Below are 70,436 nucleotides of genomic sequence, written 5' to 3' on the forward strand. Positions count from 1 at the left end.
TGCAGCCATGCTACCTGTGGCCTTCATGACTAGACTCCCCCACCCAGCTCTGCCCCAGGAGGAAGGCACCAGCTGTGGCTCTCATGGGGCCTTTTACTTTTTAAGAACCCCTCTACATGATTCACCTTACATGTTGGAGAGGATTCTCTGTCCACACTAAGTGCTTATCAGAGAATAATCAAAGAGACTTCTCTTGTGTTGAGCAAGGGGATCCTGGGGTTAGAAATGCCCCCTACATCTCACTTCAGCCACAGAGGAAGCCCTATCTCACATATCAGGAAACTGAGCTGCACATCAGTTAGTGACTAGTCCAGAAAGGGTCCTGCTGGTTCACGACAGAGATGAGTGTCCCAGCCAGGTCTTCTGATGCCAGGTTCCTTGCTCTTCCCACTTGCAATCAGCTTCTGTATCTGTTGGGAATGCTTTCAGCTGCAACTAACATAATCCCCAGGTAACAGTGGCCGAAACCCACCAAGGTGCATTTTTCTCATTCATGGTCATGTATTTTCTTAGAAGTCTGGAGGTAAGATGTTTTAGGACTAGGTCAGTGGTTCACTGATTATCAGGGCACAGGCGGCCTTTGCAATTCTCTGACCTTTATCTCAGGATCACAAGATTGCAGTCACAGTTCAGGGATAGTATTCTCCCTATGGCCATGTTAAAGCCAGCACATAGGGGCTTACAAGATGCAGATTTTCCCCTGACTTGTTTCTCTCTTATGAAGGAGGAAGCTCCCTCTCCCAGCTGATTTCCCCTTACACCCATTAGCCAGAACTAGACAGGCAGGGAAGTTCTGCTATCAAAGAGAAAAGATGGTGATAGCTTTGGGGCAAGCAACCAAGACGGTGTACCACAGCATCCTCCTGAAATAAGTGTCCCACAGGATTCTGGAAGCTTCTGGATGGCCAACACATTCAAGCCTATTGGACTGTAAAACCGCTGATCTGTGTCCTAGTCTTCTTTCTGTTCTCAGTGTCTGACACACTAAATCTGTGCATTCAACACACATCAATTCATTCCCATGTGCCTGCTACGTATCAAACACTGCAGCAGGCATTGGACCAGGATGGCATAGTAGAAAGGGCATGAGCTTTAGAATCAGACCGGATTATCTTCAAATCTCACCATTTTCAAGCTGTGTGACCTCAGGCAAGCCGCTTCACCTCTCTGTGCCTCACTTTTGTCATTGCAGAGTGGTCATGAAGACTTAACACACATCAGGCACGGGACACATAGTCATTCAATGGATGAGAGCTGATGATAATGACCTAAGAAGGGGTGGCACATGGCACACTGGCCACACCCTCAATTAACACACTGCCAAGTCTCAGGACTCACAACCCAGCAAAAGAGATAGACAACAAAACACAAAATCACAGCGTAATGGGACAGGAGTGGAGATGGCACTAAAACAACACAGAGAAGGGGGTGGCCAATGCATCTACGCACTTACAACAGCTTTCCCACACAGCACCTTAGCAAGCGGGTCTGATCTATCTCACCACTGGGCGGGGGGGGGGGGGGGGGTGGTGGGGGCAAAGGGATGAGTCACCATCATGCAGAGCTTCAGTTCCTTTGGAAAGCCACCATGAAAAACATGGAATGAGGCCAGGTGTGGTGGCTCATGCCTGTAATCCCAGGACTTTGGGAGGCCTGGGCGGGAGGATTGCTTGAGGCCAGGAATTTCAGACCAATGTGGGCAACATTGTGAGACCTCCTCTTTATAAAAAATAAAATAAAATAAGCTGGGCATGGTGGTGTGGACCTGTAGTCCCAGCTACTTGGGAGGTTGAGGCAGGAGGATCACTTGGGTCTGGGACGTTGAGGATGCAGTGAGCATGATCATGCCACTGCATGCCATCGTGAGTGACAGACCAAGACCCTGTCTCAAAAATAAAAAATCTAGGAGATAGGCATGATGATTAACTCCATTATCAGTTGAAGAAACAGAGGCACAGGGAGGTAATACATTTGAACCCCAGGCCCCAACTCTGGAGCCTGTGTTCTCACCATTACGTTACACTGCCTCCCTGAGATGGGTTACAAGGCATCTTCCCTGCTCAAGGACTCTGTTTGGCAGATGCCATTTGCTTACCTGGGGGATATCCAGGTGAGGCTGGATTTGAATGTATTCCCACCATGAAGAGCGGCTGGCAAGGCCTCATCACACCTCAACTCCCTGCCTAGTCCAGATAGGAGGGGGATTCTGTACTCCATTCTGTACTTCCAAGGGGATGTGGGCAGAATGGCACAGGCCCAAGTGATGCCAGTGGTACCTCAGCTCTTGGCAGTATTTCTTCTTCATTGTCGTTGAAGTCCTGAATTCCCAGGCCATGCTGCAGGATCCTCCATCCCTTTCCTGGCCCCTCATCTACACCAGCTTCTAGGCTGGGCACCAGATACAGGCAGAGATGTTGTACCAGATTCAACCTCAGCCCCTGAAGGGCTCAAGATCTAGGAAAGAACACAAAAGACCAATGTTTGCAAGGCTGCCTGCAGAAGCTTAGAGGAAGACATCTCACCCAGCCTTGGAGAAATGATGGTTAGGGGAGTCTACAGTGAGATACTGCAAGATACCGCACACTGGCTCATGAACAGAGCCCAGCCAGGTGAAGCATTTGGGAGAGGTGATAATAATAACAGCAAACACTTACTGTGGCAGGCGCCTGTCTAAACACTCCACTGAAGTTAATTCACCAGGATTCAGAAACAACCCAGTAAGGTAGGTGATAGGATTTGGCTGCGTCCCCACCCAAATCTCATCTTGAATTGTAGCTCCCATAATTCCAACGTGCTGGGGGAGAAACCCAGTGGGAGACAATTGAACCTTGGGGGCAGTTCCCCCATACTGTTCTCACGGCAGTGACTAACTCTCACAAGATCTGACAGTTTTGTAAGGGGAAACCCCTTTCACTTGTCTCTCATTCTCTCTCTTACCTGCTGCCATGTAAGACATGTCTTTCTCCTTCCACCATGATTGTGAGTCCTCCCCAGCCACACGGAACTGTAAGTCCGTTAAACTTCTTTTTCTTTATAAATTACCCAGTCTTGGGTATGTCTTTATCAGCAGTGTGAAAATGGACTAATATAGTAGGTATGCCTATCATCTCCATTTTAGAGATAGGAAACTGAGGCACAGAAAGGTTAAAGAGCTTGTCCAATATCATTGAAATAGTAGACAGTGAAGCCAGCATCTGGTTCTGGCCTCTGGGCTCTCAACCTCCACACCATGCTGGAGAGTGTTCCCTGCTGAACAGCAGCTCCTGCAAAGGCCTGGGCACCTGGCAGCAAGGTCCACCCAGGGCAGCCAACAGTGGTGAGGCTGGAGAGACCAGCAGTCAGCTTTTGTTCACTGACACAGCTATGGAGCGGGCTGACAGCAGTCCAACCATGCACCATGCGGGAAAGCCGGTCAGTTCTCTCCACTCCCCTGGCTGATTGACAGCAGACCCATAGACTCAATCCCCAAAGACCTAACCCTGATTCCAGCCCCAGCCTGAACCCAGCCTCGGTTTCTGCAAAACCTTCCCCAGTTAATTAGATACATGGAGATCATCCAACCCACCAGGCAGTTTTCCACACTCCCTCCTCACTGTCTGCTCTCACCCCTGCCTGGTCTGGTATCCATAATGCATTTTCACAACTTATGTATGCCCTTTATGGGATCTTTTAATATCTCTCCTCAAACCACACCTGGCTAATTTGCTAAGCACTGAACCAAAATCCAGAACCACCCAGCAGATAAATTAAGGAACAACTGTTTCCCTTTCAGGAAGATGGACCAAAAAAGTCACCAAACAGCAAACTCTTTTTCAATGCCAGTGCATTATAGAAGGATTCTATTTTTAAATCAATCCACAAATGTTTGTCCTATTGATTTTGTTGATTTGTTTATATATACCCTGTCTCATTCCACTAAAAAAAAGGCTTGTGCAAGTTTCAAAATACATGTAACAATTACAATAAATAGATGTAGAGTCAGGACAAAGAAAAGCAAAGGTAGGAAATAAAATAATGCAAGGAGTTTTATTCAGCTTCAAAATATCCTGTACAGTTTGCTTTGGTTGGGTAGCTTGCTGAGTTTGAGCTTCCTGGTGGCCAAGGCAAGGACAAGTGTATTCATTAAACAGATTCCTAGGGCTCCACCATCAGTGGGGGGGCCTGCCATTCACCCACCCCTGATGGCACAGTTGCTTATCTTTGAACACAGATGGGCAATGGTCCCCAAGGCCCAGACAAGCCACCTTCTCGACCAGCGATGTCCCTTCCCCTGGGCTCCTAGAAGTTCTTACTCTTAAGATAAGAAGGGGTGGGCTACCCTCTTTTGAAGCCTCCTAGGTTCCAGGCATTGTGCCAAGTACTCTATGTGTCTTAACTTACCTAATCCCACATCTATGAGGTTCAAATTTCCAGCTCCAACATCTACTTGGAACCCAGGTTCTTCCAGAAATTACTGGTTACTTAGATGTCTCAAAGTCACACCGAACTCACTGTGTCTAAGTTGACCCCTCATAATCTCCCCATCCACTCATCCAGTCTCTTTCCTGTGCTTTGGGGCTTAGCGAATGTCGCCACCATCCGGTGGCTCAGGCCAGACCTGATGAATCATCCTTATCTCTGTCATGCCCATAAAACACCTACTATCAAGTGCTGCCAGCCTTACCTCCTAAACAGTTCCTGAAGCCCTCACTTCTCTTTACTGCATCTGCACCTCCCTCCCTTGACTGGCCACCTCCTCTTGTGTGAGCCCCTCCAAGAACTTCTCACCCTGGTTCCTCACATCAACTCTGGTTCCTCTAACACACCCTTCACTCTGAAGCCAGAATAATCTTGTCAAGACATAAAACACATCTGACTTCAGCAATCCTGATTAAAACCCCTCACTGGCTTCCCCTTATTCTTAAGATGGAGACCACAGCCCTCAGAGTGGAGAACAAATTGGCTCCTGTCCACCTCTCCGATTGCACTGCAAATCACAGCCCTATTGGCTCTTCTCCAGCCTCACTGGCCACCTCCTCCTTCACTGTGCCTAGGACGCTCCTTCATGCCATTCTGCTCATCCATCAGCTTTTCCTAGCCATCACCTCCTCTGGGGAGCCTTCTCTGACCCCCGTCACTAGTCAAATCCTGCTTAAGCTTTCCTAGTGCCCCACACCTCCCCTTTGAGGCCCTCATCCCAGCTGGGAGGATGGGAGCCCCTCAGGCTGGCCTCACTGTCTGCACTTACACCCTTTCCATAACAAGCAGTTGATTAGCCCTTGATAATATTTGTTGAATGTTGTTGAATGAATAGATTAGAGGCTTGTCACAGACCAAATGATGGCTGCTAAAGATATCAGGTCCTAATCCCTGGAACCTGTAAATATTACTGTACTTGGAAAAGGGTCTTAGCAGACGTGATTAGGTGAAGGATCTTGAGATGGGCAGATTATCCTGGATTATTCGGTGGACCTTAAAAGCCATCAAATGTATCCTTATAAGAGGGAGGCAGAGGGAGACTTGAGACACAGAGGAGAAGGTGATGTGAAGACAGGGCAGAGAGAGATTGGAAGACACTGGCCTTGCAGACTGGAGTGACAAAGCCACAAGACAAGAAGTGCCACAGCCACCTGAAGCCAGAAGATGCAAGAAGCAAATTCTCCCCTCGAGCTTCTGGAAGGAGCACAGCCCTGCACACACCTTGATTTCAGCCCATTGGTAGCCGATTTGGACTTCCGGCCTCCAGAACTTTGGAAGAATAAATGTGCGTTGTTTTAAGTCACTAAGTTTGCAGTAATGTGTTACAGCAGCCAAAAAGACCTAAGGTGAGGCTCACAGATGATGAAACCCAAGCTCAGAGAAGCTAAGTTATTTGCCCAAAGTCACATGGCTAGTCCAGCCCTGCCCTCCCCTCAATCTTCTCCAGGAAGCTATTTAGAGAAAGTTGACTTTTCCAAAATGAAAACCCAAGTGGGGCTGAGGTTACTGGGGAGCAATGAGAGCTCACAGTCCCCAGACCAGGTGAGGGGAATTGGGCCCCTCTCAGCATGCACGGAGCCAGCTCGGGTCCTGGCCTCTTCTCCGTCTCTTGTTCTGAGGATCCAGATCCCAGCTAATCCCCTCACCTCGAACTCCAGGAGAGGACCCTTCTCAGGACTTGATTATTCCCAGCAGAGTCCCTCAAGAAACTGGGCAATGACAGCCAGGAATTATCCAAAAGCTCTGGCTTGATCACTCCTGAGCCACGAAGCCTTCTTGCTAATGTCTCCCTTCAGAAAGTTCCAGGCCCCTGCCTCTTTGTTTCCTCCTTCCCTTGCTCCTTTCCTTCTTGCCACTCCTGGCATCATGCAGAGAGTGAAGCCAGTATGGATATCACCTTGACAGCCGTCTTGCTAGGGGAAGCTAAGACAAGAACAGTGCTACGATGAACTGAGCGCAACATGCCCCAGGCACATGCTAGGTACTCTCACATGGCACACCTCAACAGGCTGAACAGCCAGGCAAGATAAGTGGTACCCATCTTGCTGTTGGGGAAACTGTGGCTTAAAGAGACCAAGAGCTCAGTTACCCAGCTAGGAAGTGGCCAAGTTGGGATTCAACCAGGTTTGCCTGACTGCAGATCTAGTGCTTTTCCCACCCACCCCATGATCTCCAGTCCCAGCCCAGGAGAAACTGCTTCTCCCTTAATAGAGAAGACACCCAGGGGTCCTGCTTTCTCAGCCTGTCTCCACCAAGTCTTCTGCCCTGAGTTTCCATTTATCCATCCAAAAAATGAAGCAACCACCCAACCTAGCCCAAGCCCACTCAAGGCAAACTCATGCAAATCAAATGCAATAATAGACGAGGAGCTGTTTTGAAAGTAAAAGTTTCGTGCCTGGGATTATTATTGTAAATACTGTATACTCAACTCTTGATTTCCCACACTAATGGGAGGGAGCAGTGGCGCAGATAATTAAAAATGTGTTTATATTTGGCTCTGGAATGTGTTTTTGTTGTCATATTTGGAGATGGGTGGGTCTGATGTTCTGGGAATTCAGTGTGACTTCATAATCCTTCTGAAAAAAAAAAAGAAAAAAAGAATAACAAATGCTTGTCTTGAGAGCAACCAGAAAGTCACTCCATGCTGAGTCTCAGCTGGTATCCCTGTCTCTGCTAAGAATGGCAGTGTCACCTCCAAGGTAGATGCAAACGCACCCAGCCTGGCAGAGCTTTGAAATAAATGACTATTGTTGCTTTAAACCACTGGATTTTCAGATGGTGTGTTATGCAGCAGTAGTTAACTAATACACCCCCAATTCCACATTCCTAGGAGGTCTGTGTCCTCTCCAAGATTTCTATGAATTCCTGGTCACGTTGGAGTCCAACTTCTTTTAATCCTTCCATCTGTCCCCCCGCCCCTCCTTTCCTCCCACATTGTTCCTTTCCCAGACCCTAAACCCATCTCTTACCCCTGATATTTCCCAAATAACTTACAAGGTTTTGGTGAGTGTAACAGACTACTGAGAATCTGGAGGCGATGGAGGAGTTTTCCTATCACAGAATCTCAGACGACTTACAGCTGGATGCTAAAAATCTCTGTTCTTAAAAAATATTTGGCTGGGCACGGTGGCTCATGTCTGTAATCCCAGCACTTTGGGAGGCCGAGGCGGGCGGATCACGAGGTCAGGAGATCGAGACCATCCTGGCTAACACAGTGAAACCCTGTGTCTACTAAAAATACAAAAAATTAGCCAGGCGTGGTGGCGGGCACCTGTAGTCCCAGCTACTCGTGAGGCCGAGGCAGGAGAATGGCGTGAACCCAGGAGGTGGAGCTGGCAGTGAGCCAAGATCGCACCACTGCACTCTAGCCTGGGCGACAGAGCGAGACTCTGCCTCAAAAAAAAAAAAAAAAAAAAAAAGATATATAAATATATAGCTATATATTTGGTCCCCTCCCCCACCAACTTTCTTCCTTAGCTTTGGTCTCCTGCCAGTTTGCCTCCTCTCTCCCTCTATTTGTTTCTCTTCTCTTTTCTGTTCTTCCACACCTCCAATTTCCCATGCATATCATCGGCTAGCAGTTTAGCTATCTGCCATTTCCAGACACTTCATGCTCTCTGAGTCTTATCTTTCACTCCCAGAAGATTGTCAAAGTATTTTCCAAAACAAAGATAGTTTCCCCTAAGGGGATTCTGATGCCAGATATTCAACTAATAGTTGCAGTTTTTAATCCTGCTGCATAAGTGAGGGAGGATACTTCCAGTTGTCCATTGAATATTCATTCTTTTCTTCCTTCTTATCTTTGGTTTGCTCCTTTTATTCAGGGGAGTTAATTTTCCCGCCTCCTTTGCAGACCAGAGTGAACATGAGACATGGTTATGGTCCTTGAGGTGTAAAGAGAAGTCTGCTGGGGATTGATGAGAATGTTCAACTTTCCCTGAGACAGGTGCCACCCCGTACTCTTGCTTCTTTCTGACTAGGACACAGACCCAATGTCTGGCAGTGCAGCAGCCATCTTGCCACCATGAAGACAAAAGCCACATGGCCAGGATGGCAGAGCAAAAAGACAGAACGGGTCTGTACTCTTGACTTCCTTCAGCTGCACCTGGACTGCTTAATTCTGGACTCCACGTTGAGGGCAAAAATAAACTCCAGTTTGTTGGGATTTCGTCTCTTGCATCTGAATGCAATCCTATGCGATCCTCCCTGATTCAGTAAGTGATTATATTGTGATTTCAAAAACCCTTTCACTGCTGCTGCTTCAGGTAAATGGATGATGCTGTCAACCACTGACTATACGTTAAACAAAGTTGCTAATGATGTCAATTAACAGTGTTCAAGTAATATCACCTGCAACGATTGAGTGTTGTCTCTAAGTGGAAAAGAACAGCTGGGAAGCCCACGCTCATCTCAGAATAGCGCTAGCCTGAGCCCTCCTGAGGGCAGAGATGGCGCCCTTGTTTGTTCAGTCTCCCTGTGACATGCCAGGCACCAAGGGGACTCAGAGCTTATGAGTGGAAGGGGAGTGAGCCACAGAGAGGACTCGGAGCTTCCTGAGCATCTTTTTGGTTTGGGGTGGCCCTGAGGAGGTGGATTTCTTTGGATGCTTGGCAGACAGGCAAAACCCATGGGAAGCAGCTTGGCAGGACTTTAGACCTCACACCTGGCTATTATCCCAGCTTAGCCATCTGAGTAGGCAAATAACCTTGGGTGGGGACAATATTTACTCTACAAGCCTCAGCCTTCTCGACTGTAAACTGACGACATTAATCACACCGTCTTACACAGTCATGAACATTACCTGAGATGACCCGTGCAGAGCGTTTACTACCTGCTCACAGTAAGTGCTCAGTAAATGCCCGCGTTACTACCATTACCTGCAAGGAGGTCATTTCAGTGCTGGATTCGGTAAGGAGACATAGACTAAATGGGTGACAGTCACTCAGCAGAGGAGGCCCCATCTGGGCTCTGCAGGGAAGTCAGCAAGCAGCAGGCGTAGGGCTGGGTGGCTCCCTACTTGCAGCAAGAGCAACTTGCTGGCTCTCAGGTGCTCCTGTCCCCTGCTCAGACCCTCCTCATCACCCCGATGTGCCAGGATTCATCTATCTGTCCACCTTTCTCACCAGCCTGGGAGTCACTCTCTGTACCTGCAGGGTCCAGCACATAGTAGGTGACAATGAATGTTTATTGAAGGAGGAAGGTACAGCCAGCCAGAGGTGCTGGATCTGGAAGTGACTTGGGCCAATCTGAGCTGCCTTCAGGCTCCCTAAAAAGAGGACCTAATTCTAGGGGACTCTGCAAGCTGCTGAGGTCTTCTGCGAGAGGGGAAAGGGATCATAGCAGTGGGGGACAGAGGCAGAGAGACTCAGGATGGGACAGCAACCAGCCCCAGCCATGTAGCTGGGTTCTCAGCCAGAGAAGACTGAGATCAACAGCAGGACAGGCTCCGAACAGGAAAGTGAGCATCTGATTCTCCCCAGGAGTAGGGAGAGAGCATGAGATTTGGTGCCTGGAAACTGGGCCTGCCTCTGGCATCCCCTTGCTGTGGAGTTGGGGCAGCACAGTCCCTCTCCAGGCCTCAGTTTCTCTGTCTATAGAATGAACAATTAAGTGGGGTGACCTATGAAGTGGTCATCCAGCTCTGACCCCCTGGGATCTAGGAATGGGCTGCTCTTCAGGGGCTGAACAGAGGCTCTTGCCAGAGTTCTTAGCCCCAGGCCCATCACATGCTGCACCGAGGGCCCCTAAGGGCCACTCTGACCTTATTAGGCACCTGCTCACCAACCCCCCCAGGACTCCATCCCAAGAAGATATCAGAAATGAAGGGAGAAAACACTAATAAATACAGTACCTGGAACTTCCTGCCCTAAGAAACTATGGATCTAGAGGGGCCTTCACTCCCTCCCTCATTCATTCAGTCAGTCAGACAGGCAATAACTCATCAGACCTCAAGTGGGTCCTTTTGGTTCCAGGCCCTATGCTGGGCACTGGAGATGGTGCCACGAAGAAGATCCTGCAGAAGCACACAGTCTAAAGTGAAAACAGACTGCGGGACCGACAATTGGGATCTGGAGCGGTAGGGGTTGCAATTGGCGGCAGGAGGCAGGGTCTAGTGACACGGAATGAGAGGAGATGCACCGGCCAAGCCAGAGCCTTCAGCTCAAAAGCATCCTGGGAAGCCCCTCAGTCCCACGTAAACAGGGACAGCTGATCACCCTCTTTGGAGGGGGTGCTCCACACCTCCAAGCTTGTAATGGAGGAGATGATGGGGCAGAGGAGGACCCTTTGAGAGAGGGAAACTCACAAGGGGCGGTGGAGAGAAGGCAGATGGGGTCATTTCTTCCCTCCACCTCCTGGGCTCTGCCTCTAGGTGAGGTCTCCCTGTGCCCTGACCAGGTCTGTGAGCTCCACCTTCTGCATCTTGAGGGCAAGCAGAAGGCCCTATAGCGGGCAGCGAGTGATAGCAGAGTTTTCCAGCATCTTTCCCCATCCACTGAAAGCCCAGTGGGCACAGAGTGCGTGCTGGCTCCCCCATCCACCGCTGCCTTTCCTGGTATCAGTCCCCAGGGCCAGCCGTGGTCTCTGGACCCAGAACCCCACTGGTCACTGCCCAGGCTGGGAACAGCAGCCCTGGTGGGGGCTGCTCCTCACTGGTGCCAAGCCCTGCTTCACAACCCCAGATCCTTTGCCTTGGGGGAAAGCAGTCTACATTGGCCCCCACTCCAGCCGGGCTCCTGCTGCACTTTGATATATTGGCCTAATATTCCCGGAATTATTTTTTGCTCGGTGTTCTTTTTTTAAAACAGCCCCTGGGAGGCCCCATGACTTTGCTCTGAGCATGTGGTGCTACTGTCATCAAGTCACCCCTGAAGAATCCCGCACAGCCACGATGACACCCGAGCCAGGGCCCAGGAGGATGCAGAGACAGGCACCCAGCAGCTGAGAAGGTGCTGGGCTGGCGACCTTGGAAGTTTCACCCATCCAGGGAGCTGGGAGCGCATTAGCACGTTCATCTGCACCCTGTTCCCAGAGTGGCCACAGCTTTCACACCTGGCTCAGCTGAGGAGGCAGCGGGAGACCTCCCTGCTGAGGGGCCCAGCTGTACTCACCCTCCTCTTGACTTGATTTCCCTCTTCCTGTTTCCAGGGTCTCTGGTTTTTGAAATTCTCCGTATGTCCTTTTTACCCCTCTCCCTTCTCTGCTCCAGAGAGCTCAGGGAAGCACTGGACCCAGAATTAGTGGGAATGGGGTCCATACTCAGTGCCCTGCAGCTGTGAGCAGGTCCCCAGGCTTTCAGCATTTCACTTTGTTCTTCTTTAAAATGAGGTTGCAATTTTCTGCCTTGCTCATTTCTTAGGCATTAAATATTTAATGAGCAGCTACTATGTGCTAGGCACTGTGCCATGCTCCCTTGCCATAATGCTATTGTAAAACTTAAATAATAATAGCAGCAACAACAACAACCAACCTATGATGTGCCAGACCCCTTGCTAAACAAGCATTTCCCCTCCTTCTCTTTCTCCTTCACCTTCCTTGTCACCTTCCTCATCACCATTCTCATCACCAACCTAGCCCACATGTACCAGGTGTGTGCCATGTACACTGCTCTAAGTTAATTATGGATATTAACCCTTTTAATCCATGTAACAATGCTGTGAAGGATATACTGCCAGGATCCTTATATTGCCGATGAGAAAGCTCATTCTCAAAGAGGTAATATGAGCCACCCAAGGTCACACGGTTTCTTAGTAGCGAGGCAGGAATTTGAATCCAGGTCTGTCTGACTCCCAAATCCATGCTCTTAACCACTACATTCAACTGCTTCCAACATAAAATAATGTATGTGAAGGTGCATGGAGCATTATGCTAAGGTGAATGTCACAATTCCCAGTCAAGGCAGCAGCAATGCCAGGAGACTGGGACATGCATCTGCCTCCCTCACAGCACTCAGAGTGGTGTCTTGAGGTCATTCAGACCCAGATTCAACGCTGACTCTGCTGCTAATCTGCTGCATTGGCTGGGAAAGTTCCTTCACCTCCTGGAGCCTCAATTTTCCCACCTGAAAAATGGGGTTAATGATACCAACTTCTCCATGTTGCTGTAAAGGTGGCATGAAGTAGAAATCTGTTTATGAGCCTAGCACACTGGCTGGTGCACAGACTCTCGATGAGAGGGGCTCCTTTCCCATCCTTTTCACAATCCAGGTCCCTTTGCCTCAAGGTAGGACCACTGTGTGGTGTCATTTACACCCCAGCATTCCCTGTGGGATCAGGCTGAGGCTGGGTTTTACCTGAAACCACAAGCTTGCTGGCATCTTGCCCTGCCTGTGCTGCTTTCTTTGCTCCCTTACGGTAAGAGCCCTCCTTCAGTAAGTCACGTGCCCCAAAGCCCTGTATCCAGAACCCTGACCTAAGACAAGCTGCACAGGAAGAAGGCATTTCAGGCCGCAGCAGGAAGGGGAAAGATGCAGGGGGTGAGCAAAAGAGCTTGGCAGCATCTTGGCCTGGCCTCCACTGAAAAGTCTTGAGGAGGCTGGGCGCAGTGGCTCATGCCTGCAATCCCAGCACTTTCAGAGGCCAAGGCAGGCAGATCAGCTGAGGTGAGGAGTTCGAGACCAGCCTGGCCAACATGGCAAAACCTCGTTTCTACTAAAAATACAAAAATTAGCTGGGCGTAGTGGCACATGTCTGTAATCTCAGCTACTTGGGAGGCTGAGGCAGGAGAATCGCTTGAACCCAGGAGGCAGAGATTGCAGTGAGCTGAGATCACACCACTGCATACCAGCCTGGGTGACAAGATTGAAACTCAAAAGAAGGAAGGAAGGAAGGAAGGAAGGAAAGAAAGAAAGAAAGAAAGAAAGAAAGAAAGAAAGAAAGAAAGAAAGAAAGAAAGAAAGAAAGAAAGAAGGAAGGAAGGAAGGAAGGAAGGAAGGAAGGAAGGAAGGAAGGAAGGAAGGGGAAGGGAAGGGAAGGGAGGAAGGAAGGAAGGGAGGAAGGAAGGGGAAGGAAGGAAGGAAGAAGGGAGGAAGGGAGGGAGGGAGGGAAGGAAGGAAGGAAGGAAGGAAGGAAGGAAGGAAGGAAGGAAGGAAGGAAAGGCTTGAGGAGCCCAGACCAGGACTCTGGGATGGGAGGCAGGAAAACTACAAGAGACTGTGGGTAGTCAGCCTGTCAGTTCCCCTGTGGGGCACCTGCCAATTCCCATCCCTGGGCTGCCAAGGGGTGGGCAGACATGCTGGCTCAGCTGACCCCACCCACTAGCGGAGAAAATGGTCACACTGTGGAGCATCCCTGCAGGAGATGCCTCGGCCCTGGGGGCCTGGCAGGAGGCCCCAAGCTGGTGAGAGAGGCCTCCTCCAAAAGAAAGGGTGGACAAGTAGTGAAGATGGCATCCCATGTGTGACAGCTGGGTTGAGGCCACCCAACACTTCCCTACCTGGTCACACTCCATGCTGCAATGTTGGTTAAGGTACCTGACCCTTCTCCACTCCCTGCCACAGAGCTTGGGGGAGCACTGGAACCAGAGCCAGTGGGAGTGGGGTCCACACCAGGCCCTGTATTCTGTGCCATGCAGAGGCACAGCCTTTCAACATCTGGAGTTGCTCCTCTTCCCTCTCTTTATTTGTTCATTGAACAATATTTTTCCAGCACCGACCATGTGCCAGGCTCTATACTAAGTCTTCACACCCAGATGCAGGAAGCAAGTAACAGTAATGACAGTGATGATGAGAGCCAGCCTCCTCCACATGACAGCATGAATGGTGGTCAAGATCCAGGCCTGCGTGTGAGTCCCCCTGCTACTTCCCCAACTGTGTGATCTTTGGCACATTGCTTCACCTCCCCGTGCCTCAATTTCCTCCTTGTAAAATGGAACAGATAGATTGTATCTGATGGAGAAGAAACGGGATCACCCAGCCCAGGCTTTCAGCACAGCGCCTGGTCCATGGGGGGCTCTCAGTACATGGAGGCCATTGCTCTTACAGTTCCACAAAGCAGGGTCTTCAGACAGAGCTCGAAGAAGGAAGAAGGGATCTGGAGTGACTCCCCCTCTTGCTCTTTTCCATCCTCCCTGTTGTGGCCCTAACTCAGGCCTCATCATCCCTTACAAGGAATGTCCCCCCAGCCTCCCTGCCTCTGGCCTCATCCCATCCAATTTGTCTGCAACACGGCCACCAGGTTGATCAACCCCAAATTGCAGGTTGCCTTGGGATCACATCACTCCCTGGGCCTCCTCCTACATGCATGATAAAGACCACACTGCTCAGTGGGACCTCAAGATCCTCAAGGGCTGAGGCCAGCATCAGTGCTACCTCCTGCTGCCTCTCACCTCCCACCAGCCTTTCCCACGCCTGCCACCTAAGGTCTACTTCATTGCCTAGGGCCTCTGGAAAGAAGACACCCAGTGGTTATCTGAGCGGGCTACAGGCCAGCTCACATGGGCATGGAGGCCCATTCCTTGGGTTTCTGAGACCTGGAGAAATTGGGGTTACAGCAGGATAAGGGGCTTCATATGGAAAGGGGCAGCTCTGGAGGCTCCAGGGGAGAATCCTTCCTGGCCTCTTCCAGCTTCTGGTGGTGGCCGGCAGCCTTGTCATTGCTTGGCTTGTAGCTGCATCACTCCAATCCCTACCTCTGTCGTCACCCAGCCTTCCCTGTGTCTCCGTGCCTGCGTCTTCAGTCGGCGTTCTCATAAAGACACCTGTCATTGGATTTATGACCCCCCCCCCAATCCAGCATGATTCAGTATTAACTTGATAACATCTGCAAAGACACTATTTCCAAATAAGGTCACATTTGAAGTTCCAGGTTCACAAGGATTTGGGGGAGACACTATTCAGCCACATACAATGGTGTTATTCCCCCATTTTCTAGAAGAGGAAACTGAGACACAGAAAATGACTTGCTCGAGATCATGTGGCTTCGTAAGTGGCAGGTCCAGGATCTGTGCTCCTGTCTGCCTGACATCAAGACCTGCCCGACCCACCCCACCACCCTAGAACTCCAAGGACCTCAGTCATCACTGTCACTTACTGATGTGCCATTTGACATCCATTCTTCCATTTAACCCTCAAAACAGTCTTCTGGGACTGGAGACATGATGCTTGTTTCATAGACAGCAGCTTAGAAAGGCTAAGTGGCTTGCCCAAGACCATACAGCAAATTAGGGAAAGAGCCAGGATTAGAACTGAAGTCAACCTGACTTCAGAATCAAGGGCTTACCCACTACGACCTTGAAACACTTCCATTTATCTCTTTGCTTTGTGACCATTTAAATCTGGAGGAATCACATATTGCCATCCCTGCAATTCAAAGGCTGTTTTCCAGAGTCAGAGATCCTCCCCACCTAATCCATGTTGAAGGGGCTCTCCCATCCCTAGGAGGGGGATGGGGAGCGGAGAAGCCACCTCCCCCATCCACATTTACACACACACTCACACATCCGCACTCACACACTCACACTCCTCTGCCAACCAGCCATCTCCCAGAGCCAATTAACAAGGCTGGGTGGTCTCAAGGGAGCCCCACGGGGTGATAGACTTATTGATCCGCTAGAGTTGTGGAGTGTCAGGCCGGAGAGAGGAGTCATTTAGGCAGTGTTCTCTCTTTCTGAGTGCAGCAGGGACTCCGGGGGTGGAGAGTAAGTTGTATTTACTGTGACGGTAATTGAAAGGCAGCAGCAGCCACCCCACATTGTCCCCGGCAATACCTAATTGGTGGACCAAAAACTGCAGGAGAGCTGAGGCTGGGGCTGGGGGTGGGGAGAGGGAGAAAGAAAGTTAACATAGCCCAGAATCAATAGCAAAAGCTTTCACAGTGTCAGGCACAATTGATGGAGCTGAACGACTGGAAGCTGCAGAAAATTAGCCTTGAGGCTGACTTGGTTTGAAAGTTAAAAGCTGGTAAATGCAGAGACAGACGGGAGTTCCCGGCCACCCCTTCTGTTGTCATTTTTCTGGTGGCAACTGGAGGCCTGGTGCCAGCTCAGGGTGCACAGGCCTGGGGGAGGATGCATCAGACGGACTCTAATTTGGCCACCTGGTAAAGGACGCAAGACATGGAAAGGCTGCGGTCACCCATGACCTTGGCCCAATCGTGTCAGCTCACAGAGCTTTAGTTTGCTCATCTGCAGAGTGTGCACCTAGTATGGGAGTGCAGTGTCGTATGGTGGAAAGAACATGAAAAGACCAGGGTTTGAACCCCAGGTGTGCCATGTCCTCATGGTGGGACACTGAATAGGTGACTTAACCCCACTAGAAAAGGAGAATTGTGATACCTGGCTGTGGTAGGCTGAGAATGGACCCCTAAAAGATATTCACGTCTCAATGCCTGGAACTTGTGAGTGCTACCTTATAGGGCAAAATAAAAATGATTCTTTGCAGATGTGACTCAGTTAAGGATATTGAGATGGGCAGATTATCCTGGAGCATCTGGGAGGACCTTAAATGCAATCACCACTGTCCCTTATAAGAGAGTGGCAGAGAGATATTTTACAAAGACACACAGAGGAGGAGGTGACATGAAGATGGAGCAGAGGGTGATCTGAAGATGCTGTCCTTGAAGACTGGAGTGATGCAGCCACAAGCCAAGGAATACTGGCAGCCTCCAACACTGGAAGAGATTCTCCCCTAGAGCCCCTGGAGGAAGAACAGCCCAGCTGACACCTTGCTTTCTGCCCAGTGATCCTGATTTTGAACTTCCGGCCTCGGTAACTGTGAGAGAATAAATGCCTATTGTTAAAGATGCCACTTTGTGGTCACTTGTTATAGCAGCCTCAGGAAACTAATGCACCAGCTTTGCAGAGCTGGGAAGATGAGAAACGTGTATTAAAACAGCTGGCACATGGCAAAATTCAAAGCCGAGACATCACAACTCTCAAGCAATCAGCAGCTGTCAAGCTAGAGCCCAGGGCCCCGTTTTAAGGCCAGGTCTTCAGTTTCTACATGAAGCATCTGAAATTTCTCCAACAAGATTAATTGAGAAAATTATTATAATCTTTTGAGACAATAATAATTGGTCTCACTCTGTCACCCAGAGCTCGCTGCAGCCTTGTCCTCATGGGCTAAAGTGACTCTCCCACATTAGCCTCACGAGTAGCTGGGACTACAGGTGCACACCACCACACTCAGCTAATTTTTTTATTTTTTTTTTGTTTTTGAAAACAAGGTCTCACTATGTTGCCCAGGCTGGTCTCGAACTCCTGGCTTCAAGCGATCCTCTCACCTTGGCTTCCCAAAGTGTTGGGATCACAGGTGTGAGTCACTGCATCTGACTGAGAAAATTACATATTGTCTGTTTTCTTTTGCTAGAATGCAAGCCCCAAGAGGACACGTTTCTTTATTTTGTTCACCCATATACTCAAATGCCTAGGACAGTGCCTGGCACTTAGCAAATGTTCAATAAACACTTGCTGAATGATAATAATAGAACAGCAACCAGAAAAATACTCACCTAATACAAACAGATGTTCACAGGATGGCAGCTGTAGTGATATTAACAAAAGGCTTTGTCTTTCCTCTCTGGGCCTCAGTTTCCTGATTTGGGGAATGATGTTGCTTAGAATAGCATAGCTCTGGAGGATTGGCCATGTGGGGAACACTCAGTGAGGGAAAGAAGAGTGCTTTGAAAATTATAAAATTCTGTCCAGAGTCCTTACTCAGCCTTCCTGCCCTCTCATGAGACTCCAAGCACTTACAGCCCACTAAACCCCCTGAGACCCTGACAGTGTCCTTTGATTGCCTTTGGGAGTCAAGAATTCCCTATAATTATGTACAAAATTTTCTGTAAATATACACTCCTACACTTCCCTTGTTAAATGTTCAATTTTTAGATTCTCAAAGAGGGCCTGTGACCTTTAAAAAATCTGTAACCCCTGGAACAATCTATCTCCTCCATCTCCAGCTATGGGGAGCCCCAGAGGCCAGCTAGGAGAGCAGCCTCCAGATTCACATTATCACTGGCTGTGCCCCAAGGCAAGACCCTCTGGGGGACGTGGCAGAAATATCTTGCCTCTGTGAGCAGAGGGCGAGAGGCCAAGAAAACGAAGCAGTGAGGCTTGGGGAAGCAGTGAGGAATGAGGGGCACCAGAGGTCAAGGGAGAAGCCTCAGGCATGCTGCAGATGACCTACACCTCCTCCCAAATGAGCGCTGACGATGTACATCTCACCTCAATTCTGCAGTAGCTTGAAGGTAGCCATAGTGGGAATATTTACACCACGGAAATTGGCAAATGCTACAAATCAGTTTACCTTCTTTATTTTTCCTGGAAAACTGGCTGTTAAACATTTTACCATCACATCACTGGAAAAACACCCCTTGGAGACAAGCTACCGATTCCAGAGCTTTGTAAGGAACTTCCCCACCACACCAGCATCCCCATGCAGGAAGCCTTTGTCCAACATGCATTCATGAATGTTTATTTACCAGAACTCAGCTGAGACAGCTCCAACACCTGCTGGACCTAGAACAGGGAGGATGGCCCATCTCATCCCATCTCATCTTTCCTGAGGGGCCTCAGTCCCAGCCCCACTGGCAGCAAAGGATTAGTGGGGCCATTTGGGCACCAGGGAACTCAGCTGGGACTGATCTATCCAGCATGCGGAGACGGCTCCACCACAGACAGGCCAGCCTTGGGGTCCAGCCTCTCTCCATCCCTCTCCTGAGCCAGCACTCACTTTGCTTGGCTACCTCAAGAAAGAATCCTAAGCTGGCAAGTCAGGCAGCCTGGGGCCAGGAGGTCTTGCACTGTCCAGGTGGCGGGATCACACTTTCCATCCCCCAGCCTCCCTCTCCTCCTCTGTACCCTGGCAATGAAGGGCAAGGACTGTGATAATTAAACATGACAAAATCAGAGAAAGCCCCAAGCCAAAACTCCCATTCGAGGTGCATCTCCCACACACCAGGAACTTGACAGATGGCATCAAAATTCACCCTCCTGAAAATACCTCTGTTGTCCCTCCTTTCCAGTTGAGGGAACTGAGGCTCATAACGAGTAAATTCCATGCTCAAACCACACTAGGAGCCTGAGGTGACTTGGAAATTAGACCGGTTCCAAGGTCTTTGCCTTCACTGGCTCCCAGCAGTGCACATGGCACATCACCGTGAGATTCCAGCATCGCACCCTCCTCCCACTTGCCATAGAGACCACACACCTGTCCCCCCAGTTCAGCAGCTCCAGCTGTGTCCTTCCTTCTCCAGCAAACGCCACAGGTCCCGGGTTAATTGCTGGCTTGAGAGCAGGGGAGGGAGGCCAAAGTGCGCAGCAGTGCAGACGGTCCAGGCAGGAGCAGTAAACTCTGCAGGTGCATTGCTGCAAGCTCCACGTCTGCCCTCTGCCTCACTAATTGGCACTTCCTTGTTAGAGCCATTTCATTGAGATGGAAAAATACATACATGTGTGGATGTGGTGGGAATCTGCTAGGAAGGCAGAAATATCAAAGTAAGGTGGCCAACTCCTTTGGAGAGCTGCAAAAATGGGAGACTGGGACAGACAGGGCAGGGGTGAGAAGGGATGCAGCCAGAGAATTTGGTGTGGTTCAGTACTTCCCCTCCAGTGGCAGACAGATCTGAATGAGAAACTCTCCAGGAATTCACGGGAATCGCTTGAAGCCGGGAGGTGGAGGTTGCAAATGAGCTGAGATCGCACTACTGTACTCCAGCCTGGGCAACAGAGTGAGACCTTGTCTCAAAAAAAAAAAAAAAAAAAAAAAAGGAGATATTTGTTATGAAGCAGGAGCCTGCAGCATCCACAGGTCCTCAGCTGGAGGAGATGCAAGCCAGCCATACAAAAAATGTGTCTTTCTCACATCCTCTCTCATGCCCCACACACAGTGTCCTTCAGGGGCTTCTAGGGGCCAGCATCGGCCCCTGACTGCTCCTGACCATAAACACCCAGTGGCAGGTTCTGTCTGTCATCTTGGAGAGCAGAAACAATTTGGCTCTGGTCACCAAAGCAACTCAGCATCCAGACCCCAAGAGGGAGAAGAAGAGGGAGTGGGCATCTCCCATTCATCCACTCACCCACCCACCCACCCATCCAACTCAATAAGCACTGAGCGATTCTCTCCTTGGGCTTTTGCACATGCTGTTCCCACTTGCTAGAATGCTTTTCTCTTTGGGTGCCCAAATGGAAGATTCTTCTTATCATTCAGGTCCTAGCTCAAATGCTACCTCTTCAAAGAGACCTTTCCTGACCATCTATTTAGAGCACTTTTTCTCCAGCCCTGGGTTTAACAGCTTTCTTGGCACTTGCTTCTCTCAAAATGATCTTGTGCCTTCATTTTAGTCCTTGATTACTGCTGAATCCTCCCTCTCCCAATAGAAAGCAAGCATCACCCTTACTGCTGCGTTCCCAGTGCCTAGGGTGCTGCGGGGCACAGGCATGGGTGAGTGAGTGGGTGGACCAGTGATTGTCACTTGCTGTGCACCTGCCATCTGCTGGGCCCTGTGCTAGGGACCCCCAGAGGAATAAGAGTGGTTCAGTCCCTGTCCGCCACCTCCCCAGCAGCTCACAGGCCTGCTGCCACAGGGCAGGTGGCCTCCTTGTTTTAAGTGTGGTCACAAAGGCACCAGGAAAGCCTGTGATTTCAGAGAAGGCTTTCCATAGCCAGAGGCATTTAAGCTGAGCATTGAAGGAAGAATAAGAATTCCTCAGGCAGCCATGGGTCAAAGGGGATTCCAGGAAGAGGAATTTGCATGGCCCAGGCCCTGATGGAGAATGGGGAAACTACAAGTTGCTTGGTGGATCTTGAACTCAGGAGAGAGTGACGCATCCAGGTTGTCTGTTAAGATCTCTCGGGCAGCAGTGGTGTAAATGGATGGGAAGGAGGGATTCGGTGTGACACAAGGTGAGAGGAGAAAGAGGACGCTGTTGCAGGAGGCAGATGGAAACAGGAAAGGAGGAGAGGACAGATATGGGAGATATCAGAGTGTGGAAAGGAAAGGATTTGGGTGGGGTAAATGGAGAAGCACAGGATGGCATCCAGGGTTCTCTGCTGGGCCACGGGAAGGATTCCTGGGGTCCCCACTGAGCGAGGAAGCCAGAAGCAGGAGCCAGCGGGAGGAGGAATTCTGTTCTGGGTCTACTGAATTTGAAACGCCAGAGGGACCTCCTCCTCTCTCCAGCCCACCCTGTCCTTCCAGTACAGCCCACCTACAGCAACAACAGAATCTGCTGGCTTACGGGGAGTATGGCAGGGTTGAGGCAGGGGTGAGGCAGGGGCGAGGCAGGGGGCAAGGCAGGGGCAAAGCAGGGGCAAGGTAGGGGTGTGGCAGGGGTGAGGCAGGGGCTCCTGTGTGGGTGTGGACAGCAGCCCCTTGATTTCCTCCCCTGGAGGTTGAAATGGAGGGAACCCAGAGACAACCTGGCCATTGGTCCAGCCTCTCATCTTCCAGGTTAGGAAACAGGTCTAGAGAGAGGAAGTAATTTTCTCACCAGTCGGGAAAAGCTATGTTTGCTGCCCTCACAAACAGTCCCAAATTATCAGCAAATGGATTCAAGCCACAGTACTTACTTCTCATTTATTTAACAAGACCAGGATAGATCCTCTGGGGTCTGTTCTGTGTCCTCCTCCAGGACCCATACTGCCCCAGTCATTGGGGCAAAGGGGAACAAAGCCCCTGGAGAGTCTCCCACAGGCAAGCATGATGCCCGGGTCACTTCCCAACTCATCGGCTGGAAGCAGTCCGTGGCTCCACTCGACCCCAAGGCAGCCAGAGAAGCTGTCTTCCATATACCCAGAAGGAGGGGGACTGGGAATGTTTGGGGACTGCACTGACGAGCCTGCAGCCCAGGTCACTAACAGAGCTGACTCAGTGCTGGGCAGCGTGCTGTGTTTCACAGACACCATCCATGTGATCCTCACCACAACCCTGCAGACACAGCACCATGACTGCCCCCATCTGCCAGTCCAGGGCCTCATGGCTCACAGCAGGGATGTCTTGGCCAAGATCAAGAGGTGGAGCTGGGGTTCAAACCCAGGGCTTCCACTTTTGGAGGACCAGAAAGAGAGTCTGGATGACCCAGAGGAGGAATCCAAGACTCAGCCTTACTCCACAACCCTAACATGCTGCCAGTCTCCTCTGAGATCCGCTGTATTTTTCCTGAACACTGCAGCCAGCTCCACCCTCAAATCTCCAGGGAGTGATGGTGAGAGTGAATTTGATCTTAAAATCTGTCAAGTCGCGCGTGTAGTGAGGAGAAAAGTCCCGTACACTTTCCAGGTGTTTTTATGGGAAAAGAACCATGCAAAGTCCAAAGTCAAGCTGCCTTCATAAGTGGGACGAGGCCAGTTGGCTGGAAAAATGACAGCTCCACACCAGCCCTCCGTGTTAATTGCATCACAGCCACTACCCCCAGCTGGAGAAACACAGATGCAATTAGCATGCAGCGCACGACTCTCTGGGGCCTATTCCATCAACACATTTGTCCGATGGCATTAACACCACCTAGCTGCCATCATTCTCACACAGCTGGGCCCTCATGCTCTTAAAAAGAAAAACTCGGGATACTTTCTGTGCATAACCCTGGTTACCTGCCCAGATGTCTGCACTTCTCTTTTGCTCACCTTGTATCCCCAGCAGCATGCCAGGCATGTAGTAAATGCTCAATTAATATCTGCAGATGAATGAATGATGTTCCAAGTCTTCTAGTTTTATGATTCACCTGCTCTTTAATATTCAAATGAAGTGGCTCCAGGCACCGGCAGATGACTACTTTTGCTCTGGCCCCTCATCTGGGAAAGGCTCAGTTTCATCCACCTCCTCTCACATGGACTTTCTCTCCTCCCTTCCTCTGTTATCCCAAATGTGGGACATAGTGGCCCCCTTGCCTTGGTTCCTCCCAGCTTCCACCAGGACAAGGCACATGTGTGTGTCCAAAATTTGCTGAAGGTTTGGGTAGTGCTAATGAAGAAAAATAACATTGCCTGGAAATGGAAAAGCAGACATCTCTGCTATGAAATTCCTTCTTCCAAGTCCCATGGATGGAAGGAACCTTGTCCTTATGAGCTCCCCAACCCCAGCCCTCTAGCCTCCCACCAGCTCCTCAGCCTCCCCCTCCTCCCCTCTCTTGCTCCTGGCCTCCAACCCCCAGCAGCCATCTGCTCCTGTTTCTCACAAAGGCAGCTGGCTTTCACTCCCCTCCCAGAGCTCCGCCAGGCCTGCTGTGACACCCCAAACCTCACACAGGCTCTGCCAAACAATCCGGTCTTCACCCTTACCAACCCAGAGCCCTGGGAGAAGCTCGGAAATTGCCTGGACAGGGAATTCCTGGGCTTGGCTCTTGGCCTATATGCGGGCTCTGTAGGTGGAGGCCTCAGTGCAAAGATGTATTCTCCCCTAGACACCAGTTGTGCCACCTCTGCCTCCTTGGGAAGCAGAAGTGGCTATGGTCTGGTTCGGGGAGTGTAAATGGCAATGCATTTAATCCTCACAATCACCATTTGAGGTGATGTCATGATTCTTGCCATTTTCCAGATGAGGAGTCTGAGGCCCAGAGAAGCAGGTGACTTCTCCAAGATCATCAAGTTAGCAGGTGGCGGCACTGGGATTCAAAGGCAGCTCTGTGTGAGTCTGAGGTCCATGTGGCGCCTGCCCATCACACGGCCCACACCGTGCCATGTCATCCCATCCAAAATCCACATCCACTTAATAACAAGGAACACGCAGAGGGCAGAGAGGTCTTCTCACCCAGGACTGAAGAGGCAGGGAGGCCTTTGGGCTCTGAATGGGAGAGAGGGGCAAAGCCAGAGGAAGGACCACCTTTGTGGGACACCTGCGGTGTGCCAGGCACCAGCTGGGCACGCTGCGCACAGTGTCCCATTCATCCTTGTGACGACCTTTTACTACCATGTTACAGATGGGGAACTGAGGTCCACAGAAGGTCATGCAGCTTGTAAATGGCCAAGCTGGGACTGAAACAAAAGTCTGTCGGCCTCCAAGGCCCACACTGCACCCCTCCATCTCAGCATGGTCTTCCAGGGCAACCGTCTCAAGGTCAGGCTGGGTGGGGAGGGGAGTCCACTCCCTGTTGTGGCAAATTCAGCTGGTGGACTCTCATCACAGCCCTGTTCTCACACAGTGCTCTGTGCAGACAGGTGGGGCCCAGACACTGCCAAGCAACTGGTCCACCCCACCTGCGTTCACTGCTTCCTGCAGCCAACAATGTGGAATTATTGCCCACCTGGCAAATCCACCCTTTAGGCCATTTCCAATCCCTCTGTCCCAAGACAAAGCCCCAGCATCCAGCTCCATGGGCTGCCACATCTGGTTGAGAAGTAAAATGCTTTGTTTCATCTACATGGCATAGGCTTTGCAGTCAGACCAAGGTCAAGTCCTAATTCCACAATAACAACCCAAGATAGCTGATGAGTGACTGCTAAATAGAGAACCAAGAGGCAAGGTTATGGATGCTAATGAAATCATAGAAATAGCTGGGCACAGTGGCTCACGTCTGTAATCCCAGCACTTTGGGAGGCTGAGCAGGTGGATCACTGAGGTCAGGAGTTTGAGACCAGCCTGGTTAACATGTCGAAACTCTGTCTCTACTAAAAATACAAATATTAGCTAGGCGCATTGGTGTGTACCTGTAATCCCAGCTACTTGGGAGACTGAGGCAGGAGAATCGCTTGAACCCAGGAGGCAGAGGTTGCAGTGAGTCAAAATTGTGCCACTGCACTCCAGCCTGGGTGACAGAGTGAGGTTCTGAAAAAAAAAGAAAAAGAAAAGAAAAGAAGAGAAAAAAAGAAAGAAGGAAAGAAAGAAAGGAAAGGAAAGGAAGAAAGGAAGAAAAGAAGTTGGGGAGTATGTACACACAGACACACACAACGAGAGAGAGAAAGAGAGAGAGAAATGCCCTGGTGCAGGCTTCTCTCTCCGCTCTGGTAATATCCCCATTTTACAGACAAGGCAACCGAGGCACAGAGCTTTGCCTAACACATGGCAAAGAGGGGGCTAGAACTTGGCTCCTCCATCAGTGGAATTCACACTGGGTCCCAGGGAGCCTCAGACTTCACAGAGATGCCACAGGGAGGGGAGGCGAAGCCAGTCGGGCAGAGGCTTCATCGCCAGAACAGCTTTGCTTTGGTCTGCACCTGTTGGGGCTCCGTGTCAAGTTTTATTTGAAGAAATGGTTTGCTGCTTAAGGAAAAATCTGAAAGCCAAGGCACCGCTGCTCCAGGGAGAGGCCGCGGTGGCCTTTGAGGAATGAGAAGGTCAGGATGACAGTGGTTAAGCCTCAGGAAATCAACTACCCAAAAAGCGTGCACCTTATTTCATCTACAGAGTGCCCTCGCCTCCCCAAGGACCTTGTGCCTATTTTCTCTCCTCTGTCTTCTACGCAACCCTCCCTCACCGCCGGCTCTCTGCTGCAGGCCTTACCCCTTAAGACTTAGAGAATAGAGAAGCCATCAGATGCAAACCCACCATCATGTCTTCCTCCTGCCCCACTGCAGTTGCCCCCTCCTCTTATAGGGAGAAAGTCCCCCCCAACTCACTGAAAGCCAGTCTCTCCACCTGGACCCTGGGTCCCACTAGGAACCCCCTCCATGCCATATTTCACTTACCTCCCACGTCTTCAGTCTGTCCCCTTCCCGGACCCTTCCCATTAGCTTTCAGAAATGTTCTGCCCTCTCTCTTTTGTCAGGACACCTTCCCTTGAGCCCTCATGGCTCCCACACCTGCCTCTCTGTCTCCTCCCATCAGCTGCTTAGCCCCAACCCCAAAGGCCCCCACCCACCAACCTCACGTTGCCAAATCCAACAGGCGCCTGTCAGCCTACCCATCGGGAGCTCCCAGCAGCATTTGGCCGGTGGAGGTTCCCCTCTTCTTGCAACGTGCTTTCCCGGCATCTGCACCTCCCCTCCCTGGTCTCTCCTTCTCGGTCTCCCCAGCTGTCCCTGCCCCTCCACACAACTCCTAAGGAGTGGCCTTCAGGACTGGGCCTAAACCATTTTCTCCCGGAGTGATTTCCTCCATGTGCATGGCCTGAAATGCCACCTGCTCACTGATGACTCCGAAATTTCACCTGTGCATGAGGCACTGACAAAATCACAAGCTTGGTGTCTTTAATCTGTTTCCTGACCCCACCTGGATGTCCCAGGGGCACCTCAAACTGGCTGTAACCGGAACTTCTGATCTTGTCCTGGGATCTTCTTGGCCACCCCTCAGACTCCCCACCTCTAGCTTCTCCCACCCCAGCACTCTGTCCAGAAACCCACACCCTCTGCAGGCTGCCTGACCCCTCCGCTGGCCCTGCCAACCCTGTCTCCAAAAGCATCCTGGAACCATCCACTGAATCGCTGCCACCCCCACATAGCCCGAGCCACCATCATCTATGGCTCAGAACTGCACAGGCCCCAGCTGTGCCCTCTGCTTCCCCTCCAGCTCTCCCTCCAGTCCCTCTCCACAGGGCAGTCAGAGGGGCACTATGAAAACAAAATCTAGTTCGTGGGGCTGCTTCTCCCCACTTCAGCAGCTCCCTGACCCCGTAGTGTGGCTCTGAGGCTCTGCCGATCGGCTCTGCATCCACGTCCCTGGGCTCACCTCTCGCTCTTGCCGTCGACACATGGTACCCCCTTCAGCCAGGCATCCTCTTGCCACAGGGCCTTTGCACGTGCGAATCCCCCTTCCTGCCCCAGCTCCAGTGCCACTGGCTCACTGTCCCTTATTCTCAGGGGTAGGAAAGTCTCAGCTCTAGATGAAGTCAAATGACCCCATCTTTCAACTTCTCCAAGGCCTTCCTCCCTTTAAACCAATCCAAGCAATGTCTCCTTCCTCCCTGGACCGAGTGCATCATGATGAGGTCGAGAGCTCCATCCATCTCCTCGACATGATACCTGGCACTTAGCACTGTGCCCAGCACCGAGCTCATAATGGGTACCCAATAAATCCTCACTGGGTGAATAAGTGACTTAGAACAACCCTCAGAGCTCTCTAGGGGCTGCCTTGGGGCACAGTCAAGTGAGGAAGCTGGGCAGGAATTCTCTCCATTCTGCAGATGGGAATACTGGGGCTCAGAGAGGAGTGGCAACTTGCCCTCAGAAACACAGTTAGGATATGGTGGGCCATGACACCGAGCCAGGTCCATTCAGCAAGCCCTGGGGCTCAACCTATATAGATCCTGGTGACCTCCCTCCCACCTGACTTTGACAACCAGCTCCAATTAGAGTAGCATCATAAGCTGTGATAGATCCACAATTGGTTATAGATTTAACTAAGCAAACCATGTCCCAAACCGTCTATTGTGTAATTGGGCGCATAAGACACATTTTTCTTTGCCGTTCAGTTACAACTTAATTTGCCAGGTCAGCAGTTCTGCCTAAAGTCACGGGCAGCAGCCTGGTTATGAATATCAACTGATTCTCCCAGCACTGCTCAATGAAATGGAATTCATCAGCACTTACCCAGGGATGAGTGTGATAGAGGAGGAAACTGAGGCACGGAGAGGGGAAGTGACTCACTCCAGGCCACACAATCAGTAAGTGCTGGAGCTGGAACTGGAATTCAGCTCATGTCTCTCTGGCCTCACACCCGACACCTCCCCTACTGCCCCGCACTACACATGACTGCTTCATTTGGTTTTGATTTTTTTTTTTGTAAATATAAGGCTTCTCTGAAACGAACTGCTTCCCTACATCTCAGGTCCAGAAAATAAGCATCACTTTATATCCAACTAGATTGTAGCACTTAGTTACCATGTTTTTGGAGTTGTTTATACCCATCCCCTTTCTCTATCCTGCACTCCTAGCCTGTGACCGGGAGCTCCTGGTGGGGGCAGGGACTGTATTTATCTTGGCATCGAAGGTGCCCTGCACAAGTTTAACCTGAGGAAGCCAATCCCCACGGGTGCTTCCTGGATGGAGTCGTTACTTTCAGAGCAGTCACTTTGTATATTATTAATAGTGATGGCGATGAAATATTTATGAATGAATGATGGGATGTTTGAAATTTGCTTTAACTTAATAACGGACAAGAGGAGAGGATGGGGGTGTGAAGGGGACAGAACTGAAGAGGGGTTGGTGGCGAGTGGGGCTGGGGACTGGGTACATGGGGGTCCTTAGACACCCTGTCCGTTTTCATGGAAGTTCAAAATTCTCCATAGTCAAAATATTTTTAATTAAATATCCTTCCCAAAATAATACTAATCATGGCAATGGGAGTAGCTAAAAGTGAAGTAAATGTGATCATTTGTTAATCACTGCTCACGTGCCAGGCTCTGTGCTGAGATTCACACGTGTCAGCTGATTCCATCCTCATGTCACTGCTATAAATATTTTGTCTGTGTTGCACCCAGGAAGCAGCAGGTCACAGACAGAGATCTAGAGATTCAAACCCAGACCTGTCAGGGACCAACGTCCACAGTCTCTACCCACAAGCCACATTGCACATGGCCTTGACGCTGTCAGTGATGGAGACATTCTGGCCTGTATTTTGGGAAGGGGCCTCCGAGCCAGCACCTTTCCACTGGGGGCCTGTACCTTTATCCTTTAAAGGGAGTGATGCTGATTTTCTGAGTCATCCAGGAATCACTTGGAGCTAAAATCTCATGGGCCAGGAGGGCTGTCAAGCTGGACAAAACTGCCTTAGGCCAAGACAAGCAGCAGTCATGAGCGCCCGGGCCTCCTGGCGCCAGGCTGCCACAGCTCTTCCTCTTTAATAATTCTGAAGTTCCTCCCGCCACAGGTGCCCCTGCTTCCACCCAGGTTCAGGCCTCAGCATTGCTCACCCAGGTCACCCTCTTCGTTGGTCCACCTACCTCCCACCTGGCCACAGTCTGTTCTGACCTCCCCACAGTCAACGGAGACTCAGTCTAGAACCCAAAAGTGACGTACCCTATCCCTTCCCAAGCCCTGGGAGATGAAGCCCAAATTCCTTAGCATGGCCCTGGGCAATCTACCTGCTCCCTATCCTCTTGCCCCTGACCTTCCAGCCTCATTTATCTTACTTGCCCACCTCTTACCACTCCCTGCCATGCATTCTCTTCCCCACCCCAGCCAGACCGGACAATCTGCAGGCATACAAAAGCCCCACATTCTCGTATCTGGATGGCTTTGCTTATCCTATTACTCCATGTAGCTGGGACAACACTTCCCTCCTTAGCTGCTACCTCTCCCAACCTGACAAATGTCTAATCATCCTCTAAGACTCAGCTCAGGTGTCACCTTCTCCAGGAAGCCTTCCCTGATGCCCCAGGCTGGGGACAGGGGTATGTTCCTACAGCCCACTATGCTTGCCTCCAGCCCTGCACAGCAGCCTGGGTTATACACACCTGCTGCTCTGTCTCCCACTCCAGCCAGGGCACTTCTCCAAGGCAGGGACCCATCTCTGTGCCCCCAGAGCCTAGCACTAGGCCTATGACACTGTAGCTGCTAAACAGAGCCAGGATGTGCAAAGGTAGCCCGGCCATTTAGTCTTTCTGAGCCTCGGTTTTCTCATCTGCAAAACAGGATTAATGGCACCTACTGCATAAGGATGTTTGTTCACTCAGCAAATATTTATTGAGCTCCTATAATGTGCCAGTCTCTAGGCCCCAGGTTGATAGCTGAGAGCAAAGCTGGACGAATTCTCATGAGCTGACATTCCAGCAGGGGGAGACAGACAAGAAATAAGACAAACAAATACAATGTAGAGCAGCAGTCCCAAATTTTTGGCACCAGGGACCAATTTCATGGAAGACAATTTTTTTCAGGGACTAGGAGATGGGTGGGTGGGAAGGGATGGTTTTGGAATGATTTGAGCACCTTACATTTATCGTGCACTTTATTTCTATTATTATTACATTGTAATATATAATAAAATCATTATACAACTCACCATAATGTAGAATCAGTGGCAGCCCTGAGCTTGTTTTCCTGCAACTGGATGGTCCCATCTGGGGGTGATGGGAGACAGTGACAGGTCATCAGGCATTAGATTCTCATAAGGAGCTCACAACCTATATCCCTCACTGACGCAGTTCACAGTAGGGTCCGTGCTTCTATGGGAATCTAACACCACTGCTGATCTGACAGGAGGAGGGGCTCAGGCCGTAATGCTCGCCCCGCTGCTCACCTCCCGCTGTGCAGCCCCATTCCTAACAGGCCACGGACCAGTATCAGGAACTGGGGACCTCTGATGTATATAGGATGTCACGTGGTAGTGATGAAAATGAATCAGGAAAAGAGCACTAGAGATTTAGGGGAACCCGGAGGCAAAGTAGCCCTTTTTTTTTTTTGAGATGGAGTTTTGTTCTTGTTGCCCAGGTTGGAGTGCAGTGGCACAATCACAGCTCACTGCAACCTCCGCCTCCCGGGTTCAAGCGATTCTCCTGCCTCAGCCTCCCGAGTAGCTGGGATTACAGGCACGTGCCACCACACCTGGCTAATTTTGTATTTTTAACAGAGATGGGGTTTCTCCATGTTGGTCAACCTGGTCTTGAACTCCCGACCTCAGATGATCAGCCTGCCTCGACCTCCCAAAGTGCTGGGATTACAGGCTTGAGCCACCGCACCTGGCCCAAAGTAGCACTTTTAAGTGCTTTGGTCAGGAGTGGCTTCCCTGTGAAGGTACCACTTAACTGGCATCCTGGAGCAGGTGCGGGAACGGACTGTGTGGGTGTCCTGGAGAAGTCTAGGCAGCAGGAAGGAAGGGCAAAGGCCCAGAGGTGGAGCCTTGCCAGGGACAGGGTGGGAGGTGGAGAAAGGAGGGTGGGGAGGAGAAGCAGGCCGTGGTAACCATGGTGATGAGTCCTGTACTCCGAGTTCAATGGGAACTCATTCTGAGCAGCGAGTGACACAATCCGATGGCTGGGCTGGCAGGGAGTAGGCGTGTGAGCACTCAGCCCGGTGTCGGCACACAGAGGTCGCTGCAGAAGCCTAGCTGTGGCTGTTCTTAGAGCAGCAAGCAGCGTTCTCGCCCTCATCCTGATTACTAAGGCATGAATAGTGCTGCTTCTGATGGCCGTTTCCGGAAACGTTCTGCACACGGGAGCTTCTCTTGAAAGAGCCTCGGCCCTCAGAGGCGGCTTCTTTGAAGGACAGCCGTGGTTGTAATGCGTGAACCCTGCTGCGCCTCTTTAGAGCAACACCAAAGTCTCTTTACCTGATGCAAAGGCTCCATGAGATGACTGGGGAGCCCTGCCTGGGAGCTATTTACAAGCTGGCTAGGGACAAGAGAGTTGAAAGAATGGCCGTATTGAGCAGAAGACTATACCACCAGGATGAATTCGGGGTAATCGTGAGCCCCAGCGTGTGTAATGCGGGACGGGGGCAGTGGAGCCCAGTGGGGAGGTGCCTACTGGGGCTGAGATCATCGAGGGCGAATGAGGCTTCACCTCTGCCTAGAAGGTCTAGGGTGGGGGAGGGACAGCCTGGGCTCGCCAACCCACCTGTGCAGGCAGGCAGTGGAAACTTCTGCCAAGGAGATCACCCCTTGTGCCTGACCCTCTGACCCAGGACAGAGAGCAAGGACCGTGAAGACCTTCTCCTGGAGGAGGATCGGGATGAGGAGAAAAAGGAAGACAGGAAGGAAGAGGGGGAGAATGGAGGGACTGCTTTTAGAGCAAAAGGTATCTGGAGGTGTCCGGCAGTCCGATGGAGGAGACAGCCCTTGTGCTGGGGAGCTCCCAATCTGATGGGGGAAGCACGCCACCACCTAACTCTTTGCCCTCTGCCTTCCTTCCTGGATGTATCCCAGAAGACTTACGGGCGCCGGGGGCGGGGGCGGGGCGTGAACCATCCAAAATGAAATATCTTCTTTCAGAAATTGAGGCCAAGAAGTGAAGCAAAAGCAGAAGGTAGCGACAGGTTGCTGACTTCTACAGAAGTTTTTCCTAAGGGGATGAGCGGGGTTTGTTTTTAAATTCAAGGAGAACCACAGGAGCAGAAATAAAACGAACCTCAGCTAAACCCAGAGAAAGATTGGCCAGACTGCCGCAGCAGAGCTTTGTCTTCACATGGTTTGGGTATTTTTTCTAATTATAAAGTTAAGATGTGCACTTTCCAGAGTCCAAAAAATGTATAACCAAGAAGACGGGGGAAGAGTCCCGTAACATTTGTTTGTTACCTTTCTTTCTCCTTTTTATTCTATGCATTTTAACATGGTTGAATCACGCTGCATACCTCCTTTCATTTATTCATTGAAGAGCAATTTAAGTCTCTCTTACATACCTGGTACTGTTCTGGGGATGGGGGATACTGCAGTGAACAAAACAAGCCCCCTGCCCTCGTGGAGCTGAAAGTCTACTGAGGGAGACAGGCAAGACACAAATCATTCCACACATAGAATATGTTCAGCAAATGAGAACTGCTATAAAGAAAATAAAACAGGAAAACGACGGAAAGTCACCGAACGGCTTGGGGCAACTTAGTCAAGGTGGTAAGGGAAAGTCTCTTCTAAGAAAAAACTTCTTTTTTGTGAGATGGAGTTTTGCTCTTGTCGCCCAGGCTGGAGTGCAATGGTGCAATTTTGGCTCACCACAACCTCCGCCTCCTGGGTTCAAGCAATTCTGCTTCAGCCTCCTGAGTAGCTGAGATTACAGGCACCTGCCACCACACCCGGCTAATTTTGTGTTTTTAGTAGAGACGGGGTTTCCCCATGTTGGTCAGGCTGGTCTTGAACTCCCAACCTGAGCCCAACCATGGAAGAACCAACCGTGAAAAGATCCAGGGGGGAGGCACTCGGGGTAGAGGGCACTGCGGGGGCAAAATCCCAGGGACTGAGATGTGCTTGGCATCTTCAAGGAACAGAAAGAATGCCAGTGTAGCTGGAGGCATGTCCCTGTGCTATTATTAAACACTCAGGAAGAACTTTTTAGACATCCAGGGGCTCTGAGCCTGGATTGGATGATCAGGAGTATCGTTCTTGAGAAGACACGAGCATCCCCACAGCCTGCATTTATCCCAGAATTGGAGCATGAGGAGAGGATTTAGAACCCGTCTGCTCTCCAGCTTCTCTTACTGGAGGAAGGAAGAGAAGGTGGGCATTTCCCACTGAAAAAGCCTTCGGCCCTCACAGGGGGCCCATTTCAAGGGCAACCGTTGTTGCAATGCGTGAACCCTGCAGCGCCTCTTTAGAACGACACCAAAGTCTCTTTACCTAGTGCAAAGGCTCTGCGAGATGACTGGGGAGCCCTGCCTAGGAGCTATTTACAGGCTGGGTGGGGACAAGAGAGTTGAAAGAACGACCATACTGAGCAAGATGAATTCAGGAGAATGATGTTGCTTGAGAGCTGCCAAATGCCAATTCTGCCAGATGCCATTTAGTGCTGTGAAAATCTTAATTCATTTCAACCTCATGGCAGTCCCATGAAGGAGATAATGTTATTCTCCCATTTTTCTCATCAGGAAACAGAGGCTTAGAGCTGTGAAATACCTTGTCCCAGGGCCAGGCACAGTGGCTCACGCCTGTAATCCCAGCACTTTGGGAGGCCGAGGCGGGCAAGTCACTTGAGGTCAGGAGTTCAAGACCAGCCTGGCCAACATGGCAAAACCCCATCTCTACTAAAAATACAAAAATTAGCCAGGCGTGGTGGCAGGCACCTGCAATCCCAGCTACTCGGAAGGCTAAAGCAGGAGCATTGCTTGAACCCGGAAAGCGGAGGTTGCAGTGAGCCAAGATCATGCCACGTGGATTGTTGTACTCCAGCCTGGGCAACAAGGTAAGACTCCATCCGCCCCCCACCACCCCCATAAAAAAAAAAAGGAGAAGAAGCGAGAACAAAGACAGCAGACATACCCCAGTGAAGCCTGTACTGCCTGTTTGAAGGCTCTGATCCTACATCAGGACAAGCCATGGGAGGATAAAATTAACTTCTATTGGCCAAGACCAAGTGGTGTCAGCTCAGCACAACCTCACCAAACCTCACCTCTGAACCTGTGGTTGTAAGGCCGGCAGGGGGCCCTGCTCGGAGAGGAACCATGCAGATGCCCTGGATGAGAAAAGTCAGGCACTGCACCCAACCACACACCAGCCCAGCAGCCCTACCTCGCCTCCATACAGAGCAGGAAACAGTGAAACACCACAGGGAAAAGAATGAGACAGACCTGGAGTTTAGTAAACAAACACACGGAACAGATGGATAGGTGGATGGACGAATGAGTGGATTCCAAGTAGAGAGCTCCACATGATGACAGATGTGATAACTATCAGAGATCTATCAGAAAGAGGGGAGTAAATTATATATATGTATGACTATGCTTATATGTCAGATAGATTGACAGATTTTTGAGATACACAGATTATATGTTTGAGGTAGATGAAAAAATTCAAGGGTGGACTGGAGCCCCCATTCACATCAGCCGGTGAGTCAATCCCGGGCATCTCTTCCCGACTCTGTTCTGTAACATCATATGGGTTGCCTGAAATCAGCCTTGATGGGAACATTTACACCAGAGAAATGGGCAGATGCTACAATCAGGGCTATATTTTTTCCAAGGGCTGATGTAGCAGCACATGCTGGTTAGATATGCTGTAACAGATTGGTAATTGGATATACCTCAGATAGATTGTATATACAATGCACATATATGAGACAGATTACATATGCAAGGTACATAAGTTACATTTCTTTAATAAATTGACAAACATAAATATATATATATATATATATACCTAAATATAATTTACATTTGACTGAACCTCATGAAATTGCAGTTCTTCTACTGTTTTTAGTCTACCAAAAAAAGGCACTTTCATAGGATTATACCTAGTAGACGAGTTATAAATGTGTGTGTCCCTGTGTGTGTAATCGTTAGAAAGCACCCGGGACTGAGAGTCAAAGAGGAGACAGGGACACCCGGGCTCCAGGAACTACTCCACCACTTAACTAGCTGTGTGGTCCCAAGCAGATGGCTAGCCTTCTCTGAACCTCGGTTCCCTTGCTGGGAATGTGAGGGCATTGACAGCCTCACCTCCAGGGTTGCTGAGGGGACCACAGGAGGGCACAGCCCAGCGCAGAGCCCCCAGCAGGGCTTCCTGGGAGCCTCTCAGGCCTGCACTAGCCCCCACAGCACATTCCCACTGCAGGTCGGCCCTGGGCATCTGTGTGACCTCACTGGATCTCCAGAGGTCTCCGCCTGCAGAAATGGACTCTCCCTAGGGGAAGCTGCTCCTTTCCTGGTACGCACCCCTCCCCATGTCCCCCAGTCAGAGTGAGGATGCGCCAGCTGACAGATTCCCAGCCCCGGGGCCATGCTGAGTCTGGCTGGGGGAGTGACACCCCTCGGCCATCAATCAACGGAGCCATGACCAGCACCGGTCTCTAGGAGAATCCATCATCATTTTCCTGTTCACCCAGCCCCTCCAGTCCATCCAGCAAACTCCCTAAGGGGAGGGGCCAAAGGGAGCCTTTCCAGCAGGACGGAGGCAGAGCCAGGCACTGGCTGGGGCTCTGGTTCTAAGTGTGCTGGGTGTCTGTGGGCAGGGCCACTTCCTTTCTGGGCCTCAGTTTCTCTTCTGTATATTTAGCCTAAAAACATTTTTTTAAGACAGGTTCTCACTCTATTGCCCCAGCTGGAGTGCAGTGGCACGATCAGGGCCCACTGCAGCCTCAAGCTCCCTGGGTTCAAACAATCATCTCGCCTCAGCCTCCCGAGTAGCTAGGATTACAGGCATGTACCACCCCACCTGGCTAAGATTTTTTGAGTCTTAATGGAGACAACGTCTCACTATGTTGCCCAGGCTGCTCTCAAACTCCTCAGCTCAAGCAATCCTCCTGTCTTGGTCTCCCAAAGTGCTGGGATTACAGGGATATGAGCCACCATGCCTGGTCCTAAAAATATTTTTAAATCAACTGAATAAAAACAAAAAAAAAAAAACCCTTCCAGCTGAAGAAAGCTGCTTGTAGGTGGATCCAGCTCTGGAGAGAAGAGATTACAACCCTGCCCTTCACAGAAATCAGCTCTTGGGGATCTTACCTTAGTAACTGGCGTTAAGGAACAAGTACAGGTTCAAACTCTAGCTCTGTGACCTACCAGCTGTGTGACTTTAGGCAAGTTATTCAACATCTCTGAATCTCAGTCTCTTCATCAGTAAAATGAGGATACTAACACCTGCCTCACAGGGTTCTCATGTGGATTAAAAGACATAACCATTAAAAATGATGACATCAGGCCAGGCGTGGTGGCTCACACCTGTAATTCCAGCACTTTGGAAGGCTGCGGTGGGTGGATCACTTGAGTTCAGGAGTTTGAGACCAGCCTGACCAACATGGTGAAACCATGTTGCTGCCTGGAATGCTGCTAAATTTACTAAAAATACAAAAATGAGCTGGACGTGGTGGCATATACACCTGTAGTGCTGGCCACTCAGGAGGCTGAGGCAGGAGACTCGCTTGAACCCAGGAGGCGGAGGTTGCAATGAGCTGAGATTGTGCAACTACACTCCAACCTGGAAGACAGAGAGACTCTGTCTCAAAAAATAAATAAATAAATAAATAAAATTCTGCCCATTTTAGAGCACTAGGCTACTTGCCAGCTTCTGTGCCATGAACTTTGTGTACCAGCTCATTTCTTACTACAAGGATACTGTGAAGCAGGTCCTATTATTCTGCCCATTTTACAGAGGAGAAAACTGAGGCTCAGGAAGATGAAGTGACTTGCCCAAGGCACACAGCTGGCAAATGGCAAATCGGGATTTGAACCCAGGTAATCTGGCTCACCCAGAGTGGGTGCATGTTCTCACCCACTACACCACAGCAATAACACTTGTAAGATCTCTGATGCATAGGAGGGGTCCTATCCAAGTCAGTTACTGGGGTAACCATTGTTAAATTTTCATCCTTTATTCACTAGGCTAACAGGACCTTCCGGACTGAGACATTTCCTCCAGGACTCAGCCTCGGGGCTTTTGGACCAAGGCTGTGAAACAGAAGGAGTCTATCCTAGTCTTTTGAAAGCCTTGATTGGAAATGGTTTTGCTGCTGCTGCCCTCTATCAACAGGCTTGCCCTGAGCCTAGGGCAGCTTAGCATCCCTTCACCGTGTTGGGGACATTTGGGGCTGTGCAGAGATCTGGGGCAGGATGCCAAGGGGAGGCAGAAACAGGTAAGCTTGGTGCGCAGAGCCTCAGCTTGGCCTCCTGAGCATCCACCAGAGAGGAGAGCAAGGGCGGGGGGCTCTCAAGCCCATTTCACCTCAGACCCTACAGGAAACTAGTTTGCAGATGCAGGGAGAAATCAAAAGCATGAGGCTGGGAGCAGTGGTTCACACCTGTAATCCCAGCACTTTGGGAGGCCAAGGTGGGCAGATCACTTCAGCTCAGGAGTTCAAGACCAGCCTGGCCAACACGGTGAAACCGCATCTCTGCTAAAAATATGAAAATTAGCCAGGCATGATGGTGCATGCCTGTAATCCCAGCTATTCGGGAGGCAGAGGCAGGAGAATCACTTGAACCTGGGAGGCAGAGGTTGCGGTGAGCCAAGATAGTGCCACTGCATTCCAGTCTGGGTGACAGAATGAGACTCCATCTCAAAAAAAAAAATAAAAATAAAAAGTATGAGCTTTGGGCATGAGAGAGATTGGGAATCAAATTCAGGCTGTCCACTGGCCAGGAAGCCAGCTGTGTGACCTCAGACAGGAGAACTCACCTCTCGAAGCCTAACTTCATCCTCAGTAAAGTGGGGATGTTAATGGCAACCTTGCAAAACTGCAACGCACAAAAATGCCTGGCCCATAGCAGATGCTCAATAAATGGTAGCTGTCACCATTGATTATTTTAGTTTGGCAAACCACTGATTCTGAGCCAATTACAGTCAGCCCACTTGAAACCCAGCAGCTGTTGGCCAAAGTCTGTCTGTCTGGTTTCAATATACCCAGGGGCTTGGGTTCAACCAATGGCTTTTGGGGGAGTTGGTTGAGTTTCGCTGCTGGTTATTTGCAAAGTATCTGACTGCTGAAACCCAGCCCAGCTGGCCAGTTCCTCAAAGAACCATCTCTGGACTGAACCATGCAGGCTGTGTCGGGAGAGCTGGCTGTTTCTCGCACATCTGCAGAGCAGCCAGCTGTAGAATGGAATTTAAGCCCTTCCTTTTCAAACACAAGAGTCTGGCTTGAAAATAAAGCCCAGCTTAGCCCCAGAGGCAACCAGTGTGGCACTCAACCTGTATTTACAGGGGAAGGGGAGGTGCTAACAGTTCGGGACTCTGCTCCAAGCCTGTCTCTTTTAAAAAGCCACTGAGCAGCTACCTGGCTGTAGAACATCCCACTTGGGGTGATCTGCCTGGAACGCTGCTAAATTCCAAACCAATATTGAAATCAGCCTTCATAGTTAGGCAGGGCATCCTGGGCTCATGGAAAACAGCCAGAGAAGGGCCAGTTTTTTTTGTTCTGAGCAGACCCCAACCCCACTGGATGAGCCCCATTTTCTAGTGACCAGCTGAATGCAAGGATGCTGCAACACAATTTGGAGAGGAGTTGAAGAAGGGAGCCAGTGTGCTGGGACTCTGGCAGAGGGGGCTAGGAGGGACACTGATGTGGCTGAGAGAGGGAAGAAGCAGGAGGCTTGGGAAGCAGTGCGAGTTTTCTTTCCACCTCTGCTGTGTGATCTTGGTTACTCTGCTTGCCCTCTCTGGGCCTCTTCTGCCTAAATGAAATATGACCATGAGCTGTATGAGCACCGTGGCTGGGCATTGTTCAATGCTGTCTCTAAAGCATCTGGCTCAATGCTTAGCACATAGTAGGCCCCCTATAAATAATAACTGAGTGAAAATGCCTCTCCCTCCAGCACTTCTTCATGTAATTTTCCCAAAGGCAAGCCTTTGATTAGAGAATCATTCTGTGTCAGTACAGACTGTTCTCAGTGCGAGAAACAGTGTCAGTATGTATCTGATTTTTAAAAGCATTGATCTCCAGCCCATTCCGATCCTAATGAGGCAGAGAAGAGAAGAGAAGCCTTCATTCTCGCATTCCTCTCTGGAATTGCTCTCCTGCCCCTGCCACTGCAGGCTGACAGCTACTGAAGGCAGACAGTACCTCGGGCCCCAAGGCCAGGACTGCAAACCCAAATGCCTACAGGACTGATGAGGTATTGGGAGAGTGTGGGGCCCAGTGAGGTCTGGGGCAAACTGGATTCTATCCACCCCATCCACAGGAGCACCTCCTATCAGCTCCTGCCCATCATTACTGCAGGAAATACAAGCCTGATACAGCCAGCCCTTATAATATTTCTAAGATACAAATATAGAGTTGTATGTTAAATCACTTAATTTTAAGAGTCGACAACTAATTCAACATTGAAAAAGAAAAATTACTGAGTGAGGCAAACACATTTTGCAGGCAGGATTCAGCCCAGCCTCTGAAGTCTTCTGGGTAGTGGATAGGAACCTATTCGAAGAGGGAAGACTCAGCTCTTGCCCTAAGGGACATGTCAGTCTGATGATGGGGACCCAGCTCTGCCCTTGGGAATCCTTCAGTTGAGACGAGAGAGGCAAAAAGAGACAAGAATTCCAGATACTTCCAGATTGGCCCAAAAAATGTGCGGATGAATCTCACACAGACTAAGGCCACAGCCACTGGGAACTACAGGGTAGAGAACCAACCTGGACCAGTTTGGGGTGAATCGGGGAAATGCCTCTGACACTTTCCTACAGGGTCTTGAAGAAAAGAAAGGATGTAGATGGTGAAGGTGGGTGGCCCAGGTGAGGTGAACAGGGGAAAGCCAGGCAGAGCAAGGTGCTAGGTGGGTAGCAGGTGCACCTGGCCGCTGAATGGAGAGGCGCAGTCTTAGAATGTCTGGGACAGAAGGGTTGCTGGCATGGCCTGGTCTCATGGTCCCAATACAAGATGGGAAAATAGAGGTTCAAGGAGGGGAGAAACTTGCCCAAGACCAGGCAGGGCACTGATAACATGGACAGGATGGAAACGAAGTCACAGGAGATGAGGCTGGGTGGGAAGGGGCCAGGGAGCCCACCTGAGGGATTGCAGTTTACCGCATGGCAGTTTACACGGGGGAAAAGCTTCTGGCTGATGACCCCACCTGCCCCGCTTCCTGGTCTGTGAACTGGAGCCAGGTGGAAGGCACCATCTCCAGCCCATGGCTGCCCTTTGAATTAACCTTTAGACTGCACAGATGAATGGCTCCATCTATCTTTCACCCAACAGGCTCCAGAAGTCTGACAGAGGGAGCAAGCGTGGCCCAGAAAGGGCAGAGGTCCCGGTAAGAACAGGAAGGATGTCCCAGAGACAGGAGGCCTTGCCTGCCAGGACTTAGGGATCCATGAGGGGTGAAGGGAAAGCTGCATTGAGCAATTTCAGGGGTGGGCCAGGACCTTCATGGTCATGGCATCCCTGACTCCTCTCATTGACCATGCAAGGCCAGGACTGTCATGACCTATCCCACAGATGAGGAAGCAGAGACTTGCCCACAGTCACCCAGCCAGAAACGGCAGCTCTGGGCTTAGGATGTTTCGAACAGACCAGCCAGGTGACGCCACACCCTGGTGTGGAGCCACTCCATGACCCTTGCCTCTTTCTCCTGCTCCTGACCCTCCACCCTTTCCTCACACAAGGTCTTTGCACTTGGCGTTCATGCCTTCTGGAGCACTCTCCCAGCATCCTTCATACAGCTGGAGACATTCAAGAATCTGCAACAGTTGGGGGAAGGGGAGACAGAACTCAATCCCAAGGGGACACTGGGGGCTGGGTCTCCAGGGCCTCCCTGTGCCAGGCCAAGCATCTTGGACAATTGGGAGCTGGCAGAGGACTTTTACCCTCTGTGCTAATTCAGATACTCTTCATTACAGCCTTTAAAATTTCCTAAATTGAGGTATAAAATGCATCAAGGGTACTGAACTTAAGTGACCAGTTCAACTTCTGACATATCCACATCTGTGTCCTTTCCACCCATATCAAGGCAGAGATCATGTCCTGCACCCCAGAAGATCTCTTTGTGTTTCTTTCTAGTCAAAGCTACCTTCCTCTAAAGGTAACGCGATTCTGACTTCTCTCGCCATCCATTAGGAATGCCTCTTATTGACTTTCATCTGCATGAAACCACACAGCATGTGGCCTATGGCAGATGGCATTTTCCACAGCTGGCTTCAACAGTATCTCCCATTCCCCATACTCTTTTTGCAATGTGGTGTTGATACTCCTCCCATAGAGAACTGAGTTCTGTGTCCCCTCCCCTTTAATCTGTGTGGACATTTATCCCCTCATCTAATAGAGCATAGTGAGTGGAATGCTATGTGAGTTGAACAGGTGATAAAAAATGTCACATACTTCACCGTGCTCTCAGGGGACAGTTGCTCTTGGATCTGGCCACCATACTATAAGGAAGCTCAAGCAGCCTGTGGAGGGGCTGATATAAGAGAAATCCATTGCCCTGGCTGAGCCCCCAGCCCACAGCCAGAAACAGCCTGATAGCCATGGGAGTGATCCATCTTGGACGTGGGTTCTGCAGCCCCAGTTGAGCTCCCCACCAACGCCAATTGAGCAGAAACAGGCCATCCCACAACATCCTGCCTAAATTGCCTCTTTTGAGTGAAATAAATTATCATTTTGTTTTATGCCACTAACTCTGAGATGGTTCATAAAAAAGATTTTAAGCAGGAGAGTGATTTTGAGTAAGAGTTTTGCCCTTGTATATAATAAAAGACACAACATAAATTGGCTTGAGGGAAAAGAAAGGAAAGAAGAAGAAGGGAGGGAAGGAGGGAAAGAAAGAAGTAAAGAAAGAAGGATGGAAGGAGGAAGGAAGGAAGAAAGAAAGAAAGGAAAGAAGGAAGGAGGGAGGGAAGGAAGGGAGGAAAAGAAGGAGAGAAGGAGGGAAGGGAGGAAGGGAGCGAACGAGAGAGGGAGGGATGGAGAGAGGAGGGGATATATTGGTTCTCATAACTAAAAAGTTCAAAGAGGGTTTGTATTGGTTTCCTAGAACTGCTATAACAAACAACTATGGACTAGGGGCATAAAGAACAGATAGTTATTGTCTCACAGTTCTGGAGGGTAGCAGGCCAAGGTCAAGGTGTCAACAGGGTTGGTTCCCTCTGCGGGCTGTGAGAGAGGGATCTGTTCCAGGCCTCTCTCCTTGGCTTGTAGTCATCCATCATCTTTCTTCACGTCATCTTCCCCCTATGTATGTCTGTGCGTCCGAATGTCCCCCTTTTATAAGGACACATGTCATATTGAATTAGGGGCCCGCCCATTCCAATATGACCTCATCTTAACGAATTACATCTGCAAATGAGCCTATATCTAAATAAAGTCACATTCTGAGATTCTGGGGGTTAGGGCTTCAACATAAGAAGTTGGAGGGGGTAGGACACAATTTATCTCCTAACAAGGCTAATCCAGTCATGGCTAGGTCCAGCCATCGTCAATGTCACCAGCATCTCTACACCTCCCGAACTTTGCTTTCCTATTTGGGCTCATTCTCAGGCTCCATATGCTGACAAGATGTTCCAGGCCTGCATCCTCCCGGGCTCATGTGCCTGGGAGAAGAGCACTGCCTCTCTCAACAGCCATTTTGAACACACGGCTCTGGCCAGCTTGGGGCCGGTGCCTGCCAATGACGGGGACAGGGCAGGAGAGTGGGGATGGCTCCGTGCCAAGCTCTCCAAGCCTGCCACACTCTTGCAGGAATGGATCCACCATCCCCAGGTCACTTGTGTCACGTTCCCATTCCAAGAACAGCATGCTCAACACCCAGCCCTGAGATTAAAAGGAAAAATAATATTTAAAGGCACTTATTAAAGATACTCAGAAGGCCCTTCGAATGTCAAACAGCTGTGAGCAAACCCTAATTTGATGATCTACGTGTTAATGAATCCCAGACATGCAGATTAAATTCTCTTTAAATTGCACATGGTTTTAAAATGCATTTCTCTCTGGCATGTCTGGTTCAGAACAAGGTTAGTGAAACACCTGTGAGGCAGGTCCGCCGATCTGGGGATGGAGCAGGAGCTGGCGATGTCCCTGGCTCAGGCCTTGGGGAGCCTGTGAGCTATATAAAGAAAAAGACCCACTGAGAACCGCATCGGCAGCAATGTGGACTGGAGCATGCAGCTGAGGGCAGCTTGCTGCGCGTGGGTCTTTCACTTAGCAAATATTTACAGAGCTTCTACCAGGCGCAGGCCCTCTCCTGGGCATTGGGGATGCAGCAGTGAAGACGGAAGCCGCAGCCTTGCCCTTACCTCCAGGTGAAGGGGACAGACAATAATGAGAGAGGTAGATTGCTAATCAAGGGAATTCAGAGTAGAATAAGTGCTATTAAGAAAAGAAACAACGAGATGATGAGGAGCAGGTTGGCACCAGGAAGACTGGGGAAAGGAGGTGGTTCGAGAAAAGGGGTGAACCATCATGAGGCTGGGGGACGGCACAGGCAAGAGCACCGGCACCGACCAGGCCTGGCCTGGTCAAGGTGCCAAAGCCGGCCTAGAGGGAGTGGGGAGGTGGCATATGGCAGACACAGGGCAAGCCAAGGACTCCACGGCAGGTGATATGTGTCTTCTGAACAGCAACCCAGATGTACCTGAAAACGTAGTACATGGAGACCAAGGTGAGGAACAGAACAGGAGCCTTAACTCAGCCACGGCTGGGACATTAAACATACATGTTGGCTGGGTGCAGTGGCTCATGCCTGTAATCCCAGCACTTTGGGAGGCCAAGGTAGATGGATTGCTTGAGCTCAGGAGTTCGAGACCAGCCTGGGCAACATGAGAAAACCCCGTCTCTACCAAAAAATGCAAAACTTAGCTGGGCATGGTGGCACATGCCTGTAGTCCCAGCTACTGTGTAAGCTGAGGTGGGAGAATTGCTTGAGCCTGGGAGGTTGAGGCTGCAGTGAGCTGTGATTGTGCCACTGCACTCCAGTTGAGAAAGTGAGACCTTGTCTCAAAAAAAAATAAAATAAAAACACACGTAATATACCAGAATGAGGCATGGCCAGGTTACTGGGTGCTGGTCACAAGCTGGGGGCTGAGTCCACTCTGGAAAAAGTCCTCAAGTTGTATTTGGGGGACCTGTACACCTTTCTGTCTGTATGTTATTCTTCAATAAAATGTGTACCAAAACGATTACACAGTGTAATGTTTGAGATACTGGATATGCTAATTACCCTGATCTGTTCACTGTGCATTATAGGTATTGAAACATCACTTTGGACCCCATGAATATGGACCATTATTTTATTTCAACCATTAAAACATAAAATTAAAAAGACAAAAACTAAAAGAAAAAAACAAAAAAAGTATGTACATGAGAAATAGCAGCCTGCCTTTGGCAAGAACGTGGACCCACAAAAGGATAAATCTTAGACATTCAAATGGTTGTCTAGGAGGGATGGGAATCAGGGATGAGGAGGAGCAAATTTTCTAAAACTTCCTGGAGCCCCCAGACCCCGTAGCAAGTGACTTTGTGTGTAACTCACTCACTGGTTTTGCATTCTCAACAACCCCGTGATCCATTCAAATGGAGAGATAGGCACTGATTGGACCCCTGTTTAACAAATGCAGGGGCCGTGGTGGCACATGACTGCAGTCCCAGCTATTCAGGAGACCAAGAGGGAGGATCCCTTGAGTCCAGGAGTTCGAAACCAATCTGGGCAACATAGCGAGACACACCCTACAACACTGTCCCCATGTCATAAATAAATAAATAGCTGATGAGTTCTTTGTGCCACTGATAATGAATGAACGGGTGAGTGAATGCCGGCGAGAGGCCGCGGGTGCCTGGGAGTGGCTGTGAGGCACAGGTGGGGAGAAGCTGACAGACGCTTAAAGGTCAGTGCTGTGTGCTCTCTCATCCCTCCCCTTAAGCCCCGCAGACACCCCCAGCCCACCTCTGGTCACAGTGGGACCTGGCCCTCCTATCACTTCCACAACCTGCACCTGCTAGGGTGGCAAGATGACGGATGAGGGCTTCTGCGACCCCAGCCACTGGCATGAGGAAGGGAGCAAGAGGAAAACTCCCCCACCATCCCGTCCTCCATTTTTATTTCTCTCTGAACCTTGAAAGACAAGGGTTCCGGCAAATCGCTCCCGCTGGCTGATAGAGCCTGCAAGTGTCTTGCGTCGCCCATCCACATCCTTGAGTCAAGTCCTGCCCTGCTGCTCAGACTGACCACCCTTACTTCTGGCCCAGGTCTGGAGGGCAGATATCTCAAGACCGCAGAGACAGGGACTGAGCTGTTCATCCCACCTCGATGCCTCTGGCAGGACACAGTGGACAGGGATCAGCTCCTTGTTGGTTGCCAGGTCAGTGAGCCCAGCCACCTGCTGCCCACCTGCTCTGGGGACAGAGGAATCAGGAGCGTGTGTGGCTGAGGTCAGACTTGCTCACTCATTCATCACGCTCTGCTTCTTTCCTTCCTGCACACCTTGTAAGCCGTGGTTCTCTTACGTAGAAATTAGTCGACTTATTTTTTGTCTTCCCACTGCAGGTAAGCTCCATGAGGGCAGGGCCCAGGGCCTGCCCTGTCACAGTGGGTCCCCAGGTCACTCATCCCCACCTACCTCATGGCAGAAACTCAATCAATATTTGCTGAACAAGAGAGGGCCTCTGTGAAGGAGGCCAGGTTATTCCCATTTATAGGTGAGGGGACCAAAGCTCAAGGGAAGAGCATACGAACCCAGGACCTGGGAACTGCAAGCCTTGTATTATTCTCCATGCAGGCTGCCTCTTGGGAACCCTGCTTTAGAAGGGACAGTGCAGTCTAAACTGGTGCATGCAAATGAAATGCAAATGACAATGCAAATATCACTGGCTGGCTTACACAATGTCCTGGCCTCTGGGAGGATTCTCTGAGTGACACTGTCGGAAGCTCTGCTGCAAACTGGTCCCTCCAGGTGGCAGCTGGAGTGGGAATAGGAGAACACCCAGAAGAGACAGGGGGAGCAGTTACAACACTGGTCCTGACCCCAGCCACTCCATCATCTAAGGTCTTTGGAGGGGTGCTCACTGTCCAGTGGGCTCAGGCCCTACCCTCCCCATTCTGCAGAGAAACCAAGGCACACTGTTGAGGACTGGAATGGAATGGAGCTGAAACAAGGACCCCACCATGATGAGGAGGATCGGAGTTCTCAACCCCTGTACCCGGCTTTATGCATATAATCTCATTCAGTCCTGACACACCCTTTGCAAGAGGGATCTGCATGCTTCATTTTGCAGATGAGAAAACTGAGGCTCAGCAAGGTCAGCTAACTCGCCTAAGGCTACAGAGCTGGCAAGTGTGGCTGGCATCAATGCCCATTTAAACCTCTGCACAGTTCCGCCTCGCTCATCCCTGTATTTCCTCGTCCTCCTCACCCACACACACCCATGTTGTTCCAAGGATTGCCTCTCTGCTCCCGCTGTGCTCCAAGACCCCCCAGTCCTTCCAGCCTAGAGGAAGCCCTCCTCTTCCAGGGAGCCCTCCCTCATGTCTTCCTCTTTGGGAAGCCCTGCAGCAGGGAGAGACTGTGCCCGCAAATGTGTGGTTTCACTTCCTCTGTATTTCTTGCATGAGCCACCGGGCATGGTGGCTCATGTCTGTCACATCTCTCTATTTCTTCAGCCCCCACCCTAGTCAAGCCACCCTTATCTGTCCCCTGGGAGACCCCCACCACGTCTCCTCATTCCATCTCAGCCACACGGGCCTCCTTCCTCTGTTTCCAACACACCAAGCTATTGCTGCCTCAGGATGTTTGCACCAACCGTTCCCTCTACCTGAAGCCCAAAGCCTCTGGCCTTTGTTCAGCAGTGTCATAATTTGAGGTCTCAGCTCATAGTGCACCCCTAAGAGTAGCCGCCGCCCCAGTGGCTCCTTATCTCATCCCTCTGTTCACGTCTCCTGCAATCCACGATGATCTGTTTGTTTCTTTCTTTGTCTCCCTCCCTTAAGGTGTGAGCCTCAAGGGCAGGGACCTTGTCTCTTTAGTTTGCTGCATATTCCCCGCACAGAGGAGGCACTCAATAAATATTTGTTGAATAAATGAATAAATCAACTAGTCAATTGAACAATCAATCATGAAAGAGGGTTTTAATGTTTCGAAGAGGCTCTGGGTCCAGAGCCACCATGAACAGCCAGCACCAAAATCCCAGAGAGGTGACAGGGCCACTCTGGTCTCACTCAGTCAATCATATGGTCAGTCAACAAACTCTCACTGGGCTTGCTCATCCAGCAGGCACAAAGATGCAGCAAGAAATACGATGGGTGTCCACCCTGCCCCCTGAGCTCGGTGTCCAACAGAGATGTTGAATGGCAGCTGACAAAACCACTACTTCGACCCAGGTCCCACTTGGGCCAGGACTCTCCACCACCACTGCCCTGAGTCCAGCCTTGGCAAGACTCTGAGACCCGGGTCTAGGGAAGCCATTCATTGACTCAATTTCTGCTCACTGGGAAGCAGTAAAGTGATTAGCAGTGTGGACCTGGGTTCCAATCCTGTCTCTGCCACCTACTAAGAGCATGACTCTCTGCAATGTGTCTAGGCCTCTGGGCCTCAGTTTACCCATCTGCAAATGGGGACAGTAAAGGCATCTCCCCCATGGAGTTTCTCCAAGGAGAAGGGGTCAAGAAGGACCTACCGTGGTGCTGGGCACATATGTGAATGCTAGTCACCACTACTGAGCTGCCCGAAAGGAGCCAAACTGGGGCCCGGGGACACAGAGTGGATTCAGACACTACTGCAGAACACTCCCAGACCACAAGGCCATGTGACAAGTGTAACAGGACAGAGTTGTGGGGAGCCTCAGGGAGCCGCAGGGCCTGGAACCCACCCTGGCAGCCAGAACAAGTTCCCAAGCCTATTAAGCTGGGTCAAATCGCCCTGCCCACAATCCCATCTTGTTTTTGTTACTTAAAAAAAAAAAAAAAAAAAATTCTGGCCGTGTGCAGTGGTGCACACCTGTAACCTCAGTGCTTTGGAGGGCAGAGGCAGGAGGATTGCTTGAGGCCAAGAGTTGGAGACCAGACTGGGCAACACAGTGAGACCCTGTCTCTACCAAAAATTTTAAAAATTAGCTGAGCGTGGTGGCATATGCCTATAGTCCCAGCTACTCAGGAGGCTAAGGTGTGAGGATCACTTGAGTCCAGGAGTTGGAGGCTGCAGTGAGCCATGATTGTGCCACTGCACTCCAGCCTGGGCAACAGAGCAAGATCCGTCTCTTAAAAAAGAAAAAATTGAAAACCGAAGCCAGGATGAGGGTGTTGTTGGCTCAGTCCCTCCCTGCCCATGTCCCCTCATCGGTTCTGAGGCCTCACCAGGTGGGCAGCAGCTGAGACCTGGGATCTCCTCTAGGAGCTGGAGGGGTCTCCTGGGTAGAGGGAAGGAGAGAAGAGAGAAGCCTCTGCTTAAATCCAGGACCTCTCGTCCTACCAGGGGAGCACACAGGTTTTCGCAGCCCAGCTGGCTCAGGAGGGGCTCTGTCCTCCAGAGCAGGGCTACCCGGGCCCAGCAGGGGCTGTCAAGGGGGAACCTCATTTTAAGCCACGGAGCCCTTTCTGCTCATGAAAAGGAGCCTGCAGGTCCCACAGACAGAACAGAGGACTAGAAGTCGGGAGGCACCAGGCAGCCTTGCCTCCCCAGAAACTAACCAATCCACCAGCTCCCTGTGCAAATGGGGAAACTGAGCCCCAGGAGGCACGGGAGGGTGACTTACCCAAGGTCACACAGAGACAAGACTGGCACTCAAGTCCCCTCGCCCCCACGGACTCACTGCATAAGAGGGTAAAAACAGCACCAAGCTCTGGATGAAGGGGTTGGGAGTGAGTGACATCTGGCCAACCCGACCCCCAGCTCCGTCTTGCCTAGGGCAGCCCCCAGCCCAACCAGGGACCCAGCTCCTTGGGACGGATTCGCCCAGGCCTTGACTCTGCTGGCCCCCAGTGGCCATCTGTGTTGTTCTTCCAGCACCAGGTCCCTGACTGAGCTGACAGCTGGTCCAGGGGCTGAGCCCTGGAGTACGACAAAAATATGCAGGAATGAGGGAGCGGGAAGCCGAGGTGAGAGGCCACAGAAACAAGCTTGGCCTCCTCCCCTAACTCCTCCCCACAAACACAAACCTGAAAGAGACGCTGGGGAGAAAGTGGAAGCCAGTCAGTGTGGGGTCAGGAGCACACCTCTGGGGGTCTTTGGACTCAGACTGAGGCTCCAGTCCCGGCTATGGTGGACGGTAAAAGGCAAGAAATTATCCTCAGCTGTCCTCCCACACCAAGGTGCCGTCTATTTCCGCGCCTCCCCCCCCACCCCCGAATCTGGCCTACCCTTGGTTTTGTTTGACAAGTAGAATGCAGCAGGAGTGGTGCTGTGTGAGTTTTAAGGCTGGGCCTTAGGAGACCTGCCTCAAGCCCAGGTGTGGTGGCTCACGCCTGTAATCCCAGCACTTTGGGAGGCCAAGACAGGCGGATCACCTGAACCCAGGAGTTTGAGACCCGCCTGGGCAACATAGTGAGACTCTATCTCTATAAAAAAATTTTTAAAAAAATAGCTGGGTATGGTGGTGCACACCTGTAGTCCCAGCTACTCAGGAGGCTGAGGTGGGAGGATCACTTGAGCCCAGGAAGTTGAGGCTGCAAGTGAGCTGTGAATGCCCTGCTGTGCTCCAGCCTGGGTGACAGAGCAAGCCCCTATCTCACAAAAAAGAAAAAGATCCACATAATAAGCACACAGTAAACAAACAGGTCATTTTCACCAGGTCATCACTGTCACCACCACTGCCATCATCATCAACACTCTCATCGCCACCATCACCACCATAATCATCATCACCATCATCACCAACATTATGCTTTGTGACCACAGAAAACTAGCTGAGCCTCTCTGGGCCCAGGAAAGTGGTGCCTTCCAAAGCGGGCAGGACCCTCAGCAGTGGAGATGAAATGTAGAAAGCTCTCTTCGCTCTCTCTTCAGCCCTCCCTTCAGCCCTCCCCCACAAGGACCAGCACAGACGAGTGAGTTTCCACCCCGTCTTCACTTCTGGGCAAAACTCCCTGAACATGTGGAAGACAGAGTCAGCTTTTTAGCATCTGGGGCTTCCTTCCCCCACATTTGAGCTCACCAGAGCCCACCGGCCTCAGAAAGTTGTCCCTGATCCATTGCCCCCACTTGTCTTTCTGAGAAGGCCTGGACAAGGACAAAGACACATTTGAACAGCCCACATTCTCCAATTATTGGTCTTTCACAAAAATCTCCTGAACCCCCACCCCCTGGGGCCATACACTGTGCTGGTTCCCGCACCTACACAAACAAGATGAGAACAACCTTTGGAATCAGACAGGCCTAGACCCAGGCAGACCCCTTTAATTCCTAGGCACATAAAGGTGGACAAGTCATTTAGCCTTTCTGTGCTCCGAATAACAGATAGATGACTGAACACAGGAAGCCCTTCCAAAGCTCCTCCAAGACCTTCTCTGCACGCTCATCCCAGGGTACCAGTATCCAGGGCAGAGTCTGGTATGGACTGAACAGTGGGGCTGCTCTTAGGCCTTCATGGACGCAGGTGTCCTGCCCTCCAGCTCCATGGCGAGTGGGCTGAGCATGATGTTCTCACCCACAGAGGGGACTCCCCCATTCTCTGGACCTTGCTTTTCTCTCTGTTCCCAGCTCTGAACCACTTCCAGCCTCTGGAGAAGGGTTGAGCTGTCAGTCAACAGCCCTTGGGATATGGGCCTGGCTAGGGCCTCTGCCGTGGCCTGGCTTTTCTTTATCACTGATGGCTTTGCCAGATGGTCACCTGCACAGGCCATTTGAAATACACAGGAACCTTTCATCATGGACAACTTGAGGCCAGGAGTTTGAGACCAGCCTGGCCAACATGGTGAAACCCCGTCTCTACTAAAAATACAAAAATCAGTAGGGCATGCTGCCACAGGCCTGTCATCCCAGCTACTCAGGAGGTGGGAGAATCACTTGAGCCTGGGAGGCAGAGGCTGCAGTGAGCTCAGATCATGCCACTGCAGTCCGGGCTGGGAGACAGAGTGAGACTCCATCAAAACAAAAACAAAAACAGAACCTCTCAGGATTTGTAATGACAGCTGCTACCACATCTCAAATGCCTAGATGTCCCAGGCAGAACTCTGGGACCTTTCCATATGTGCCGTCAGCAAACATTTATTGAGCACCTACTATATGCCAGGTGTTTTTCTGGGCACTTGGGAGATAGTAGTGACAAACACAAAGCTCCATGACTGTGCAGAGCTGATTTTTCTCTCAGGGAAAGAAAGAAAATTAAATCATAATAAATAAGTAAATTATGTAATAGGTGGTAAGGGCAATAGAAAAAGACAAACTGCATGGGGAAAAGGGATTGATCCTGCTGAGAGAATCTCAGTTTTCATCAGGTGCTCAGAGTGGACCCCACTGAGAGATGATTTTGAGCAAAGACCTAAAGGAGGTAAGGGGATGAGCCAAGCAGGCATGTGAGGAAGGTTTAGCCTGTGGAAAGACCCTGGGGCAGGAAGAGGCTGTCCCGTTCCAGAACAGCGAGAAGGCCAGAGGGGCTGGAACAAAGTGGAAGTAGCAGGAGACGAGGCCCAGAAAAACTCTGGCTTTACTCTGGGGCTTGCTGCAGAGTGCTGAGCAGAGGGACAACAGGATCTGACTCATATTTTTCAATGCTCTCTCTGAAGCTGGCACAGTGGCTCACGCCTGTAATCCCAGCACTGTGGGAGGCCGAGGTGGGCAAATTGCTAGAGCTCAGGAGTTCAAGACCAACCTGGACAACATAGCGAGACCCTGTCTTTACAAAAAAAATACAAAATTAGCCAGGTGTAGTGGTGTGCACCTGTGGTCCCAGCTACTCAGGAGGGTGAGGTGGGAGGATCACCTGAGCTCAGGGAGGTCAATCAGCCATGATCACATCACTTTACTCTAGCCTGGGCCGCAGAGTGAGACCCTATCTCCAAAAAAAAATTTAAAAAGCCCGGGCGCGGTGGCTCATGCCTGTAATCCCAGCACTTTGGGAGGCTGAGGCAGGCGGATCACAAAGTCAGGAGATCGCGACCATCCTAGTTAACACGGTGAAACCCCGTCTCTACTAAAAATACAAAAAAATTAGCCGGGCGTGGTGGTGGGCGCCTGTAGCCCCAGCTACTCAGGAGGCTGAAGCAGGAGGCATGAACCTGGGAGGTGGAGCTTGCAGTGAGCAGAGATCATGCCACTGCACTCCAGCCTGGGTGACAGAGCGAGACTCCATCTCAAAAAAAAAAAAAATTTTAAATAACTTCCTCTGGCTGCTGCGTGGAGACTTGTAGGGGGCAGGGATGGGAGCAGTGAGGAGGCTGCCTAGAGTCCAGGTGTGAGAGGATGATAACTCAGAGCAGGGTGGCCCAGTGGAGGCGGGTAGAAGAGATCAGAGCCAGGATGTATTCTGAAGGTAGGGCCCTGTATTAGTCCGTTCTCAGGCTGCTATGAAGGACTGCCCGAGACTGGGTAATTTATAAAGGAAAGAAGTTTAATTAACTCACAGTTCCGCAGGGCTGGGGAGGCCTCAGAAAACTTACAATCATGGCAGAAGAAGAAGCAAACACATCCTTCCTTACATGGCAACAGGAAGGAGAAGTGCTGAGTAAAGGGGGAAAGGCCCTTTATAAAACCATCAGATCTCGTGAGAACTCACTCACTACCACGAGAACGGCATGGGGTAACCGCCCCCATGATTCATTTACCTCCTACCAGGCCCCTCCCATGACAAGTGAGGATTATGGGAACTACAATTCAAGATGAGATTTGGGTGGGGACACAGCCAAACCATATCAGGCACCAACCAGGACTCCCTGATGGACTGGATGTGACTTTATTTCAGCTTCCTGGCCCCTCCGAGAGGTGGGCATGATTATTCCCATTGTATTTTATTTTATTTTATTTTTATTTTTATTTTTATTTTTATTTTTTCTGAGACAGGGTCTCACTCTGTTGCCCAGGCTGGAGTGCAGTGGTGCAGTATCAGCTCACTGAAACCTCCACCTCCTGGGCTCAAGTGATCCTCCCACCTCAGCCTCCCGAGTAGCTGGGGCTACAGGCACATGCCACCACACCTGGCTAAGTTTTGTAATTTTTGTAGAGTTGGGGTTTTTCCATGTTGCCCAGGCTGGTCTCAAACTCCTGGGTTCAAGCAATCTGCTCACCTCAGCCTCCCAAAGTGTTGGGATTACAGGTGTGAGCCACCACACCCAGCCTATTCCCATTTTAGAGTTGAGTCAACTGAGGCTGAGAACTTGTCTTTCTCCTCCCACTGGCTCAGGGGCATGGCAGCCAGGCAGAGCTCTGCCATGAGTAGCACCGCTGGCTTCCAAAAGCCGCCAGAGACAAGCCTGGGGCCTCAGGCAGGGGCAGTCAGGGGCCAACACCTGCCTGCCCAGCACCCCATAAAACCAGCTGGAGCATGAATTGATGGTCCATTAACAGCCTGGAGCTCAGAGCAGCCGTGTCCTCAGCAGTTTATAAACTCATAAAACGCCATGGTCATGGCCACACATCCCTGCCTCCTTTAGCCGACGATGAATGGGCTTTCCTGGGGGAAGAGGTACTGGGCTGCTGGGGTGTCCCTGAGCTCGGGCATAACAGGACTCCTGTGCCCCTCCCCATCTCCTCACTAGGAGTCTGCCCAGGACCAGGCACCCACTTCCCATGGCTGCCTCATGGCTCTGTCCCCACTGTCCTCACTCTTTAAGGAAGCCCCCTGGGGCAGGGGGTATAGTAAAGGATGAAGGAAGTTTATATCTGATGGGAATGTACTGTGTGCCTGACACAACCTTTAGTCATCACAGCATCCCCACAAGGTCAGTGGCACGGCCCCCATCTTAAAAGTGGACAAACTAAAGCCCACGGGACTGGAAGGACTCACTCAAGGTCACCTGGCTGGTAAGATCAGAGCCCCGGGAGTCTGGCTCCTGAGTTGATCCCCTAAACCCCCACCCTCTGAGGCCACGTGAGTGCCCCAGCCCTCAGTGTGTGGTTCCTGGTTTGCACAGATGGATAAATGGCATCACGTGGGCACCAATAGGTGTGTGCCAATGTGTGCCATCCAGATGGGATCCTGCCCTGATCCCTGGCATGACTCTGGCACGTGTATCCTGGGGACACACTGCCATCTGGACAGAACCCAGAGGCACCACCTGTGCTCCCTCCACCATCTCTCCTTCACCATTCATTCGACAAAATTCACTGCGTATCCTGACGTTAGGGAATGCTCTCTGCATCAGGCTCGGTTCCAAGCTCGTATCAATTCACCTGACCCACCCACCGTTTGATGAGATGTGTATTCTTTTTCCTGATGTGCAAGTGAGGGATGTGAGGCACAGAAAAGTTAAGCAACTTGCCCAAGGTCACACAGCTGTTTAATGGCAGAACCAGGCTTTGAACTCACGTGTATCCAACCAGAACCCACTACACCTTCTGGCTTGGTCTAGCTGGCTTTCCCCTGAGGGTCCCCACTCACTGCAGGGCAGGGGGTCTCTGTGTCCAGGCTCCATCTTTCAGCCCCTGTGGAAGAGCGACCAGGCATATCTGCTGTGGCTGGAGAAGAGGCTGGGCAGGTGCCCACCTCCACTCCCAAGCTCTGGTAAGGCTTCTGTTCCTGCTCCTGGGCCACCTCCAGCGAAGCAGTGTAGCTCCCTCTCCTCAAGAGCTCACCCCAAGGTCCCTGGAGGGATGTCCTGAGGGGCGCAGGCATCCAGGGTACCGGAAGGCGCGATCCGGCCCACACCTGCGTCTGGTGGGACGCTGGCGCCACCTCGCGTCCTTCCGCAGCCCTGCAGCCCTCCGCCCAAGAGCTCTTTGGACAGGGCTGGGCCTTGCACCCCAAAAACCTCAGGCCCTCCCGTGCCATCTTCATTTTGTTGTCACGACAGCACACAAAACCACCTGAACTATTATTATTATTATTATTATTATTATTATTATTATTATTATTTTGAGACAAAGTCTCACCCTGTCACCCAGGCTGGAGTGCAGTGGCGCGATCTTGTCTCACTGTAACCTCCACCCCCTGGATTCAAGCGATTCTCTGCCTCACCCTCCCGAGTAGCTGGGATTACAGGCTCATGTCACCACGCCTGGCTAATTTTAGTGTTTTTAGTAGAGATGGGGGTTTCACCATGTTGGTCAGGCTGGTCTCAAACTTCTGACCTCAAGTTATCTGCCTGCCTCGGACTCCCAAACTGCTGGGATTACAGGCACGAGCCACCACACCTGGCCTGAACTATTATTTACTCGGTATATTTTTCTTTAAATCAACTCACTTGTTTTAGCTAGCCTCATCCTGGGCAATAATGTCTGCAAAATCCCAAGTATGATGTGCTGGTCGCATTTTGTCCTGCTACCAATAAACACTAAGTATATACCTTCAAAAATTGTATTCATGTGCCACGTAAAATCGCTTCTCCACTACACTTTAGGCAACAAGCTCATTCATGAGTGTGTTCCCTCTTCCTTGGGTGAGTTTACAGAGGCTGAGAGCCTTCTTTATGGAAAGAGAGAGGCAGACGCCACCCCTGTCCTCACCCAACTTGCAGCCCAGTAGTGGTGCCAGATATTAATCAAAGAATCACAAAAATAAATATACAATGATGACTCATCAATGCTATTGAATTATAAAGCTGATTTCCTATTAGGAAGTAAAGACCACTGGATGAGCCCACGATAAGGGGACTTGACCTGGATGGGGAAGTCAGGGAGGGCTTCCTGAAGGAGGTGGTGCTTGAGCTGAGAGCTGAAGGAAGAGCAAAACATTAACTAGGTGAAGAGGGAAGGAAAGTGTTCTGGGCTGAAGAACCAGCATTTCCGAGAACCCCAGGGCAGAAGGGAGCCCTTCCCATGAGTTCCTGGCCTTCGAACTTGGCTTCCTGCCTGTGGCCAGTGTGGGCATTCTGCCTGTGTGGCCTCCTTCCTTTGCCTTCCTTGCCTCAGCTCCAGCCTAACCCACCCACCCATATCCCCAGCACGACCAGGTTCTTTGGGTCTATTTCCTTTTTACTCTTGTAACTTTGCGGTTTTGCCATCAAGAACCCCATTTTTATATCAAGAAAATCGAATTTGGGGGATTTCCAGTTATTTTTCCAAAGTCACACAGCTTGGCAGAGCCAGGATTTGCACCCAGGCCCGGTGGCTGTGCTCTCCTGCTACATTCAGCCATCTCTCAGCAGAGTCCCAACTCTCATCTCCATGGACTTAGAACCGGGAGATCTGGGAGCACAGCCTGTCTTAGCACTAGCTTGCTGGGCAACTTTGGGCAGGTCACTGCACCTCTCTGAATCTTGGTCTCCTCGTCTGTAAAATAAGAATGCTGCACAATAATGGTATTAATAGCTAACATGTATTGCTCCTCATATCCACGCTTTAAAGTAGACACTGGAGTTATCCCCACTTTACAGATGTGGAAACAAGCTCTGAGAGGTTTAGCAATTTGTCCAAAGCCACAATGCTGGTAAGTAGCAAAGCAGCCTGGAACTATCTCCAATGTGCTTTCCAGTAACAATGCTCCCAATCTGACTGTCCCAAGGTTGTCCCTGGAATGTGAATCCACATCTGGCCTCAGTCACGGGATTCCAAGGCTGTCCATTTTAGTCTACTCCCGCTGTCTGTGGGTGTGAGACTTTTCTGTCCAAAGAAGTAGGGGCCCAGGCGCTGCCTGCCTGGCACTGCCCAGCCCATGGTGAGCTGAGCTGGGTCCCTGGGGTTCTGGCTCAACCCATCCCTGCAACCCAGGCCACCCACTTAGCCGCCTTTACAGAGATGCATTGACCCATTTAGACACTCTCCGGGGAGCCATTGCTCTTTCAGAGTGACATCATTCTTCTGGCCTCAGGTCAATACACAGATTTGTTCCTGGCATCAGAAAACATTTAATAGCTGGCTCCATGGCCCTCTGTCAAAGCCGCCTCCACTCCCAGCCATGGCCCAGGCTCCTCTGGGAGCCTTGGGAGCCCTGGGCTGACCCACTCTGGCCAAAAGCTGGCCTGCAGAGAGGGGCGGAGCCAGGGTGTGGGTGTGGTTCTGGCCAGGTCTCCCCTGGGGTCCAGGGTGATGGTACAGCACAAGCTCTGCACATGCTGTCAGGAGCAGGGTTTGCAAGCCTCTGGGCCAATCTTTGATGCGATACGCTGGCCTGGCCCCTTCCCTTCAAGAGCCTCCAGTCTGATGGAAGAGACCCAGCCTCTGCCTTCAGGGATCCCCAGGTCAAATGGGGGAAGCCAAGCTTCTGCTTTTGGAGGCTTCAGTCTCAGAAGGAAGAGTGACACCAAGATGAAAACAGCATTAAAACAAAGCCACAAAGAGACAAAGGCAAATCAATGCCCAGAAAATGAAGTCTGGCCCATGTGCAGGAAGGGTTTGACAAGGGTTTGGAGTTTATCATGACTGGCTGCATGGAGGAGGCAAACATTACAGTACATTTAAAGCAAAGAAAATTATGGACAGACTGAAAGTATGAGAGTGAGCAATTTGAGGAAGGAAAGCCCGTGCAAAAGTTCAAAACGGAACAAACTGCAGCTTGTACAAAGGTGGGTAGTTGAGCAGTTGAGAGATAGATCTTAGACTGTCCAAGAAGAGCCGAGGTTTTACTGAGTATATACTATGTGCCGGCTCTGTTCTAAGGGCTCCACCTGTATCATTTCATCAGGTCTTCACAGCAACCCTATGTGCCAGCTGCTACCATGTTATCATCCCCATGTCCAAATGAGGGCACTGAAGCACAGAGAGGTTAAGTAACTTGCCCAAGGTCACACAGCTGGTAAGTGGCGAAGCTGGGAAGGTCCTAAGTCATGGCCCAATCCAATATCTCTGTATTACAAATAGCAGCTAAGGCTCAGAGAGGGGTGACACAACTTGCTCAGCATCACACAGTGAGAGTCAGGGCCAGAATGGGAGCTGAGGTTATAGCGCCCTGGAATGGAAGGCTAGGAGGGATCTTCAGAAGGCACTGAGATCAACCTTCTGTAGATCTGACTGATCCACTGGGGGTAGGGGGTGTGGCAAGAGCAATGTGGAAAGGTTGTTGCCATAGGGAGAGAAATGGCAGCATCAACGCGGAAGGAAGTCTTAGATCCTGCAGCACCATCTGCTGGAACCTAAAAATAGCCTGACATTCCATCTGTAACAGGCAAAAGGTTTAACAGATGCTGCGCCAAGGAGAATATGTGGATGGCAAGTAAGCACATGAAAAGATGCTCAACCTCATTAGTCATTAGAGAAATGCCAGTCACAAACACAGTGAGATGCCAAGTGTTGGCACGGAAACAGGACTCTTCTTCTGGGAATGAAAAATGGTACAACCACTTCAGAAGAGTGTGGTGAGGCTGGGCGCAGTGGCTCACGCCTGTAATCCCAGCACTTTGGGAGGCCGAGGCGGGCAGGTCACTTGAGGCCAGGTTCGAGACCAGCCTGGCCAACATGGTGAATCCCTCTCTCTACTAAAAATGCAAAAATTAGCCAGGCATCGTGGTGTGTACCTGTAATCCCAGTTACTCGGGAGGCTGAGGCAGGAGAATCACTTGAACCCGGGAGGCGGAGGTTGCAGTGAGCCGAGATCGTGTGACTGCACTTCAGCCTGGGTGACAGAGCGAGACTCCGTCTCAAAAAAAAAGAAAAGAAAAGAAAAACAAAGGAAAAGTTTGGTGATTTCTGAAAAAGTTAAACTTACACCTACCACATAATTCACCCATTCGGTTCCTAGATGTTTACCCAAGAGAAAAGAAAGCATGTGTCCACACAAACACTTGTGCACGTGTGTTCCTCAAAGCTTGATTGGAAGTAACCAAAAACTGGAAATAACCCAAACGTCCATCAGCAGGTGAATGGCCAAACTGTGGTACGTCCACACAGCAGAACACTATTTAGCAACAAAAAGGAAGGAACTAGGAATACACATGGCAACGTGGATGAATTTCAAGATAATTGTGCTGAAGAAAGAAGCCAGACCAAAATGAATCCATACGGTATGATTCCATTTATATAAAACTCTAGAAAATGCAAACTAATCTGTAGTGACAGAAAGCAGGTCAGTGGTTGCAGGGAGTGGGGGTGGGGGGAAGCTGGGAGAAGGCAGGGTTACACAGGTACACAGGGAAGCTTTTGAGGATGATGAATACATTCCTTACCTTGATTTTGGGTATGGTTTCGATAATGTACGCATATATCAAAACTATCACATGGGCCAGGCACAGTGGCTCAAGCCCGTAATCCCAACACTTTGGGAGGCCAAGGTGAGTGGATCACTTGAGGTCAGGATTTCAAAACCAGCCTGGCCAACATGGTGAAACCCCATCTCTACTAAAAATACAGAAAATTAGCTGGATGCAGTGGTGCGTGCCTGTAGTCCCAGCTACTCGAGAGGCTGAGGCAGAAGAATCACTTGAACTCTGGAGGCAGAGGTTGCAATGAGCCAAGATCGCACCACTGCACTCCAGCCTGAGTGACTGAGCAAGACTCTGTCTCAAAAAAAAAAAAAAAGAGAAAGAAAAAGAAACTGTCACATGGTAGACTTTAAATATCTGCCATTTATTGTGTGTCAATTACATCTTGATAAAGCTGTTTCAAGAAATGGCCGAGTATTAAGCAGCCCAGAGGCCCCGGGAGAATTCCCTGAATTAGAGTGGTTCACCTCTAGCTCAGGTGAGGTCAGCCTGAGGTTCTAGTTCAGGTGTCCGAGGGAGGCACCTGGACACCCTCAAAGGCCCTCCAGGCCCTACGTAACCCCACCCTCCCCTTCAAAGCCCAAGATTTCAGAAGGTTTAGATGTTGATTAGTCCAACTCCTATGGTATAAAAGGGGAAACTGAGGCCCTACCCACTACACCACTGCTGTACCTGTACTCAGCCTGGTGGAAAGTGCATCCCACAGAGCATCCTGCCTGGCCAGGTCATAGCCATGGTCATGGATGGCCTAGAGCCAGGCACGGGCCTGGTTCAGCCCCACTCAACACCCTTTATAGCTTTATGTGCAGAGCTCAACACATTGAGCAGGGAGGGCTCGTGCAGCAGAAAGAAGACTTCAGAGTCAGATAGATCTGGGTTCAAACTCTGGCTCAGCCTCTTCCTGGGTCTGTGACCTTGCACAAATCACACAATCGCTCTCTCCTTGGGTCCCTCATGCATGAATGGGGATGAGAACACCCACCAGATGCTTTCTCAGGATGCTTTCCATTACTAGTAACAGACAACCCGACTCAATCAGACTGAAACCATGAAGAGACTCCACTGGCTCACAGAACCGTGAAGCCCAGCTTTAGGTCCAGTCTGGCAAGGATTGGTCCAGCAGCAGCTCAGCAATGCCAGCAAGAAACGGCTTTCTTTCTGTTTTTGTTCTCTGCCTTTTGAAGTGTGGGCATTTCCCTAAAGCTGGCCACCCACCTGATCCCAAGAATGCAGCCAGCAGTTCCTGGGCTATAGGTGTCCTCATTTATACCCTGCAGAAATGAGAAGACATCTTTGTCTTTGCATCCCCAGAACAAGTGGTTGAACTGTTAGCAACCTCTAATGGGCACCGCCATTACCCAGACAGGTATGGACATGAAGTGCCTGTATCCCATGGGGACTAAAAGGCGGATTCTGAGAATGGGGATGAGGGCAGGGAAAGGAGGTGGAGATGCCCAAGAAATGAAGGAATGAGAGAGGACATCAGAAGCTGGATCTCTGGTTAATTCATGAAGCCTCTTTGGAATGGATGAGGATTTCCAGCTGGTGGGAAGGAGGCTAACTGAGACAGAAAAAAACCACTCTCAAGGCTTAGCGTTTTAAATGTGTCACAGAGGGTGTGTTCAGGAACAGAGACAAGTATATAAGGCATAACGTACATCCTTGGGCAGTTTTATTTTAAATTTCATTTTGTTGCATTTTAATTTTTGAATAGCTAATGTATTCACGTGCTTCAAAAACCAAAAGACATCAAAATATATGAAGTAAAAATCCTCCTTCCACCTCTGTCCCTCATCTGCCCAGTTCTCAGCATTGACCCCACAGGTGACCGCTGTTCATGCTTTCTTCTGTATCTTCCCAGCATTTTTTTCTGCATCTCCATGCAAATAAGAATATAGAGTCTCGGTTGTCCCTCTATTGATACAAAATGTAAAACACTGAACACACTGTCTCTCTCCTTCTAATTTTTTCTCTTAACCATGGTATTCTGTGGTCTAGACAGACCATAATTGAATTAACTAGCCCCTTATTGCAGGGCATGGGCTGTTTTTAGCCATTTGCTAAACATTGTTGTGATGAACAGCCTTATATACAGTTGTCATTTCACACGTGCAAGTATCTCTATAGGATAAATTCCCACAGGGGAGTCGCTCGGTCAGAGACAACATGCGTTTGAAACTTTGATTGATAGTGCCAAGGTGCCCTTAGACATTGTCCCCGCGGTGACATAGGAGAATGTCTACTTCTCCCTCACACTCACCAACAGAAGGCGTCATTTTACATTTGGATGATTGGCAGTTTGATCAGGGAACGTGACATGTGTCTGTAGCTTTAATGGGCATTGATCTTACTATGGGTGAGCTGAACTTCTTTTCCTATCTTCAAGCACTTTTGGATTTTCTTTTCTCTAAATTATCTCTTCACAGCTTTTGCCCATTTTTATTTTGGGTCGTTTGACTTTCTCATCAATTTCCCTAGGTTCTTCAGGAGGGAGATTAACCCTTTACCTCTGATATGAGTTACAAACATTTTGTCCCAGATTGTCATTTTTTTTTTGACTTTGCTCATGATGGGATTTTTTTTTTTAACAAGCAGATTTTTTTTTATTTTTTTATCTATTTATTTTTTATTTTTTTATTTTTGAGACGAAGTCTAGCTCTGTCGCCCAGGCTGGAGTGCAGTGGCGCGCCTCAGCTCACTGCAACCTCCGCTTCCTGGGTTCAAGCAATTCTCCTGCTTCAGCCTCCCTAGTAGCTGGGACTACAGGCCTGCACCACCATGCCCAGCCACTTTTGTATTTTTAGTAGAGACAGGGTTTCGCCATGTTGGCCAGGCTGGTCTCGAACTCCTGACCTCAGGTGATCTGCCTGCCTCAGGCTCCCAAAGTGCTGGGATTACAGGTGTGAGCCACTGCGCCCAGCCAATTTTTATAGAAGTAAATTGATCAGCCAACCATGGTGGTGCGTACCTGTAGTCCCAGCTACTTGGAAGGCTGAGGTGGGAGGATCGCTTGAGGCCAGGAGTTCAAGACCAGCCTGGGCAACCTAGGACTGCCCCATCTCTACAATAAATGAATAAATGAATAAATAAAAATTAGCCAGGCATGGTGGCACATGCCTGTAGTCCCAGCTACAAGGGAGGCTGAGGCGGGAGGATCGCTTGAGGCCAGGAGTTCAAGACCAATCTTGGCAGCATAATGAAGCCGTGTCTTTAAAGAAAAATAAAAAATAAGTAAATTATCCATTTTTAATAGCTTCTAGATTTCTGAGTCATAATTAGAAAGTCCCTCATTTAAAAGTCATAAAGAAACTCTCTGATGTTTCCTTCTAAAATGTTTAAGCTTCATTTTCACACTTAAATTTTTGATTCCTTCAACATTTATTTTAAATATAAAGTAGAAATCCAGATTTTTTTTCCAGGTGTCTTTCCAGTTGTCCAACACCGTTTATTAAATAATTCAGCTTTTCTTTGCTGGTTTGGTATGGTAACCTTACTAACTGTCCATTTAATGTAGGCCTATTTCTGAGTTTTCTTTTATTTTATTGTCTGCTTGACTATTCACGGGTCAAAACCACATTGTTTTAATGATTGAGGCTTCATAATATGGGTTGGTCCTTCCCCCGAGCACCCTCTTTTTCCAGAATTTTCCTGTCTATGCCTACTGGTTAATTTTTCATACGAACTTTAGGATAAGCATGCCTCATTCAACAAAAACTGTGGATATTTTTTATCAGAATCAAAGTATATTTATCAATTAGCTGAGAGAGAATTAAAATGTCACGGTGTTGAGCCCCGCCGCTCCCCCCCTCCGCCACAATACGATGTATCTTTCCACTTGTTCACATTCTTCTGCCTTTTAGTAATTTTGTTAATTAAAATGCTTATTGAAATAGAACATGTATACAGGAAAGTCACAAATCATAAAGGAACAGCACTGTGAATTTTCACAAAGCAAGCACCCCCGTGAAATAGCTACTCAGATTGAGAACCGGAACGTGACCAGCTCCCCAGAGCCCTCCTCCTTCTCCTCCTGGTGATCATACCTCTCCTCCCAAAAGGAAACACCTTTCCCATTTCTATTAGGTTGGCGCAAAAGTAATCGCGGTTTTTGCCATTAAAAGTAATTTGCCATTAAAAGTAATGTCATTACTTTTAATGGCAAAAACCGCGATTACTTTTGCATCAAACTAATATCCTGTATTGTCTGTTTTTATTTATTTGTTTGTTTTTATATAACTTTAAGTTTTAGGGTACATGTGCACAACCTGCAGGTTTGTTACATATGTATACATGTGCCATGTTGGTGTGCTGCACCCATTAACTCGTCATTTACATTAGGTATATCTCCTAATGCTATCCCTCCCCCCTCCCCCCTCCCCCCACCCCACGACAGGCCCGGGTGTGTGATGTTCCCCTTCCTGTGTCCAAGTGTTCTCATTGTTCAATTCCCACCTATGAGTGAGAACATGCAGTGCTTGGTTTTTTGTCCTTGCGATAGTTTGCTGAGAATGATGGTTTCCAGCTTCATCCATGTCCCTACAAAGGACATGAACTCATCCTTTCTTATGGCTGCATAGTATTCCATGGTGTATATATCCCACATTTTCTTAATCCAGTCTATCGTTGATGGACATTTGGGTTGGTTTCAAGTCTTTGCTATGGTGAATAGTGCTGCAATAAACATACGTGTGCATGTGTCTTTATAGCAGCATGATTTATAATCCTCTGGGTATATACCCAGTAATGGGATGGCTGGGTCAAATGGTATTTCTAGTTCTAGATCCTTGAGGAATCTCCACACTGTCTTCCACAATGGTTGAACTAGTTTACAGTCCCACCAACAGTGAAAAAGTGTTCCTATTTCTCCACATCCTCTCCAGCATCTGTTGTTTCCTGACTTTTTAATGATCGCCATTCTAACTAGTGTGAGATGGCATCTCATTGTGGTTTTGATTTGCATTTCTCTGATGGCCAGTGATGATGAGCATTTTTTCACGTTGTAATGTAAATCAAAACATATGTAAAGACAAATAATGAAAAAAAATGGGAAAAAAAGTTTAAAAAAATATGTGCTCTTTTTTTACAATTTTTTTTTTTGAAACAGTGTCTTGCTCTGTCACCCAGGCTGGAGGGCAGCAGCACCATCACAGCTCACTGCAGCCTCAACCTCCCAGGCTCAGCCTACCAAGTAGCTGGGACTGCCTCATCCTCCCACCTCAGCCTACCAAGTAGCTGCAGCTACAGGTGTGCACCACCACACCCAGCTAATTCGTTTTTTCTTCTTCTTCTTCTTCTTCTTCTTCTTCTCCTTCTCCTTCTCCTTCTCCTTCTCCTTCTTCTTCTTTTTTGAGACAGAGTCTCGCTTTGTTGCCCAGGCTGGAGTGCAGTGGTGAGATCTCGGCTCACCGCAACCTCTGCCTCCAGGGTTCAGGTGATTCTCCTGTCTCAGCCTCCCGAGTAGCTGGGATTACAGGCGCATGCCCAGCTAATTTTTTTGTATTTTTAGTAAAGACGGGATTTCACCGTGTTAGCCAGGATGGTCTAGATCTCCTGACCTCGTGATCCGCCCACCTCGGCCTCCCAAAGTGCTGGGATTACAGGCATGAGCCACCGCGCCCAGCCATACCCAGCTAATTTTTGTATTTTTTGCAGAGACGAGGTTTCACCATGTTGCCCAGGCTGGTCTCAAATTTCTGGGCTCAAGCAATCCACCTGCCTCACCCAGCCTCCCAAAGTGCTGGGATTACAGGCATGAGCCACTGTACTGGACCCACATGTGCTCTTTGGTGTCTGACTTCTTTCACTCAACACTGTGTAAGATCCATCCTTGCTGTGATGCACAGCAGTACTTTGTCCATCTTAATCACTGTAGAGTTTTTCATTGTCTGACTATATTACAATGTGTTCAAGCATTCTACTGCTGATGGATATTTGGGCTATTAGGAATACTGTTATGGAATTAATAATATTACTAATAATTAGTAATAGGAATTAGGTTGGGCATGGCGGCTCACGTCTATAATCCCAACACTATGGGAGGCCGAAGTGGGAGGATCACTTGAGGCAAGGAGTTTGAGACTAGCTTGGGCAACATAGTGAGACCCCATCTCTACAAAGAAGTTTAAAAATTAGCAGGGTGTGGTGGTGCACACCTATAGTCCCAGCTACTTAAAACGCTGAGGTAGGAGGATAGCTTGAACCTAGAAGTTGGAGGCTGCAGTGAGCTATGATTGCACCATTATACCACAGGCCTGGGCAACAGAGATACACCCTGTCTCTTAAAAAAATTAATAATAATAAACAGTAGCATTAGGAATAGAACACTCTTGCCTATGTCTTTTGGTACAAATATGTGCTCATTTCTGCTGAGCCCTCCTAGGAGTACCATGGCTGGGCCATACAGTGTGTGTATGTGAACTCTGGCAGACACTGACACATCATTTTCTAAAGCACTGGTACTCATTTCCACTCCACCAGTTGTCTGCTCAAATTCATTCTTCCTTTCTCATCAGGAACATCGTAAGACTACATTTCCCAGGTTCCCTTGCAGTTAGATAAGGTCACATGATGCTGAGTTCTCACCAACAGATTATGAATGGAAGTCTATGTGTCCCTTTTATACTCCACAGTGGGTGCACCTCCTTCACACTCCCTTCCCCCTTCCCTCCCTCTAGAGCCCACAGTGACCCAGTATCAACCATGCAAACAATGGCAATGCCCTAGGAGAAGACAGAGAAACATGTTGGAAAGGATATGACTTTCTGAAGACCCTTTGGAACAGAGCTGCCCCACCAACTAAGCAGCTCACCTCACACTGTGAGGAGTTAGACCTCTTTGTCCTCCAAGCCAATGTATGTTGGAGTCTTTTTGTTCCAAGAGTTAGATCTTTCATCCTCAATAATACAGGAATTGGTATCAGAAATGGGGTGTCAATCTGTGACATTGTCTTAACAGCCAGGCAATGGATAAGAGTTATTTATCACCTTATGAAGATTTTCTTTATCCTTTATTTGTCATGCAACGAGGAAAGTTAATTGAAGTGCGTTTCTCCTTGTGTCTCATGTGATTTCTCCTTCAGAAATGCACCTACTATATTTTTTAGAGCATAGATGTTTATAACTCTTATCTTCATTGTGGATACACATTTGTATATTCTAAGATGACTTTCTTTGTCTTATTAAATACCTTTTAATCTAAACTCCACATTGTGTGATATTAAGATTTTTTATCTGCATTTGCCTAGTATACCTTTGCCCAGCTTTTAGGTTCAACCTTTCTGAATTACTTTGGTTTATGATTGCCTCATTTATAGAACACTGAGTTAGATTTGGTTTTGTGACCAAATCTAATTTCTTTTCTTTCACTGGGCAAATTAAGCTCATTTGCATTTATAACACCTGTGTTCTGTCATATTATTTTATGTAATTTTTTCCTGTTTATGGGTGTTTTAAATGTCTTTTGTTATGTGGTTTGTTCTTTTATATGTGGTTCTTTTGATACAGAAGGAGTTTTATACTTTTGTTCATTATTATAACTTTACACAATATTCTTAGTTCTCAATTTCTCAGAAAGTAAGAACACTATAGTTTATTCTTTTTCTTGCCCATCTCCCTGGCTTTCCCCCAACACAGCTAATGAGGCACTGATGGGTTCCTTTCTCAGTGATCTCCTCTGTTCTGCTGCATGTCTTCATACTACTTGTCTTGATTTGCCAGCTTTGAAACATGTTCTTTGTGCTTCCATTGTGTAATGGTTAGCACTCTTGACTCTGAAAGATGTTCTTTGATTCCCACCTACTACAGAAGAGGCACTTTGCAAACACACCCTGTTTCCTGGCTTCTTTCACGTGTCCCCTCCCATTTCTTCTCAGATGCATCATTTCTAACCTCATCACGGATGCCTGCATTCACATTTTTATCTATTCCTCTACTTCCTACATTTGCGTTAGTCTCAGTTCCACACTTCACCACAGTCAATGCACTACCAGCCCTCTGCCAGTCATGGGGCTGAAGTTCATCCTCTAGATGTTTCCTCCAGAGAGACTCCACAGGGACAATATCCACTGAGTTCTGCCATGTTCAGAATTGCTGGTGGGTGGCGCGTATATCTGAAGGACAGCTTGGCTCAATAGAAAATCCTGCCTCACAGCTTCTTTCCTCAATTAGCTCTCATTGGCGTTGCTCTACGGTCTTCCAATATCTTACTATTGCCTTATTATTACAAACAAGGGAAGGAGCTAGGTTTTCCTGGCCTATTGTAGGCAATGCCTTCTGCTGTTTGGTGTTTAAGAGATAGAGATGCTGTCTCTTCTGGATGAGCTTCTCACTGACACAAGTGCGATTTTGCTCATCTTTCTGGACTCTCCGGTGGTGGAGCAATCTTGCCCTTTATACCCTCCCACATTGCTTCTGCCACCCTTCACCCCATGTGGCTTGTGTGCCAAGGGTGGCTGCATTTGACAGCCATTATGCCTTATGTTCCAGTCTGCTCTTTCTGCATTCGAGTTTGGCTGAAGATGGAGTTTGTGGGGTCTTTAGTCACAATATCCAGGCGGAGAAGATGAAAACTGCTTTTTCATGCTGACACGTTCACATCAGCGTTCTGTGGAGCGACCCTACAGCTGCCCTAGCCTGCATGCGGCACTTCAGGTGCCACAAACAGAGGCCACAGCTCCTGCCTTTGACAAGCAGCCATCAGTCTCCTCACAGAATGGAGAACCAGGAAACCTCTGGAATCAGAGGCTGTCTCTCTTGCCATTGTCCCACATAACCATATGAGTTCACTGTACAGTCAGCCTTCTGTATCCACATGTCCTCATCCACAGATTCAACCCATCAGGGATCTCAAAAGTGTGAAAAATAATTAAAAATAATACAACATTGGGAGGCCAAGGCGGGCGTATCATGAGGTTAGGAGATCGAGACCATCCTGGCTAACGTGGTGAAACCCCATCTCTACTAAAAATACAAAAAAATTAGCCAGGCATGGTGGCGGGTGCCTGTAGTCCCAGCTACTCGGGAGGCTGAGGCAGGAGAATGGTGTGAACCTGGGAGGTGGAGCTTGCAGTGAGCCAAGATCGCACCACAGCACTCCAGCCTGGGTGATAGAGCGAGACTCCGTCTCAAAAAAAAAAAAAAAACAACAACAATAAATAATGCAAATAATAAATAGAACAACTAAAGAAAATACACATTTTAAAATACAGTATAACAACAACTTATACAGCATTTACACTGTATCAGGTATAAGTAACCTAGAGATGATTTAAAGTACATGAGAGGATAGGCCAGGCACAGAGGCTCATGCCTGTAATTTCAGCGCTTTGGAAGGCCGAGGTGTGCAGATTACTTGAGGTCAGGAGTTCAAGACCATCCTGACCAACATGGTGAAATCTGTTGACCTGACAGAAGGAGAATGAGAATTAGTCTCAGAGTTTAATATTGAATATGCTGCAGGCCCATACGCTCTCTTTTTTGTAGCAGAGTACATGAACATTATTATAATAAATGCCCTAACTACTACAAATCTTTCTAGGAGCACTATACACTATGCATTTTCCAGAACTCTATACCACACATTTTATTATCTAAACCCTCCTCTTAACCTCCCTGTCTCTACTTTTAAAAATATATATAGAAATTAGCCAGCCATGGTGGCTCATGCCTGTGATCCCAGCTATTCAGGAGGCTGAGGCATCAGAACTGCTTGAACCCGGGAGGCAGAGGTTGCGGTGAACCGAGATCACGCCACTGCACTCCAGCCTGGGTGATGGAGTGAGACCCTGTCCCAAAAAAAATTAAAAATAAAAATAAAGTATATGAGAGGATATGTGAAGTTTATACACAAATACTACAGCATTTTATAGAAGGGACTTGAGCATCCGCAGATTTTAGTATCACCGCAGATACCAAGAAACAACCATATATTGTGAGTCCTGTGAAGAAAGCAAAGTAGGCAAAGGGGAAGAAAAGTGATGGAGGCTGCTAATTTAGTTAAGGCAGACTTTTCTGAGTAAGGGCTATTTAAGCAGAGTGATAAATGACACGAGGGCCCACCTGTGCAGCTACCCAGGGGAAGGTCATTCCAAGCAGAGGGAGCAGCAGTGAGAGTTTAAGGCATGACAAGGAGGCTGGAGAGGAGCTGATGAGGGGCAGGTGCAGTCTGAAAGATAAACAGAGCTGGGCACAGTGGCTCAAGCCTGTAATCCCAGCACTTTGGGAGGCCGAGGTGGGAGGATTGCTTGAGTCCCAGAGTTCCAGACCAGCCTGCACAACATGGTGAAACCCTGCCTCTACTGAAGATACAAAAAATTAGCCGGGCATGATGGCACGTGCCTGTAATCCCAACTACTCAGGAGGCTGAGACAGGAGAATCACTTGAACCTGGAGGCGGAGGTTGCAATGAGCTGAGATCGCGCCATTGCACTCCAGCCTGGGTGATAGGGCGAGACTCTGTCTCAAAAAAAAAAAGAAAAAAAAAAAAAGAAAAGAAAGAAAGAAAAAGAAAAAAAGAACAAAAAAATAAATGCCAATTAGCTGGGCATGGAGGGGCACACCTGTAGTCCCAGCTACTCAGGAGGCTGAGGTAGGAGGATTGCTTGAGCCCGTCAGGTCAAGGCTGCAGTGAGCCATGATTGCACCACTGCACTCCAGCCTCGGTGATAGAGTGAGACCCTGTCTCAAAAACAAAACAAGGCCAGGTGCAGTGGCTCATGCCTATAATCCCAGCACTTTGGGAGGCCGAGATGGGTGGATCACCTGAGGTCAGGAGCTTGAGACCAGCACCAGTCTAGCCAACATGGCAAAACCCTGTCTCTACTAAAACTACAAAAATTATCTGGGCCTGGTGACATATGCCTGTAATCCCAGCTTCTTGAGAAGCTGAGGCAAGAGAATCGCTTGAACCCGGGAGGCAGAGATTGCAGTGAGCTGAGTGCACCACTGCGCTCCAGCCTGAGCAACAGAGC

General features: G+C 49.6%; 8 annotated features.

The window, feature by feature from the left end:
- Positions 23,967–24,791: an enhancer, noted in NCBI's record as "H3K4me1 hESC enhancer chr1:18877005-18877829 (GRCh37/hg19 assembly coordinates)". NCBI's record gives its function as "activates a minimal SCP1, AML or CMV promoter by ChIP-STARR-seq in naive H9 embryonic stem cells {active_cell/tissue: H9 hESC(naive)}" and the evidence as "EXISTENCE:reporter gene assay evidence [ECO:0000049][PMID:30033119]".
- Positions 26,341–26,842: an enhancer, noted in NCBI's record as "H3K4me1 hESC enhancer chr1:18879379-18879880 (GRCh37/hg19 assembly coordinates)". NCBI's record gives its function as "activates a minimal SCP1, AML or CMV promoter by ChIP-STARR-seq in primed H9 embryonic stem cells {active_cell/tissue: H9 hESC(primed)}" and the evidence as "EXISTENCE:reporter gene assay evidence [ECO:0000049][PMID:30033119]".
- Positions 26,843–27,342: an enhancer, noted in NCBI's record as "H3K4me1 hESC enhancer chr1:18879881-18880380 (GRCh37/hg19 assembly coordinates)". NCBI's record gives its function as "activates a minimal SCP1, AML or CMV promoter by ChIP-STARR-seq in primed H9 embryonic stem cells {active_cell/tissue: H9 hESC(primed)}" and the evidence as "EXISTENCE:reporter gene assay evidence [ECO:0000049][PMID:30033119]".
- Positions 30,827–31,334: an enhancer, noted in NCBI's record as "OCT4-NANOG-H3K27ac-H3K4me1 hESC enhancer chr1:18883865-18884372 (GRCh37/hg19 assembly coordinates)". NCBI's record gives its function as "activates a minimal SCP1, AML or CMV promoter by ChIP-STARR-seq in naive H9 embryonic stem cells {active_cell/tissue: H9 hESC(naive)}" and the evidence as "EXISTENCE:reporter gene assay evidence [ECO:0000049][PMID:30033119]".
- Positions 31,335–31,842: an enhancer, noted in NCBI's record as "OCT4-NANOG-H3K27ac-H3K4me1 hESC enhancer chr1:18884373-18884880 (GRCh37/hg19 assembly coordinates)". NCBI's record gives its function as "activates a minimal SCP1, AML or CMV promoter by ChIP-STARR-seq in naive H9 embryonic stem cells {active_cell/tissue: H9 hESC(naive)}" and the evidence as "EXISTENCE:reporter gene assay evidence [ECO:0000049][PMID:30033119]".
- Positions 45,333–45,832: an enhancer, noted in NCBI's record as "H3K4me1 hESC enhancer chr1:18898371-18898870 (GRCh37/hg19 assembly coordinates)". NCBI's record gives its function as "activates a minimal SCP1, AML or CMV promoter by ChIP-STARR-seq in primed H9 embryonic stem cells {active_cell/tissue: H9 hESC(primed)}" and the evidence as "EXISTENCE:reporter gene assay evidence [ECO:0000049][PMID:30033119]".
- Positions 48,608–49,186: an enhancer, noted in NCBI's record as "H3K4me1 hESC enhancer chr1:18901646-18902224 (GRCh37/hg19 assembly coordinates)". NCBI's record gives its function as "activates a minimal SCP1, AML or CMV promoter by ChIP-STARR-seq in naive H9 embryonic stem cells {active_cell/tissue: H9 hESC(naive)}" and the evidence as "EXISTENCE:reporter gene assay evidence [ECO:0000049][PMID:30033119]".
- Positions 49,187–49,764: an enhancer, noted in NCBI's record as "H3K4me1 hESC enhancer chr1:18902225-18902802 (GRCh37/hg19 assembly coordinates)". NCBI's record gives its function as "activates a minimal SCP1, AML or CMV promoter by ChIP-STARR-seq in naive H9 embryonic stem cells {active_cell/tissue: H9 hESC(naive)}" and the evidence as "EXISTENCE:reporter gene assay evidence [ECO:0000049][PMID:30033119]".

This window comes from Homo sapiens, chromosome 1 (genome assembly GCF_000001405.40).
Source record: "Homo sapiens chromosome 1, GRCh38.p14 Primary Assembly".
Taxonomy (NCBI): Eukaryota; Metazoa; Chordata; class Mammalia; order Primates; family Hominidae; genus Homo; species Homo sapiens.